The following is a 72,089-nucleotide window of genomic DNA, read 5'->3' as shown; positions in this document are numbered from 1 at the left end:
AAACTTTAGAGTAGTGAACTCTACCAGAATAGAGGGGGAATTATGTGAACTGTAGCTGCAGCTTTCTCAGTTTATGTCACATTCCAGCTGGTTAGTTACTTCATTTGCATTTTATCTTTAGAAAACCAAAGGCCAGAAGTTCAACATTTTGTGTGAGGGGATGCAAGAAGTAAGCAGCTAGATTTCAGTAAAATCCAACCCCAGGCCTCCTTCTTTTTCCATGTGGCAAAACTCCCATTCCAGCCCCTCTAATCTCTCTGATCTTGGTTCTTTTCCTTGCTTGCTGAAATGGTCCTTATCATACCAGACACTTGACAGCTCTCTGGAAAGAGGTATCTAGGAGAGAGATGACTCCTAGAAGTCACCACAAAACTCCAGATTACCATGCAGCAGCAAAATGTTGCAATTAATAAAGCTCATTTAATTATTAACTGTGGGGAGGAATCCGTTATTCCTTCTTTAAAATCTTCATAAATGACTCATTTTCAAAGTTTCATCTCTGCAAACATTATAAATTTGTATCTTTAAGCTAAATTCTCGCTTCTGTCTCAGACTATATGCAGGCTATGGTATAAATATATTGTACAAAGCATAATGTACTCTTTATTTCCTGTCCAGATAGACTATTTAGAATAAAAATTCAGGAAAAAAATAAAATCAAATAATTAATTTCCATGTTTCTGAGATCTGGTTCATGACACCCAACTTCATTCCTCTAGGCTTGGAGATCTCTTTGTTTTAACAGAGGCTATGGCACTGACAATGAATGCCAGAAGTGGAACTGCATGATGTGTTTCTGTTCAAGTGTGAATGGCCTTGATAAAGAGTCCTATCAGCAACAGCCTCATGATTTTTGCACTGCATTATTTGGTCTTCAAACCAATCCTCCAAAGGAGGTGCATTGTTCTCTGCCTTGTGTCTTCTCTTACTGCTTAGCTGCTTAAAGCAGGTTCCTGCCTGGAAGGAACATCCTTTTCCCACTGCCACTGGAATCAGAGACCTCCCACAGATGCCACAAAGCTCTGAGAGTTTTCTTCTGTCATCATTAGTGATTAACTACAGAAACCATTTTGTGGCAACTTCTATGCTTTTTCTTCCATTCTTAACATTTTCATTGTATCTTCTGTGATGGTGCCTTGAAAACTTAAAAACTTCCTGATAATTTTACTACTCAAGTGTCTCAGTCCAAATAGATGTACATGAAAATCCACAAATTTAAACCTCAGAAAAATACACAGAAAGACCTTCAGATCTGGTTCGATGGTGAGAATCCTGATACTCCTACAAGATTGAAATGATAAATTTCTCAATACTATATCGTGGTGGTTTGTAGCTATTAAATATCTTCTCTGGAATTAACCTTTGAGATTCATACTCCCTCTCGATCCCTGATTTAAAATATCATTGAATTTCACAGTAATTTTTGAGACACACGAAAATGTTCGGCAGCAATTATGAGGGGCCAGAGTTGAACAAACCTACGGAATTTTAATGAGTTTGCAGTGGTAATTATTTTTAATTGCCTTCCATCTCATTAGCGTACCAGGTGGCAGCTATGTAACCTCACCATGGATGCTGATTGTCTACATGGCCACGCATTTCTCTGCAGACAGTAATGAACAGACATGTCCACAGCCTCTGCAGTGGTCTACTCACAGCAATTTTCCTGTTCCTGTGAACAAGGAGTCTGGCTCTGACCTCACTCACACCAAAATGAACTGCAAGGATATCACAGCTTCATACAGCTTCCAGCACACCTTTTTTTTAAAACAACTAAAAATAATGTACACATGTGCAAATATATTAAGTTCTGTTTCTGCTGTGAACTGTTTAAAGGCTTTTACTTAACACTTTAGAAACAAAGAAAATCATCCATGTTCCCTGTTCACACAGCAATATAGTAAAAAAAGGAATGTTCCTCTACACTTTCATCCCTTCTATAAGAAGTTTTTATTAAAGTTATTAATTATTAATGATCATTTTTTAAAAGAGTGAACAGAAGAGAGAATTTCAAATGTCAGAAAAAAAGCAATAACAACAGAGTCCTGTGTGTCTGTTGACTGCTAGAGGAAATAATATGTTTTTATTTATTGAGGAAAAAAACCCAAACCCAAAAGAAACCAAAACAAAGCAATCTAGCTTTGGTTTAAAAAAGAAATCTAACATTGCAAATTTAATTCCTTAGTTGTTAAAAAAGGTTCACCTCTGTAGGATTAGTACTTTTTAATAAGTGCAGATCAGAAACTTCCTTATAAAAGCATACACTACAGAAAAAACATCTAATCTATAAAGAAACCTCTTCTTTTTACTTCTGCAATAAAATGATTGTTCCACCCTGTTAAGGCTGATTAAGAGTTCTGGCTTCCAGATGCCTGAAATCAAAATGATTCCTGTTTCAATTATACATCATCAGTGACAAAGTTCTAGATGCTCTCTAACAGCTCTGCAATATCCAACAACCTGTGATGAAATACCTGTAAAGTTTAGAACTTTCCCCTGCTGTTTTTTAATAGAAAGAAACTCTAGGAGATAAAACCTGTAATGAGGTACCATTAAGTTCTTCTCTCTGTCCAGATAGATGTTGACTTCTTTATGCTTTCTCTTTTTTAAGAAATAAATTCTACAGAATAATTGATCAATTTATTTAATGCGTCTTTTTTTTTTTATCTGCATGTTTTATCTTCTTCCTAGGGAATTTTTTTCAGACACTTCAACTGCAGAGTTAGAAAATGTATGCATTTTACCTATTTCATATTAATAATATACATCTATCTGGTGCTGGTTTTCTGCTCATAATTGAGCCTTAAAGACAGTATTTCTTTCAATTAAAATACTTTCTTCCCTCAGCACAAGGCAGAGGGAAGCATTTTAATTTTCAATTAAAATACTTTCTTCCCTCATCTCAGAAGATATCTCTCACCCTAGATAACATTTATAAAATATAGATTTTATCACAACCTGAAACATTTTGTCAGGCTCTAAACTGGCTATCTTAAACTATATTCTTTAGCCAAAAGTTCTTCCTGCCTTGGAATTCCTGCACCTATGACATGGCAAAATAACCAGTGTTCTTAATAAACCTCCAATCTGTGCTTCTGAAAATTGAGGTGTTGCAAGCTGGATCTGTTGTTGCTGCTTGAAAACATTGGCTTAGAAATTTTTTTTCTTTTTTTACATTGAAATTGTACCATTTTTACTTAAAAAACCTTTTAATTTCTGTATATGCTGGAGTTTTTTTCACAACAGTCCTATTAGAAAACTAACCATAAAAAACTTTCTTGCTACTAAATAATGGTATGTGTGAGAGAACAATTACATATGTTCCTATTTATCCAGAAGGCTAAATTAAGTACTGCAGATTAGATTAGTGTTCACATCAATAATTTTTCCATTCATTTCTTTGCAGCTGGGATAATTAAGAGAAAAGAAGAGCAATAGATGTCTGAACTGTTGGAGTCAAAGACAGATGATGCAAGAAAGAGTCAGGAACAGATATGAACTTAAAAATGAAAATGAATTCAATATCATGTCCTCTACCCCTCATGTAACATGAGTGCATGACATTTAGTTGGTGTCTTCATGGTTTAGGAGAACAGCCTGGTCTATTTTTATGACCAACATGATAATATAAACATCATTTATCAAAATCATTCATTTGCAATAACAGATTGCAAATAACTCCAAACTCAATGAAATGTTGTGCCGCTCTTCAAGTCAAACAAACAAAACAAAACAAAAGTATATTTAGAAATAATTTGACTTTAATTAATACCAATATTTATATGTTAAACCTGACTCTGGAATAGTGTATGAAAGAAGCATGGAAAATGCAGTGAAGCTTTCATGTGGAAGGCTGTAGGTGAGTTTGCATTAACGATGGAAGATTTCTCAGTTCAAGCAGCACTCTCTCCTTTGCAAACGTGTATTTTTTTTTCTGTTATTACCTTACAATTGTGTCAGGACTTTGTGTATCAGCACAGCTTGAACTCATCAGCAGCTAAGCTTGTTATGGATAATCTTATTTATTCTACCACCTCTCTGCAAGATAATCACATTATGGTTCTCTCAAGGGCTTATCACCTTGAATCCACCCAGGACCTGCAACATGCACACAGAGGGAGTAAGAGATGTGCAGATGAAAAGCCCAGCTAAATGTCTTTTTTCTCTATGCTTAGAATGATTACATCCAGACTGAAAATTATAATGGCTACTATTAAATCTTTCTGAATAACATAATTAATTGGCATAGAAATTAAATAGAAATGTTATGAATTACACTTTTGATAAGGAATGAACATTTATATTTTCTATTAAAAGTATAGGGAGTCTACTACTCCTTAATACTCTTATCTGCAATGAGTTACCAATAATCCCAAAGACTACAGATATGATTTCTGCAAGAAGACCAAGATAATATTTGCCTTTCAATAAGGCACAGTGTAAAAGGGATACTTTCCTCCAACCTTCTACTAAGCACAAGAAAAAATGCAATTAATTTTTTTCAGTGACTGAAAACTGGACATTGAAAGGAATTTAATGAAGTCCTATTAGGCATTTTGCTCAATGTCCAGACATTTGAAGAGACAGAATTACCTATTATTTCATCACTTGGAGTTCTAATCCAGATTGGATTAAATGCTGTTAAGTATTGGGTTTAAATTTATCTTCCACTGGCAAAGAGATGTATTTATATGTTTCTTTTTATAGAATCAAATATTATGCACAAAAAGATAATTGTTCTGAATGTAAGAGGTCTTTTTTTTAGTTTTTTTTTTTTTTGCAAAAGCATGCCAAATAAAGGTATCAGAGCCTGTGCTTTTGTATGATTGGAAAACACAAACCAAGTCCAAATTAATTTTCATCCAGGGAATTCATGCTATCCATTAGGACTTCCCTTTGAAGGTGGACTTTGACCCTTTGAGTTGTTTGATCCTATTTGATCCAATATGATGACTAAATTGGTAAAATTAAGGCAACAACTCTGTCTTCATTGTATTCTCAGACTAATTTCCCTCTCCCTGGTGTCTATTAAGGCTGTCTTAAACACATCAGTCTCGCTGTACACAGTTCAATTTATCCATATTTTCATATGTTGCCAGTCAGCAGAAGTTCTGTGAAATATGGAACCAAGATCTGTCTTCAGAAGCACTCATGTATTGGTAGAAATTGGTGTCCCTTTGGGCAGAACATGACCTTAAATGCCAGAAGGTTTTTATTTGGTTGTATTCTTGCGTGACTCACGTGGGTATTAATTTGTATTTATAAACGTCAGATACTTCATTCCCATCTATATAACTGCTCCTTACATAAGCACAAATGTTAGCACACCCTGTGCAGTGTGATTAAGTGTGAAGTGCTATTTTGAATTTCAAGTGGATCCTTCTGAATGAAGTACAACACGCTGTGCAAAGTAAGAAGATTCAATTGTTTGATTTGGTCCTCCTTCTCCTTCCTTTTCTCCACAGAGAAAAATATTCTGTGTTAGAAAAAGAAGACAGTGGCATGTCTTAAACCAGAAACAAAATCAAGCTACAGAATTTTTCAGAAGATATTTTATGATTTAGAAATAATTATTTCAAATTTTTGTTTAGACAGTATTCTTTTGTGACAAAACTCTGCTGGGATATACAGCAGTAAAAACATACAGTAAACAAATGAGATTCCCTTTTTCCTTCAGACACTTTTGCATATCAGCTGTACAGCCTGTCTCATCCACCCTTGTAAGGTTACATATCCAGGTTCCAACAGGATCAATCATCAATTCTGTGTCACCACAATACCCACTACATAAATAAAACAAATTAAATTCTCAGACTGCTGTTCAGGTGAGCCTTCCTCAGGAGCTGCCTGGTACTGGTGAAGTGTCCGTGACTCTCTTAGACTCTCTTCAGTAAGGAATCCTGTCTTTCCATCTTTATACAGCATTTAACACCCTATCAATGCTTGCTATGTAATTAATAGCAACATCAGCTAATTAAATAGCTTGATTGAATTTGGTATGCTAAATAGATGGATAGAATGCTTTAATTGGTCACACTGGATGGACGATGGGCCAGCGAGGTTTCTACTTCACATGTTTCCACTTTGTCAAGACTGACAGCACTTTTTCTTGTCTTTGGAGCTGAAAGTACTTAGGGAAGAAATGCATTTAAGACTGATATAATAAATTCATTACTAAAAAAACATTAGTAGAAAGTAGAAAGTATTCCTGTACTAGCATTCAGATAAAAAATATAATTTTTTAATGTATTTACTCTTCACTGCACCACTTTCTCACCAATGAAAATTTTGCTGGGTAAGCAATCATATTGTTTCTATGTGCCTGTATGCAAGTTACTCAGAGCATTACAAATACTGAATGGTTTGAATAAAAAAGGCAAATCAAATCCTACCACAAAATTCCAAGAGACCAAGCTTTAAAATATCCCTTAAAATTCCACCCAGTAGAAGGCTGAAATTTTCGCCTAGTGTCAATGTTTCCATGCACATGTCTACGTGTGTCAAAGCACACCAGAATGAAATATAAGAGCGAAACATCCCACAAGAGGAGTGTGGCCTTGAAATCCAGGGACAGACGCAGAAGAAACCAGAATAATTCTGGCTGTGGTCCTTGCTCCTCTCAGAAAACATTCCAGAGTCTTCTCTCTTGTTCCACTGCTCGCTGCTATCATGGAGGTAAACAAGAACAACTTAATGTAGATAACAAATTCAGACCAACTGTAATTCACATCCAAAATGAATGGCCAAAACTAACAAACAATGGGTTAACCATGGCAAATTCCAGTGACATTTTATAGGGAATAGATTCAGTGCTGCCAGTCAGGAACATTACTCAGTTTGCTTCACCCAAAAGATTGAAGGATCACCCCACAGCAGAAAAACAGTCACTGACCCAAGCATAGGAGAGTGTGAGGGTGGGAGGCACTCAGTCATGGGAAGTGTCCTTGGGGAGAATCCCAATCCCAAGCGAGGGCTTCCAATCACAGAGCCACTGCTTTGAGAAAACCACTTCAGGGGTCTCTGTCAGGGGAATTGTGGTGTACGTGCCACAGCCAAGGTGAGGCAATAAGGGTGTGAAAGGCTGGTGGGCACCACGGCTCTACAAGCTCCACAGGTGCCTGAAGGAAATAGTGAATAAATAAAATATTTACAGCGAATAATAAAATACTATTTATATTGCTTTATGAATATTGCACTAAATGAAATGCCAACATCCACCAGAATTATGGAATAGTCTCAAAACTAAATCCGCTACAGTCAAAAATTAGGAAAGTCTTTAGTATGCACTAAAGTGTTTACCATCACAAATTTTATCTTTTTTTGTATTTGATTAATTAGTGGTTTATATTATCTGAGCTTTTCATTCTCTATGTTTTAGCTCTCCATGAATCTGCTTATCAGGTCTACTGGATGACTGGGCTGACAAAGACTACAGTGTGTGAATCAGTGTATCTGTGTGAATTCCTAGCCTAGTTTTTAAAGGCACATTACAAGACAAAATTTTAAATATTGTCTGTTTTGTAGTTTTTCTGTTAGTATTTTATACTATAGACACCCATATAAAATGCATTCAAAAAATTAACCTTTCATGAAGCTTTTTTTTAAAAAGATAACTTCATTTTGCAATATAATTAAAGTTCTGTAGTAATTCAGTTTTACAGAAGATAAACTGTATATAAACTGCTGCTTCTGTGCTTCTATGAACTAGGACATAATCCATGTTGCTTATTAAAGGCTGTTTATTGAAGGCTGAGTGTTTATTTTGCCAATCTGCAGTTATTTCTTTAAATTGTTAGAGAGAGAAAACTTGGAGATTAAAGAGGATCTGCAAACAAACAAACCAATAACAAATTGCAACCTAGGCTAAGCCTAGAAGGTTTTCAAGCTTTCACTAACTTTTTTTTCAACAAACCTCACTGAGACACAACCACCTACCCAAATAATTCAAAATCCATTACTAGAGTACAAAAATATACCAACCAAAATTTTCTTGCTGTTTATGACTGTGGTTCATGAATTGAATGAAAATAATGAAAGCTAAACCTGAAGTGGTTACTTGCACAGCCTCCTAGGCTAGATCCTTAACTAATATAATCCAGCATAAAACTGCTCACCAAAACAGGAGCAAGGCCGCTAGAGATCAGCCTCTGAGCTCAAAAGATTAGGGATTTTTCGATATCTGTGACTTTTTGGCACTGCTTACAAGTGAGGAAAATTCTGTAACTTGCAGTTTATTGTTACTTCTGCCAGGATGGGAATTTTCTAGAAGTCTTTTGTACAGACCCCAACAGCAAAACCCCATGCATCATTCAGCTTGCCTCATTCATAGAGGTAGTGCATTTACTATATTAAGATAACCTTTTAAGGAATGACCTAATTAAAAAAATTGAATGAAGGAAAAACAAATCACTGGCACTTTAATCTAATTGTAAGAGAAAAGGCTGTGTTAACTGCTGATCCTCGGAGAAATCCAAAACCAGCAAGAGGAAAATATTACCACTCAATAAAAGTCTTGGCAACTTCCCACTGAGACCTGAAACACAATATGTACCCATCAAACACTCACCAACTTATTGGATCATTAGGTAAAAGCCAGAGTCAGCTGAATAGAGTGCTGGTCTCTTTAAAGCTGAAATATTTCCTAGTACAATAAATAAAGCAGGCACAAATAGCCACACATAATAGGAATCATTAGGAATAACAAATATTAGAAAGGAATGTGCTAAACTGTGTCACTTTGAAAAGTTTCACAGTGAAGTTAACTTTTCTTTGTCGTAATGTTCAAGAAATAATAGCAGTCCAAACAATGTTACTTTCCTTCTTCTGTAAACACAGAAACCAGAATGTCAAGGACATGAAATTCAAATGTTTCTCAGTGGAACTGGAAGAAGGCAGATGGAAAAGAAAATGGCATCTGAAAGTTATTGCAAATAACTCCCATTGCATAAATATGCAAATAAAGGCAATATTTTTTTAACTTTATGTTCTTTGAATAATATTTTCTTTTAAGCTCCCCTTAAGCTACTACCATCTACCCAGAAATCCTTTTGGTTTTGCTCCATCCATACCATCTAGAGCCACTTCTTCTTACTTCCATTCCCCTTCATAGCAATTTAGTACATCTCACAATTCTGTTTCCGCCTCCTTTAGCGATGCCTTTCTTGCCACTTCACCATTAAATCTCCTTCTCTGACTAATCCCTCAGGTCTGTTTCAAGACATGAAACAGACTTCTTCTCTCATGCCTTGTCTCTTAAGTCTGCTTTCCCTTCCTTTCCACCTCTACCCTTCCTTTTCTCCTTGCTATTTATGACTGAGAGGTGAAGATAACCTCTGCATCACCCAATGAAAATAATCCCTGAAGATCCTCTCCAAGAAGATAGGCATATTCCTACAAACCAAATATCTGTCTCAATGGAGAGAAAAGTGCCCTTTTCCATTAGATTCCATTGTATTTCCATTACACTTTTTCTTCTTTAACCTCTTTAATGTTCCTATTGGATATTAAAAAAAAAAAGTGGGAAAATTATAACTAGATTAATCAGCTATTAGTGACTGAGAGTGAGTGAGGAGGTGTGAATTCCCCTGACTTCCACAATGCATGGTCTAGGTCAGCTGCTATCAACAGCTGTAGATCTGATGACAGCCAGGGACCTAGGAGGATTTATGCCATTTGGAGGACTACTCCAGTATTTGGAATGCAAGAAAAACTGTGAACCCACCTGAGTCCTGTGTAGGGGAAAATTCAAATAACTTATTTTCAAGCATTTTTTTTCATAGGAAAACAGACTTTTTAGCAGCAGTCAATTACATTTTGTGTATTATTTTCTTCTTACAACAACAGAATGTGGTAATGTTCCATAGCTCTCATTTAACTGTTGTTTTTAATATGTACTCAAGTAGTTTCTTTCAGGAAAAAAGACAGAATAAGAATAGTATTTGCATATATTTAATTTCTTTTGGTAAGAAAATGTATTTGCTGTTCAATCCTCTTGCACTTGAAAGACATAAGGCACAAGTGGCAGACAAGCTATAACATTAGAGCATTTGTAATTAATTAGATTTGAAGGACTTGACACAAAAAGAATAAAGAAATGTGCAATAATGTCATTAACTATTAACTGGACTCTCTTTGTGTGCAACTATGAGTATAGTTCTTTTCTGCCTCATGCTTTGTCTTTTGTGTGAAGTCTTATTCAACAAAACCACTGCCACATTCAAATGATGACAGTCTTCTTGTACTCAGTATTGAAGAAAATGTGTTCATCTTCTCATCCAGAATGAAAGTGTTGATGGGACAGGAGGGAAAATAATAGATGACTTGGATGAAAGTCTTTTTTGTGGGATAATTTTCCTGATCTGAGTTACAATGGTTGCGTTCATGCGCTCCGGAGGAGGGTTTCAGAGATATGGAAAAGATATTTGAGCAAGGTTTCTTCTTGTATCTTTGAACAGTGTGACATGCACAACTCAAACTCAGAGATGGCAGTGAAATGGGAAATAATCTTCCTTTTTTCACTTATTTGTTGTTTATTTCAAGAAATCAGAGAGTACCCTCTTGAAATTACTTAGGAAATACTGGCTTCATGTCTTTATCCAGAATATACTACAAAGAAAAGATTTTAAAAAGTTAAGTACGCTTGGAGACAAGAGTTTAAGACAACACAGATTTCAAAAATCTGCTTTCCCTCAAATAAAAAAGGAAATACAAACAAACAACCCAAACAACCAAACAACAACCCCAGAAACTCCAACAACCATGCCACTCAAAATCAATGGTCTCCTACATTTCAAAGACTAAGCAGGGGTGGAAACATCCGAGCTTTAAGGTATCTTTTCCTGAAAGGCAGTTTTAAGGTAGTTTTCTGTTATATTTCTGCTTGTTTTCACCAGCTTGTAGGGCAGTACTGCCTTTATAGGACACTCAGTTACACTCTGTGGGCATTCTCTGGCTGTTTTAGCCCAAATTCTAGTGGCTTTTGTTTAATGTATGGTTTCAGTGTCCTAGCACCTCCCTTTGTAGGTGTTTAGGGGTGGCAAGGATGCTTAGCACCCAGCAGAGCTACATGTGGAAAATTTCTCTGGAATGCTCTGGTTGTAGGTCTCCAGCAAGGAGTTCAACAGGCATGAACATTGCAGCCCCCTAGCCTTGGGGGAAAGAAAAAAAATCACCCAGGCAGAATCAATGGCAATGTGATATGGATGGGCAGGAATAAGATCAGAATATTTATGAAAGCTCACAGCCAAGTGGATTTTGTTTATTCCTGACACAATACAACATCATTCCCATTTTTACTGTGCAAAGTTACGGTTTTGATAAAATTTTCTACCCCCCACCCAACAATCCAAAGAAAATCTATCTTACTTATTGAACATTGGCATGTCAAAATCCTTATAAATTTATGGGTTATAAAACATGGATGTAAATTTGTAGTTCAGAAACATCTCACATTCCCAGGACGCTTTCTAGTTCCCCATCTGCAATATAAAGTCAGACTGATCTCTCTAAATCAAAATTGGATTTTTCTGACACTTCATCTCTTTATCATGTTTTCTCCTCACAATATCTGTGCTACAAAACTCCCTTTCTTTATCCATTTATAACATCATAGGACACACATCAATTTTACAGGTAACAAGACTAATGTATACGTAAAAAATCTTATAAATCACATTGTAGAGAGGAAAACTCTGTTAAACACCACAGTCATTTAAAGAAAACCAATTTATTCTGCAATTTTTTTTCAGTTGATGTGTAACATTTTGAAATCAGGCTCTATTGGACATATTTATTGTGACGTAGTATATGATGTGCAATGCACATAAAGCTGTGATAGGGTGCATTTTTCCCCGTGAAGGAAATCAGCCTGGCTATTCTCAAGTGCTGTAATACCTCTAACTTCTCTTTTCTTCTCTCTCATAATAAATTTTGTTACATGTTCGGCAACTCCTTTGTCCCCTTTGACAACAGACAGAAGGGTGAGTATCTTGTAATTCTGACAATTACTTTCCTCCTCCAGTTACCCTCTGTGAATTTGCATCCCAACAACCTTCCTAACGGGGCATAACGCCATGAATGAATGGATCATTCCAAACACTGATCTCTTCCTGCTTTCTGCTGTACAAACTTGCAAAAGGAATTTTCAGTGTTAGTTATCTCTAGTTATCTCCAGTGAATTTTAATGATCCAAAGGCAATAGTTTCAAACAATTCTTTTGAAACCTACTCATTCAGAAAAGTTCTTACTCCTCAGACGCATTTGGTTTTGTCTTTATCATAAACAAATACTTTAAATGGATTATGGAAAAAAAAAAGGATGGGGATAAAATTAAACAAAAATGGAAAGTTATAGACAGAGTTATAACAGTAGAGAAATTGTAGTGGGAAATGTGGCTGCTATTCCCTGGATGGAAAGTGGCCAGCATGCCCAGCTTCCCCCACACCTCACATGCTGAGGGGGGGATGAAGCAGAGGGGAGGAGCAGGGTGGAGACACCAGGTCCAGGCTCTGTTGAAATCCGTGCAGAGGAGCAAACTCCATGGTACCTTTTAGCTGATAAGCCACAGAGCAGCTGTGAACCAAGGGAGATAAAAGAAGACCAGCAACTGTGGCAAAATCCCTTTCCTGGGACGTAACACTGATGCACATCTCCGTCCCAAGGTTACCTGGCTTCATCACACAACCACACCTCACTGAGCATTATGTGTGACTGGAGTCACTCAAGCGGTATGTGATCATAAAGAAACAGTATAAAAGTAAGTTAGGAATGGATGGAAGTCAGACTAGACTCCATCGTAACTTCTGGGATCAAGCTGAATTTTTTTTCTCCCTCATAGAGTTGCCTGCTGGGTAAGAACCATCCTCTAGGAGCGCTGAATGATTACCTGGAGTGGGCTTTGGTCAGGGATTAGAGCCATTCCAAGCTGTGTATTGCTTTGAATGCATTTTTGCAATCAGATACTGTCACCAGCAATTCTCAAACCTCAAACTGCTACAGTGTTATTAATAATGAGCATTCCATGAGCCATCAGTGTGAGTCCTTCGAGGGAGTTTGGCAGTTGTTGGCAGAGGGAACAAACTCAAATAAAAACACGGAGACCTGGGGAGGGGGGATCTCTTATGTTCTATGTGTGTCTCTGAACAAGTCAGTCAAACTGCTCTTCTATTCAGGGGGCTGCTCACTGAAGAGCCCCCAAAAGGGGATGATGACGGACTGGCTGGGCACAAGGAGCTTGGCTTACCTGGGGTGATGACAGACTGATCAAACACAAAAGCTTTGGAGAAATCTCCCTTTTCACATGACATGGATCAAAATGTGCACTGTCTCTCCTTTTCCTGCAATGCTTAACTAAGTCCACAGAGATAACTGTGAGGTAGAGTTAGCATAATGAACAATCCATCCTTATTTTCTGAATATTTCAATTAGCTAAACTGTTTCATGTACCCTACTAGTAGCTCCATCTGGATAATGATTCAACAGAATTAAATATATTTTTAGAGAAGTCCCTGGATTAATAAAAATGGGGAGTAAAAACAACCCTTGACTTTAAGCAGCCCATCCCAGATGAGAAAAGACAGTTCTGTCCCTTTACATTTCAACAAAACCTGATGAACTTGCATCTTGAAACACTTCATTATTCTTTTCAGAAGAAGCAATATCTTTGATTCCTTATTCAGTTTGACACTCAGCCTTTCATCCCTTATTCCCCAAGGCTTGCCTCAGAAACATTAAGAGAATACTTTCCCATTGTAGTAATGACCAGCATAGCATTAGACAAAATTCTCAGCCACAATTAAAGGAATATCAGGCTGGGGCTTGGAGTCTAGAAAATATACCTTTTTCATTCCATTGCTTCTGTGACCTAAGGTACCTCCTGTTTCTACTCCTGCTTCTTTAACAACATTACTTTGCATGAATCATGGAATTTATAGGGTTGAGAGGAACCTTTGGAGATCATCTGGTCTAAGCCCTCTGCCAAGTCAGAGTCACTCAGAGCAGGTGACAGAGGAATGTGTCCAGGTGGGTTCAAATGTCTGCAGAGAGGGAGAATCCACGACCTCCCTTGGCAGCCTCTTCCAGAGCTCTGCCACCCTTTATGTAAAAAAGTTCTATCTCTTGTGGTGGTGGAACTTCTTGTGTTTTATTTCATGCCATTGCCCCTCATCCTGTTTTTGGGCATGAATGAAAACAGTCCGGCACCATCCTCTTGACAACCACCTTGGAGACATTCACATGCATTGATGAGATCCACTCTCAATCTTCTCTTCTATAAACTAAAAAAAAAGAAGTATATAATGAAAGCATATATGCTTTTTTAATCCCTGTTATTGCACCTTGGAAACCCTAGGCTGATGTCAATCAGTAAAATGCACAATAAATTCTGTTATTAAGTCATTTCAGAAGGTGAGGATCCAGCTTTCTGAGGTGAGGCTGCTGCTTGTCTGGAGATTTAACAAAAGGTTGCAATAACATGCACGAAGTATGTAAGAACACTAGTTTTTAAATGATGAAAATCCATAAAGGCTATTGAAAATGGAAATTTTATTCACACTCAAAGTCAATTTATGCTCTGAGTTAATAATGAAATCCAAAATCTGAAGAGTCTTCTGATGTTATAAGTACCCTTTAGATATTTTTGTATAGCTGTTACATCCTGTGGAGAGGAAATCAATTTATTTTAATATAGGTGCTCAGCAAAATAACACAGTTAAATAACAGAGCTGCAGTGGCATGGGGCCTTCTGAGCTATTCTCTACTCCTCTCATACCAGTCTAACTCTATTGACACGCAAGTCATTAAAGCAAAATTCACACCCCTGCTCTTGGCCTACCATAGCTTAAGTCCCACTTAAACTCCCAAAACTGGGCTTTAGAAGGATTTATGAGGTGTGCAGCCTCCTGAGCCTTCTGTGCTGGCAGGTGAATAGCACCACTACTTTGCTTCCCTCTGCAAAACTTTCAGCAAAGTTTCAGTAACTTCAGTTGTCGTCTTCCTTGAAACAGGTTCAGCAAGGCTTGGCAGGACTCTTGTGCTTCTGTCTGTGCTTGGTCATATTTCTAGAGTCTGCCATGCTAAACACCACTTTAAGCTTTATAAATATAAAGCTTCATAAAAATTAAGACCTAAAAGAGCTACAGGTCATTTTTATACTTAGTGAAATAGAATATGAATAAAACGTCATTTGTGGGTACTTCTTTTACTACCATGCTCTTCAGCTTCCAAAGAAAAAATTATTCTAAATATTTTTAATATGGCTAATTAGATTGTACACCATCATGCTTCTGTATTGTTTAGTCAGAATTTGTGAAACATAGTATCTTATTCAGTCTTTGCCAGTGGATGATCATTTCATCCTTCCTTTCCATCTGCAAAGGCTGCAATCTTTCAAACTCATTTTATTGTGCTTTTCAAATTTTACATTTATCTAAGTTATTTTTTGTTTAAATACATCATCATCCTTGGATTCTGTCTTCCTTATTTCATACAAGACATGAGCAGTCTGATGGGTACTTATATCCTGATTTGCAAGGGTAGGAAAAACAAATATTTTGAAATCTGCCTTGCCTAATTTAATTTGTCTCATCTTGAATGTGATCTGACCCTATGCAACTAAATACCAATATTTAATATCTTTTTAGTCTTAGATATTGCTATTTAGTTGCATAGGGTGTTTTTGGATTGCAAAATCCAAACCCTAGTTGCATGGTGGTTTTGGATTCTGCAATTTTGAACTGACATATTTTGATCTGGCAAGCTGTGAACATTTTATCCACAAGATTTTTCAATCAACTTTTCCCTTTAGCAAATAACTAAATAATAATAAAAAAAGTCCAAATAGTTATTTCATAGGAAAAGTTTAAAAAAAATAATAAAATTAACCATTAGAATGTCAGGTCAGATTATGACCCTTTATGGTAAGGAGATGTTCTGCACCTTAGGTAGTTCCTTGAGATTAGTAGATCAATATGTCAATGCAGTTATGATCAATAAAATGAATTATTGGCCCTATCTAAGTGTGTCTACCTTCAGGGTATTTTTTGTGGACCTCTCTGCAGAAAATAAACCTCCACTGATAACTAAGTTTCCTCTCTTTTCAGTATTCAGTCTTTCAAGAGCATGTGTGATGCCACTAATCACTGGTTTCCAAACAAACTTAATATCAAACCACTCTACTATTTACTTTCACCTCTTTCAAATGAAATGGCAACCAGAAAGAGGATATTTCAGAGCTCCTTCTCTGAAAATATGATATTTATTGAGAGAGATTAAAAAAGTTAATTTAATTCCTTCTTTTTTAATCACTGCTACTGGGACTCTGGCCCATATCAAGAGGGATTCTGACAGCTTAGTATTAGTGGCAGAAGGAAGGAGAAAAATCTATCAGCAGTGAATGATTGTATTTAAGGTTGACAATGATGAAATAGGGAGAGGCTGTGCTACAATTTCTGCTCCTTCATTTGTCTTTGTTGATAAAATGAGCACTGTCAGAGGCTAAAGCTCACAACAAATTTAACGTGACTCTGTTTATTCCTGCACTAAACAAGGTGTTCACATGATCAGATGATAAATGCAAAGTTCTGGGATAACCCTTCCTTCTGTTTAACAGAGACATGCAATTTTCTCACTTTATTTTTTTTTTCCCATTAAAGGAATGAAGATAGAAAATAGCTAAAATTTTTTCAGCAAGACATTTCATACAATAGTATGAACTCTCCAAAAGTAATACAAAGGTATAATATAACCTGTCTTTGAACACCTTTTTTTTCCAGAATAGTCTTCTGCCCTTGTTAAAAAACATATATTCACCATTATTTCCCACTGTTTGACAGATTTCTCTCCTTGTCATTCAAAGGTGCCTCTTCAAACTAAAGGTTGAAAGAAGTTTGCTGAGAAAAATGAAAAAGATAAATTGAGATGGAGCTGAAATTAGGCATGCCTGTTGAAACCACTTACAAGATTGAACTCAGGACAGCTTCCTCATCATACAATCAGATACAACAGATTTTGTTCCGTGCAAAACTGATTTGCCAAATATAATTCTATACAAAAATACATCATGGCTAAAAGATAGACACCGAAAGGGTTGAAACACCAAACTGTGTTCTATAAAACACATATACAAGAGCACATAGGGGATGCTATCCAGCTTCATTTTAAAAATAAGGATGTAAATCTAAAATTACAGTCCTTTTCAGATCTCCATGATATTCTGCAAGACTTCCTTGCTTTATGCTGATGAAACCACAGCACAAAGCTGACATGACTGACTATTCAATAACCCCAAACTCATATTTCATGCACTCAATGTTGTTTTTTCCCAGCATTTTTCAATGCCAGAACATGATAAGAATATCACAGGTACTCTGCAGAACTTTGCAACTGCCCCTCAGGTGATTTCTGGATATTATTTTAGTCAGTAACTGATTTTCATCTAGTAGTAGTAGTAGTAGAAGGAGGAGTAGTAGTAGTAGAAGGAGGAGTAGTAGTGGTAGTAGAAGGAGGAGTAGTAGTACTACTAGTAGTTCACTCATTGAAACTTCCCTGAACTCAAAGCCTCCTTTCTGCCTTTTGACAGGGGTGTGATGACATAGAATTTAAAGAATTTGAAGTTTAAAAGTTCCTTGATAAAAATTATATAATGTAGGTGATCACTTTTTATGATCAAAATTCCACTATATAAATTATTTACTTTCACAGCTTCTTTCTGGGTGGGATTTCTGTAGGAAATTCTAACTGAGTGTGTAACAGGGGTAGAAGTGAGAAAAGAAGAATGAGAAAAAGTGCACTATTTTCTTTTTTTTCACATTACATTGATTTTAGGAGCCAAGGGATGAGTAGTTAGGGAATAAAATTTGTATTTTCAGAAACTTTACTGTTTCTCACACACAATAAACTTTATCTTAATATTTAAAAGCAAACATAATAAAATCTGTGTGGTGCATCACCTACCCTTTGTGGAAGTCTAATTTTATTTTCAATTATGAATAATGCCCATTCTGTTTGCCACTGAAAACATGACATATTTTTAGTTTTTATATCCGATTATCTATTTCTTAGAAATATTTTCAAGTGTCTTGTTAAGGGATTAAACTTTGTCTTAAGTAGGAACAGAGTCCCTTTTGAACACCAGTTTTCGAGATGTGTTTCTGAGCTGTGTTTTCTGTCCCCACAGCCACACTCATATAATACCTCAGGTTAAATTAATCTCTCATTACCTTTTCTTTTTAGCTGGTTTGTGGGCCAATCCCTTTTCCCATCTTCATTACTTGCTGTGACATCCACCCAATTCGTTTGAGAGGGATTAAATTAGATAACAAATCTGACTAATCTGTATCTCTTTAAAAAATATCCAGTACAAATAGTTCATAAAGGAATCTTCAAAACTCTCTGTTAAACAGTAAGAAAGAGTAATATTAAATCAAAATAAATCAGATAAGTAGTGTTTACATGATGAGGTGAAAACCAAACAACTAACCAAATAAAGAAACACCACTAAACAAACAAACCACCATCAAATTGTAATTTGCTACTCTTATTACTTCTAATACCCTCTCACAATAATATTATTCCTTACGCAAGAAATACAATTCTTGTACTGCTTAGGTTACTGGGAGATGAAAGTATGAACAGAATAAATCTGTATACCCAACCACTGTGGTTCAATTCTATCTACCAGTTTGGGCTGTGTGAGCCACCTTCCACAAGCCAGCCCAGCTGAGCAGGCCTTTCATTGTGGGCAGCTGGTCTCTGCTAAGTCAGCTTTCCTCCAACCCTGAACTGAGATACAATAATGAAGCCTACCCATGTTCTTCAGAAGCCAAAAGCTTCTGAAGTTTCACCTTTCAATCACCATTTACTTTGTAGTGAAAAACGCAATTAGTTGTGTGTAAGTGTGCTTATGATTATATATAGCAATATTCCTTTGATTTGTACAGGCACACCTGCAGAAGGAGATGAATCAAAGGACAGATACATAAACTGTGTATATATATATATAGATATAGATACACGTGTATATATGTATGACTGTGTATATATATGTACATATATATGTATATATATGTATATGTAGATATACGTGTATATACATATACATATATATGTGTGTGTGTATATGTATATATAGATATGTACATATAGATATATATGTATATATATACATGTATATATATGTATACATGTGTATATATATGTACATATATATACATATATGTACATATATACATATATACATATAGATGTACATGTATATACATATACATATATATATGTATATATGTGTATATACATATACATATACATGTATATGCACATATATACATATCTATACTATACTTTATATTTATATATATATATTTTGAATTTATAAGAGAAAGCAATAAGTGATCTTCCAGTTAAAGGCTCACTTCCCAGGGTGAAGATAAGGAAGCACAGGACAGCTTCAATGGAAATTAAAGAAGGAATTCCACACACTTTCCTAACTAGGTGGGCGTTACAAACAGCACCCAAGAAAGGCTCCAGAGGGTGGTCCCGAGATTCCTACCCGTTCCCGCGTGGACCTGCCCCCGGATTCCCGCCCGGATCCATCTCGGGTTTCCCACTGGGATCCATCCCGGTATTCCCGCCCGGATCCACCCCGGGATCCATCCCGGGTTTCCCTCCCGCTCCCGCGGCGCCGGCGGCGCGAGCGCCCAGCGCCACCCGGCGGCCCTGGCGGCCCCGCCGGCCCCCCGCCCCTCAGGCCCTCCCGGCCGCGAATTGTTGTCCCTCGGGATAATTATTTTATCCAAAATACCGCTCTGATGAATATTTCTGCTTTTAGAGATGCCGCAGTTTTTCTGCTTTTTATGTGTGATAAATGTCTGTGCCAGGAAAGCCGACGAATGGAGCGATTTGCTTCCTGGAGTTTTATCCCTGTAGCGCTGAGGGAAGGTTCGCTGCCTGCCTCTTCTGCTCTCTTAGGAAATTTAAAGAAGTCAAAAGGGCCTCAAGTTCACATACGATGATTTTGTGCGCCTAAAAGCTCTGGGAGCTGTTTTGTGCTCCTAAAAGCAGGAGCAAGGAGCAGGTCCGTCCCTGAATGATGGGCAGGAATTGCCCCCTCAGCTCCTGAAGAAGTGGAAATCCCACGTTCCGTTTGCTATACATCACCTTATCTCCATGTTAATACTGCTCAGACCATAGACAAACATCCAGCATCATTAGAGCTCACCTGTCAACGTTAAACTCTGCAAATTGTTGCATTTCATTTCAAGCATAATCAAAGGGATATTTTTTTTTTTTCTCAGGGTGGATTGTCTGAGCTTTTGTAGTGCAGGCAGCTTTTAGCTATGAAGGTAGCACGGTGTTTGAATTTAAAAAGCAAACACAAGATACAATCTGTGTTAAGCAGCATCCTCTAAAGCAAATACAAACCAACCAGAACAAACAGCTTCGGGCAAATTAGCAAAGTAAACAACAGAAAGCAAAGAGAGCGAGAGAAGACCAGAGAGAGGCTGTATTGCTCTTTCTTTGGAGGTCTTAAAGGGTTTCAGCAACTCCCAGCTCCATCTGTCTGCAGGAAATCAGGTTTTTGCCACTGGCACGAGTAGTAAAATTCTGCCATGGGACTGGGAAAGATGATGCTCCTGGTGCTTTGTAACTCTCTAATTAGTTTCTCTCCTGCCAAAGAACACAACATCAACATATTTTAGTACAATAACTAGTCCCAGACAATTTCTCAATCACTCCTCAGGATGTGACTGAAATTTAATCCGCTGACACCAGCTCCCGAATTGTTGATTTCACTAGAGCTCCACGAGTGCAGAAATCATCACTCATTGACCAGTTTGCACAGCCAGGGTGTTCTTCTGTCTACTTTGCTGGTAGAGGCTTAACATTCTGTGAAGTAATTTAACTCCTTCCACAGATGTTAGTCTTGGTCTTCTGTTCTTACATGCTTACCTAGCAAAGGTAAGCCTATTTACCTTAGATTTTGTCCTGAGGCTCTGAACACCTTCCACAGATGTTAGTCTTGGTCTTCAGTTCTTACATGCTTACCTAGCAAATTATCTACTACTTGGATTTTGTCCTGAGGCTCTGAACTATCAATCAGTACTTTATTATTGACTTTTTTTTTGTCCAAATAAAAATTTAAGCCAAATTTTCAAAAAGCAGGCTGCCTTGCAAACATATACTATTAAAGGACAGTTGTGAGTCAAACTGGATAATGTGTGAATTTTTGTTTGTCTCTGAAAACACTACTTCAGTTGAGAAGAATTGAGGTAGTAAGATACACTATCTCAATTATCAAGAAATTTTAATGTAGAACCATTAGGTTTTTTAAAAACAAAAACTCTTTAAAAGGTACTAAAGAAAATGCTATTGACTGTTAGAATATTTTAACAGAAGAATTGCAGCAATAAGATGTAATTTTCTATGTGTGTTAATCTGTGTGACACTACAGGTGAGGATGCAATGTTCTTTAGTACCAAGGGACATTCAGCATCATTTAGAAACACAAGCAATCCTGTAACAAAAGGCTCCATTATTTTCCACTTTATGTATTTTCCTTTCAAATCTAATGATTTTCAGAAGCTGTTAGGGTTACAGGGTCAACAGACAGTGTAAGAGTCCATTAGGTGTAGGAGAAAGCAGAGCTATGAAAAGCACTCATGAGGAAGAACATAAAAAACAATTGCCCAGCAAATGTTGGAAGTATTGTTATGTGTGGTTGTTGTTTCCTAAAGCAGGGCACTCAGACAAGGAGAAGCGTCCTCAGGCTCTGCCACAGGCAGTCAGGACAATGTTTATCCCTTTTAGGGCTGTGGGGGAAAGCTCAGTGTCTGAACACCAAAGTCATCTATTTGCAATCCAAATTCAGAGGGGTTGTGACAGCAGATCTAGGCTACACCCACTATTTCATATTGCTGTTTTCTCTGGGCTCTGCAAGCTGGCTAGCTTGTGATGGTGGTGCTTGGTGCTCTTCCTCACACCTGCAAGTTGTTCTAGCTCTTTCCTATAGCTAGGCACTATCCTTTAGTATAATTAGAGTTACAAATTATTTCCCTGGTGGTGGTGGGTTGATTTTGGCCAGCTGCCCACTCAGTCACTTTCTCACCCCAGTCCTCAACAGGACAAGGCAAGGGGAAATATGACTGACAAACTCAAGGTGAAGGCAAAGATCACTGTGACAAACAAAGCAGACTTGTCTTGAGGAAAAATAATTTACTTTGTTGATGGTTAAAATAGATTTGGATGGTGAGAAACAAAGAGAAAATTAAAACTCCTCCACCAATTTCTCCCAGCCTCACCTTCACTCCTTCATTCACTGATTCCTCAGCCTGTCTTGCTATGAATGATGTTGGGAGGATGGGGAATGGGGGCTGTGGTCAGCCCATGGCAGCTCCTCTCTGCCATTCCTTCCCCTTCACACCCTGCTCCAGCATGGGTGTATGGGGATAGCTGCTCAGCCGTGGTCTCTGGAGGGGCTGCCAGATAACCCCTGCTCTGGGACCTGATCACCTCCTCCTCTCCTCCCCCTCCTTCTCTTGGGGCCCACAGGGATGTTTCTCACACTTTCCCCCTTGTTACCACACAGCATTTTGCCTTTCTGTCCCCACAGCTTCCCAGTGTCACCCATCTGGCTGCTGGACTCAGCATTTCTCAATAGAAATTGCTCCAAAATATTTCACGCTCAAAATCAAAGAAGGCTTCACTTTAATAATCTTTTCAGCAAGATGAAGTCTCTCAGTAGGATCACTTTTTGTGGGACCAACTTTAGACATTTACAAACTCATACATGAGCAGTTTTCAACACATTTCCAGCTCTGGAGCCCCCTACAAGCTGAGCTGAGGAGCTGGATTACTGGTGGGGAGAATTACTGGGAAGGAGAAATGTGCAGCCTTTTGGAGGTCACAGGGGTTCTTGAGCTGCTTTTACTGCAAAAGCCGCTGATGTCTGAATCTTACAAATAATTTCAAAAACAGTTTCCTAAAAATTATTCCTGGCCTAATGGTAAAGGACATAAGGCAATGGGGAGCCATTTGATGGCTCACTGCTGCTGCCAAATCCTCCCTTCCTCTTTTGTTTTCCTTGCTCTGACTACTGCTCATCCATATCCCTTGTCAGAGTTTTTCCCAAGCTGATTTGTGTCATGTAAAATTGCAAAAAATGGTTTGAAAATTAGACTGTTTTAATTCACTAATACAGACTTAAGAGATCAGTGTATAGTGAGGGTGAAGGAAACATCAGATGCAGAGAAAAAAAATGGGACAGGGCTGATACCAAAATTTTCAAGAAAGATGTAAAATGGAATAGAGAGCAACATATAAAATGAAGTGAGAGAGCCTCCCCTTCCAGGGAGGAGGTACCATTAGGCTGCCCATGCTGTCCAGAGACCATGCTCCATTATCTTCCTCACTCTTCTACTCTACCTTGGGTTGGCAGCTAGATTTTAAAAATTGTCAGCTTACAAACATATCCCTTAATCCTTTGATACACTATAGAAAATGATCTCCCTATAAAAAACCATTAAGATCTGTCTTCACCCACCAAGTCAGGTTTCAGTAGCTGAAAGACACAAGTTTTGCTTGGGAGTCCAGTTTCTCTTTTTCCTGCTTCAGGAGGTGCTGTTTTGTATTGACTTGGTGAAAAACGAGGCAGCATGCATTCAAAATGATGACTTGTCAGATAAATCTGAAATCACACTAACACACCTCTCAGACCAACCTCTTCATATTTTTACTTACACATTTGTGAACTTTGGTCATCCTGGAAATGTTGGAGAGTCAAACCCAAGACACATTGCAGCTCCTGCTGGTGGACCTGCCGTTGTTAGCACTTCTGCACATATCCTGAACTGCTGCCTGTCAAAAGACAAGAGGCATATAAAGACAGCAGATAAAAAAGGTTTTCAGCTTACCATTCTGTGTAAACAACAACAACAAAAAGAAAAAAACAAAAACAAAAATTCCAAACAAAGCAAAGAAAAAAAAATTCCAAATCTTTCTGTCCTTTTTTTGGCCATTTGTAACTTAAGTGATATCTTTCTTTTTGTGAACTGATTGCTGCTTTTCCATACAATCCTCCCATGCCAAAATGACAACCAAGGATGGATGAATCCAAAGCAGTCATTTTTTTTACATGATTTAGCTTCAACAAGGCCAGATTTCTGAACATTAGGAATAAAAAAATGGGAAGAAAAAAACAGACTTTGTCATTTTTAATAAATTATCAAAACGGACATCTGAGGCAGTCCATTCATTCTAAAAATTCATTACCAAGTACTAGATTACTAGATTAATTCTCACTTAGAACTGAGAAGACCAATGCACACCAAATTCTCACCTGAATTTAAAGCTATTTTTTTTTGGTTTTTTTTTTAATGCTCACACTTTATTTATTTCACTCCTGCTAGTTTTGCAGTGTTCTGTAGCTTAAAGCTCCTGGTGGCTCTGGAGCCTGAACAGTAATACCATTGAGCAAATGTTTGGGTTTTTTTGTCTTTCTGGGCTTCTGGATTTAGGATCCTTGTGAACAGATTCCTTTAAAATGCTGTATGTCCCAGGAGATTTACATAGATTGCATAAGCTTCAGGTAAACTTTTGAACCAAATTTTGTGTCTTTAGAGGATTACCTGCATACTATTATTAATTATTTCAGTGACATTATTATTAATTCATTTCATAACACTGTTAAATTCTTTTGTGCTTTTATAATGAAAAGTGCCACAAACTGTTTTGGTTTTGGGGAATGTTGTGATTAACATGGAAGTATATAACGAAGAAAAAAGTAGGAAGCATTGCTATTTAAAACTGACTTAACAATCAAACAATGGCATTTCAGATCACAGAATTAGACTTTTCCCAAGCTTAAAAAATTTGAAATCTCAATTATTGACATTACGCAGATGTTCTCAAAAATTAGATAACAGATTTTTGTTTAATTCCACTTTACTACCTTTCTACAAGTAATTTATATTCCAGGTAACTTCTGTCACGTGAAAGGTAGTAAGACCGTGTTTCACCATTGCTGTGATAAAATTGTTTGAAGAAGAGGTGTCTTCAATGCTTGTGGTGAGGATGACCACTGCATTTTAATTGTTTTGTATGGCAACAAACAGGATCCCAGGCTGTGGAATGAAGGTATATGTAAGAAACTGTGGAAATCACATATTAACCCCAGTGTTATTCTTGAAATTTGAAAAGGCCCAGATATTTTATCTGACATTGTCTCCAGTCGTTCTCTTTTCTGATCTACAAAGGAACAAGTGCTTTCTGACAAACATGCACTTACATTTCACACAGCATCTGCACCATTTTGGTATATCCAGAGCAGGGAGACAAACAGGCAAAAGAATCAGTGACAATCTTGTTTTTAGGGAATCTTGGCCAAAGGGTATAGGGTGATATCAATCATAGCTTTCAATATCTGAAGTACAAAATGAGAAACTATGTAATATGCTAAACTGCCTGGATATTGTGTCTCACAGTTGAAAATCACTGTCTTAACAACTCACTCCCATATGGGTAGTTAATTAGGTCAACAGTGTACTGTATTTTCAAATTAAATACTTTGTAACTGGATAAAAAGGTGGCTTTGTCCGTGGGTTGTGTTAGTTCCTGTTGCTATTCCTGATTTAGATCTGAGAGCTCTCAGAAGGCAAGATAGCCAGGTCAGGTCAGCACCCAAAATACCAGGGCTGAATTTGAATGGTGTTTAACTGTTTTACCCCACACAGCTTACAGCAGTGAAAGACAAGCAGCAAATGTAGTCTTCCCACAGCAACAAATATTTTCAACAACTCTTGTTCTAATTTTGATGACAAACCCTCTTGGAAAGCCCTATTTTTTTCAAAAGTAAGTGTACCGAAGTAGGGTGATTTTTTTTTTCTGCTCTGAGCCAACAGCCAGAATATGCAAAAAAAAAAGTTCTGGATGTATTAGACATTTTTAGTCTGTTATACCTACACAAAGCTTTAAAGGAAGGTGCTATTGTACTGTAAAAGAACTAGAGGGTAGCATTGTATAGAGTAGTGGAAGCTATCCTAACTAGAATGCTTCACATCCACTTACAGAGCTGCTGAACTTCAAAGAAATCAATTACAACTCCAGGATTTCCATGGAAACCCTGTGAAAACAAACACAAGATACAAAAGAAAATTAGGCTAGGAGGCATCAAAAGAAGAGCTCTAATTATAGAAGCAACACATCATTGCAGGGAAATATTAAACTATAAGAGTCAGCACGCACCTAGCATGTGTCATAAATAAATACCACATTCCAAGGGGAAAATTCAGCAGTCAAATCTGCAGATGTGTGTCTCTGACAAGTGATTTAAGTAAAGCTCCTTGAGGTCTCTGAAACATTAAATGTATTCTTTGCAGGAATCTTTTTAGGCTCCCATCCCAAGCATACTTACCTCCAGACATAATATTCAGCTGGTATGCCCCAGGGAGAGTGGAATTTGAGTAGAAAGGGTTAATTTTAGCATAATTCTTCTTATTTTACCCAATCTGATCTCTTCCTACCTTCACCTCTCCTGCTGTTCTTGCAGGAAAAAAAGGAAGTGCAATAAACCAGGCTGCATTTTGGAGCAGCAATCCTATTGTGCTTTAGTTGTGTTTTTTTTTTTTAAGTTATATCTTGATATGTTACAGGAAAACTATAGGGATAGCAGAAGATGGAGGAACATCATTTTAATGCAGAGAGAACTAAGGGATTGCATTATTTTACCAGAGAATTTGGATCCTGAGGACTGTCTCATTATATTGCTGAGAGAAATCAGTTGTTTAGAAAAAATCAGTTTTAAGTTGAACGAGTATTAGTTATAATACTGTGTGATACAGAATATAATAGCTATGTTTGCTGAAACCTCAGGCTACAAGCTGAGAACTTAGACCTAGATATGTTTTTAGATAGAATAATTTTCTCAGTAGTTTTTCTAGTAGCTGTGCTTTGTCTTTAGTATGAGAGGAATATTGATAACCCTCTGTTGTTTTTGTTGTTGCTAGGTAACATTCGTCCTAAGTCTAGGGCTCCTTTAGTTTCCCGTGCTCTGCCAGCGGGCAAGTGCACCACAACCACAAAGCAGAATATAAGGAGGATACAGTTGTCAGCAGAAGCTTCAACTTGACGAGATAATTAATCAATTACAATTAATGGCCAGCCTGCATGGACCCAGAGAAAGAGCCCAGTAAGGTGTTAGGAGACCTGAGGCCGAAAATTACCACTGTGCCAAGAGGCACATGCAAGACACGTGATGACCATGTGAGGGGCAGGTGCAGAAGTTGAAAGGATATAATTTCCCAGGGATTTCTTTGTCCTGGGTCTCCCTCCAGTGTAGCCACATTTCTCTTCAGAGAGAAAAGCAAGGCACGACTTCCCAAGAATATTTCTGAGATTCACATTCTCTGAACCTCAGAGAAAGGAAAAACAATTCTTATCTCATTTGCTGTGCCTGTGTTTGTGCAAAAGCAGAATGCAATATGGAGATTGTTTACCCAAAGTGATGGGGTTTTGCTTCCTTGGCCTGTCAGGGCCAAGTGTGTGTGTCAGAACTGTCAGGTGACACTCACGAAATTCTGTGAGAGTGCAGTTGAGTGCTTGGCAGATTCAGTTTAGATGTAATATAACATAGTGTAATATAATATAGAATAATATAGTATAATAAAGTAATTAATTAGCCTTCTGACAAGATGGAGTCCTCCTCATCATCCTCTCCTTCGTCAGGAGCAAAAATACTACTATACTCCAGAGGCACCCAGCTTGAGCTGATCTGCTGGCTGGAACCACTTTGAACCAGTTGTAGCTGGTTGGAATCAGTTTGAACCAGTCAGAACTGGTCTGAACTGGTTGGGTCTGATTTAATTCTGTGCTGAGCCAAGGACAGGTAGCAGAGGCGCAAGCACTCTCAGCAAAGGTGAGTGCACAAGGAGCAGAATGAGTATCTGATGTGTGCAGCACACCTGGAGAGATGGGAAGAAGTCAGAGAGACCAGAGAGACAAATTAGAGGGCTGCTGTGGCCCTGAGGGTTGGCCACAGTGAAAGATTAATTTTGGCAGACCCTAAGACTCTGTGTGAGAAGGACTGCCCAGCAGAAGTAAAGACATGATGGGAAAAGTGGGAGGCAACTCAACATAGTCATGGAATATGAATGGTTGGGGGAAAACCAATTCTGCCAAATAGTATTTAACAGTTTTTCCACAAAAAAGGGAATCATAAACTGCTGTCTAACATGCCAGAAGTTCCTAAGTATTAGACTGATCTCAGAGTTAGGAGGATGGCTGTGGACCTATTTCCATTTTCAGTAGCTGCTCACAAACTCTGCAGATATGCCATCTATGGCTGGGTACAAACATTTACTGGTGATAGTAGAGCAGCTGTCAGACTGACTGAAGCCTTTCTGACAAGGAGGGCTGACACAGGAGCAGCAGTAAAAGCCTTGCTAAAGGAATTTATACCTAGATATGTGGTTCCAGAGTCAAGTGAATCAAACAGAGGTGCTCGTTTTAGAGTGAATATAATTGATTAAGTGTATCAGTTTTTGGGGTCAGAAAGCCACCTATCAGGAACTTACATCCCAGCTAAGGCCAGCGTGTTGGATGGAGTTGAATACTTGACCCTGTATAAGTAGTGAATAATCAATCAGTTCATAGTTACTGATTTGAGAATCCTTTGTGATGTTACATTAATAATGATAATAATTTCCACCCCATGACAATCTTGTTATCCTTCATTCTGGAATAATTATTTGTAATAATGTATGTAAGGGGAGAGGTCAAATGCCTTGAAAAGTTTCTGTTTTCCCTTTTAGTATGTTAGCAGGTGTTCTCAGTTAAAATAAAGGCAGAACTGTAAAGGAGCATATTCTGTGCAGGTGCCTGGGATAGCTGCAGGTCAGACTCTGGGTGGGGACCTGAGAAAAGAGGCTGTGAAATTCCAATCCTTTGCATGGGAAAGGGTCCAGGGGCAAGGGTACAGGGGCAGGGGGACACTGAGAGGCACAGCTGAATCTGACTACCCCCAAACTTTTGCACGCTTAGACTCTGAGGTTATAAAAGCCCAGAGGTTCCTTGGTTCAGGGTCCCTTTTTAGTGTCACTTGGCCCAGGTGGTGTGGGTGTGACTGCCAGAGTGGCTCCTGCATGGTCGGATAGGGAGGTTTCCATAATATAAAAAAAAGATAAAAAATCTTTGAGTGTATTATCCCCTACCTGTTATTCACCCAGTTTCACTTAATCAACCAGCCTCTGTAGGTGTCCAAGGCAACCCTTCAAAATTTGATTAATTTTGATCTTATTTAGAGGTTGTCATACAGTTGAAATGTGTTACTTCCAAATAACTACAGTTCCAGAAATGAACAGAACAGAACATATTAATTCAGTTGCTCCCTAATGGAAGAATAAAATACCCTAAAATATGTGATATGTTTGAAACATGAAAGGCTGCACATGCTGGAAATAAATTAAATTATTTTAAATATTCCTACTGCTCTGGTTCTCCAGTTATTTTCTGATTCTCTTCATTTAGTCTTGTTAGGCATGAATAAGAATTCTTACAATACCATATAATTTAAGTTCACTAAAGAAAGAGGTGTTTTTCCCCTTCATTGCTAAACTCTATCCAAAATAATACTTTCAAACTTTTCCTCAAATGGAACAGCAACCACATTTCAATGATACATAGAGTTTTTCTTTAGTTTTTTTCTCGCTTCTATCATCTCCAAAACCTTTCATGCCACACTCATTAGCTGGAGTCACAGAACTAAGTAATTTAGGAAATGCAGAGGGTCAGGATGTAGCTATTGGACTCAAAGAAGTCAGTCTACTGGGTGCAAATTTCCTTAAGCAACAAGGTCAGCAGATCTGATTATTTTCCTGGGTTTTGGGGTTTGGTTTTCTTGTCGTTTTGCTGGTTTTTTTTTTTTTTTTTTTTTTTTTTTTTTTTTTTTTTTTTTTTTTTTTGCTTGATGATTTATTTTCTCTTTGGGAGTTTTATCTGAGTTCCAGACTTTGTCTTTTCCTCTGGGTTTATATACAGGCTGTACCCCTGATGGAGTTAGTTCCAGAAATCTCAGTCCAATACTCAACATGTAAAGATCATATGGCTGTGCAAGTGCAGCTCTGTTCCCTAGGCTTTTGCTCTTGTGCAGTGGCTCTAATCTATCTGGGAAACTATGAGCAAATTGCACATGTATCACACAGCTGACTTGCACATGAGCTACAACCCTGATGTGTTTGGAATGGATCAGACAATGCATTAGCACATTGAATTCAGTAGAAAAATATGGAAAATATCAATTACATTCATTCTTTTCCCTCGGTAGATTAAACTCATATATTCAGTTTCCAAGAAAACCCCTTTACCCTGCAGTCGTGTGTTGGAAAGGAGGGCAGAGAGCAACCCTTTCATCTAGTCTGCTATATATTTTTAATTTGTTTTGCTAATGGATTATGTGCAGGATGTAGAGCTGCAGAGAGATGAAGCTTGCCTGAAAAGAGTATTTTCCCTCCAAAGACAGTGGAATGATAGCATTAATCTGAGGGGATGAAGGCTTTTATACCCAATGAAAGGGCTTTGCTTTTCAATAGGAGGCTGAAACTTGTACCCTGCACAGTCCCTAGCCAGAACTGCTTTGTGCTGCATTATTTACTCCATCACTTACTCCAGTGAGCAGGATATTCACTTGAGAAGTAAGTTAAAATGACAAGTTGCAGGGGATTCTAGTTTATGTTTCCTGGGAACACTTGTGCAACAGAACAAACCAGTGTCAGCTGGAAAAATTTATGTTGGCTGGCTGAGAATAGCTGGGATATCAGTGGCTAAGGGAGCAGCCTCAGGCAGGGGTAGGAGAAGAGGCCTGTTTAAAACCTCTCAGGCAGAAAGTGGATGCTTCCACTTCCAGGGCAGGTCTGGAGAGGCCATTGTCCTTTTTGTCTCTCTTGTGCTTTAGAGTACAGAGGGAGGGAAGGAAAAGAAAGATATCAGGAATTTCCCTCCTCAGAAAAGGTCTAAAGTTACTTTTTTCTATGTTAAAAAAACCCCCAAAACCCAACACTTTAGGTTTTTGTTTAGGGGGAGAAGGAGAAGAGGTAAAATCTATTTATGTTAAACCATACTGGAATGTTTTTCCAGCATCTGAGTTCAGCTGCCACCCAATTAGACTTAGGACTAAAGAAACTGTGTGAAAACTGAACATTAAATCATTCCATCAGCAACATGGAATATTGCAGCTTCAACTTCTTTTATGGCTCAGCCACAAATGTTTCAAAACAGGTACTGATACTTGATGAGAATAGAACATACACCTGACTAAATAATGCAAAAGGGTGTAAATCTGACAAACTGTAAGCTATAGCTTTTAGCACGACAAACAGAACTATAAAGTAGTGGGAGATCAAATCCAATAAACTGAAAAAGCTGTTCTTACTGCTGCTTAATGTGACATGCATAAGGTCCCTGAGGAAGCTAGGCATGGTTGCAAAAGTCTTACACTAGGGACTTTAAGTAGGAAATCATCTTCTGTGAACTTAGCTTGTCTAGCTGCAAGAAAAGGGGTTTAAAATGCTTTCTATCATTCATGAAAGAGCCAACATAGCTGGTAAAGTGAAAGCAGACCCCTGGTAACTCAGCCCAGTCCCACTGCCTCAAACCTGGAGTCTGACTCTCAGCTGAACCTCCTGGCCTTGCTTATGGCACCTCAAAGTTGCAGAAGTAATTTTACACTCAGTTTGTATCAGCATCAATAGATAAAGAAACTTTCCCCATGGCATATCCCAGATGCATCAGCTCACGGTGTGAGGTAACAAAAAAACCCCTCAAATAAATGAGATATGTTTACATGGTGGTCAGTAGGAATTAATTTCAGAGCTGGATTTCACGCCTCTTCAGGCAAGGGGAAACAAATTGTGAAGCCACTTGTTGGACAAACCAAGCCTCTTTTGAGGCTTGACCATCTGCAGCAAGAGTGGAGATCTGGAACAAAGTATATTTTAGAATGTGGATAAAAGCCAGTAGAGAATCAATTTGACAGTCTGGCCCATAAAATATGTACTTTAAATCAATTTTCAGGAAGCAGCATGTGTGTTTTTGACAGTGGCAATTTGCCCATATGTATTAACATTTTGGTGCCACCAAGGCAATTTGAAAAGTTTGGACTACTTGCTAATACTTCAGCAAATTTCTCTCCCTCTCACTGGACCTTCATTTTTGAAAGATAAGATTTAAGTTGTTCTCCTTTTCTTCAGCTTGAGAAAATGCATGACATTTGGCTTCAAGATATGGAAGCATAACAGAAAAAATGTGGCTGATATAATGATGTGATTTCAAGTAATTTCAGGTATTTCTTAACAAAGAAAATACCTTTTTGGGAGGGAGCTAAAAAGGAGTCCAAAAAAGGAACACATCCTTCTCACCTTAGTACTGAGAATTTTTACCCTTTTCAATTTTTGGGTGGCTCAGAGGAGAAATATGCCCAACTAGACCTGCCACAGTAAATTTTCTAAAACTGTTAAGTTAAAACCTGGCTTGCTACACTCATATGTATTCTGTAACATTGTGCCTGTAGGGACAGTGGCATAGAGTTTTATCTGCAATATTATTTTTCTGGCATTTGTGACAAACCATAAACTACAGGACTGAATTTTTAAATGGAGATATTTCCCGTTATTAATCTAGTGAAAGTAGGATTCTGCTATTGTAAACTACCAGCAAGCTTGCTCTCAAACCATATTTCCAGTAGCTCTCATTTTGCTGCAGATGTAAATTCAGAGAGATATATGTTTCTCTCATCCCAGTGCTACTGCTGAATTAAAACATCAGCAATATCTATGAATTAAATGGGCCTCATCAACACTTTTTACAGCAGCTGAGATAGCATTTAATATTTTTTGTTTACAAACAGCCATAAATATAGTCATGTCTATTGATCTTTATTATCATTAAGATTTATCAAGCAGCTCTTATGCTCCTGGCCTTACACAAAAGGAAGAACAAGAAAAAAAACTATGAATCCCCTACATGCAGTTTCTAAAATGTCACCAACATATTTAAGAAGTTGGAGCCCTGCTTTTGAGCAAGGTATGTATCCACTATGCATCTGTTCATTGGCAGGAGTATGTCCGAGGACAAATTCAGCAGTGAGTACCACACTGCACATTTTCCTAGTGCCAAAAATCCTGAAGGATGATTTTTACCTCTCTCCCTGGAAGATGCCTTCGTCCATCACACAAATGTGTGGCCTTCCAGTACCTGAAGAGAGCCTAAAAGAAAAATGGAGGGAGATTATTTACAAGGGCCTGGAGTGACAGGGCAAGGGGGAATGGATTCAAACTGACTAAGAGCAGATTTAGTTTGGATATTAAAAAAAAAATATTACCATTGTCAGGAAAATTAATCCGCAAACATCAGAGGTCCAAAATGGGGACAGAGTCGTCCTTTGACTTTATTCAAATAAAAGGAGAGGCCATGGGGCATTCCCCTGGGATGTCTCAAGTTTTTGGAGGATGCAGCCTCCCTTTTTATCCTAATTGCCTGGCTGCATTTCCCTTCTCTCTTTCCCCATTGGCTGAGGTACTTGAGAGGTACAGACTTCCTGATACACCTGATACCAAAGATTTCCCTCTAATGTATAACCCTCCCTTTTCATTTTTAATTCGTATGGAATTTAGGGGGGTTTCTTCCCCATTGTTTCTTTCATCTTACAATGTCTAATTTCATTTATCATTTTATTTGTAAAAGCAGATATCTTTTTCTATTCATCAATCAGTGGAATCCTTCCCATTGTTTCTTTTATCTCCCAGTGCTAGTTTTATCTACCAGCTGACCCACAGCTTGTTTGTAAAGACAAATCTGCTACTCCTCTCACGATGAGGGTGACGAGGCACTGGAAAGGAGAAGAAGCTGTGGCTGCCCCGTCCCTGGCAGTGTTCAAGGCTGGGTTGGATGGGGCTCTGAGCAACATGGTCTAGAGGAAGGTGTCCCTGACCATAGCTGGGATGTTGGGGCTAGATGACCTTTAATATCCTTTCCAACACAAACCATTCCATGATTTTAGGATTCTACGTATGCATCTTTTCAGAGCAGACACCAGACTGCTGTGAAGTGGCCTACCCTTAGGCAGGAGCAAGCAAGTAAGGTTCCTCCTCTATTCTTTTGTGGTTAGAAGAAAATAACAGAATCTGAAGGGCTCTGTTCTAAGCCAGGATGGGCTTAGACCTCAGGTCTCTTCTAAAGAAGATGAGAAGAAGCTGCAGTGAGTTCATCCCAAGAGGAGGGTGCTCACTGAATGGCACAGCACACAGTGCTGAGTTGTTACCTCAGAGCAGCATCCAGCTGATGAGACAACACATGAGCTGCACTGAAGTGAAGGCTGTGGAACACCTGTCTGTGCATGGATGCGTTCTTCAGGATAGATCATAGAAAAAAAAGGACATTCAGGATCACTGTAGTGCTTCTGAGATACCAAATAGATTATCTAATGAATTATTAAAGGAAGAGTCAAGAAATCAGCCCCAATCAGAATTTAAACATGTAGCCCATCATTATATTTTATTTCCCTCTTTCTCCCCTTCCTCACCATCATGTGGAATTTACTCATATCCACCTAGAAGTCTAGGAGCACTCAATTGAAGATCTATCTGCATGAAAAAAGATTAAAGCCTTGACCCATCACCTGCCATCTGGATGAAGTAACACCTCAAAAAGAGCTGTGCTTTTCAAAAAGGCAAAGCTTTGGCTAAAGGTTGTTTTCCCAGATGTAGGACAATCCTACTAATTTTAATGGAGCATGACAAGTAACCAAAGGCAGAGTCTGATCATTAATTTGCAATTAGAAACACTTTATTTCTACGTTTAAGCAGTTTATTCAGTGTTTCCTGTCCAAAACATTATACCAAACCAAATTAAATTGGTTCAAGATTGATTTAGTTAAAGTGGTGCGAAACTCCCATGTAGACACTCTTAAATTGCTTTAAACCTGAAACATCAGCCTGGGTTAAATTGATTCCTCACAAGATTTCCAAAATCAATATATCATCCATTTTTAACCTGTTTAGTGGTATCCACTAAGTAAATTAGTTTAAAAAACTAATAATTTAACAACACATGCTGAGACTAGTGTTTATCATGAGGATCACTATTGTTTTCTTGTTTCCTTTGAAGCTAGTAACTCAGATCTTGTACCCAACCTGGCACAGTGATTGTGCTGGCACTGAGGCACTCCTGGGTACAATCACAGGGATTTTAACACTGGAATAGTGCAAGTCTGCATGAAAGTGTAACCTTACGTTCAATTAACAGCCCTAAGTAGTGGATTGCCAGCATTTGGGATTTTCTGTGTGTAAATGCTAAACTTGTGGTTTTCATTAAAAAAAGGCCCATTTAGATCAAACACTGTTTTCAAATGGAAACAGTAAAAGCATTGCCTGGGGAAAAGGAGGTTGGGGAGGGAGGGAGGAAGACATTGTTGCTCTCTACCTGAAAGGAGATTGTAGCCAGGTAGAATTGGTTTCTTCTCCCAGGTAATCAGCAATAGGATGAGAGGAAACAGCCTCAAGCTACACAAGGGGAGATTTAGCTTGGGCAAATTCTTGTCAAAATTATTTTTAAATTGTCCCTAAGGTACAAATCCATGTATGGTGAAATGACAAAGAAAAAAAAAAGTATACAAGAATGAAAATGAAGACTTGAGCTTTTAATGGATTAAAACATTCTACGAAATCAGGAAAAGTACAAATTTCACCAATAACATGCCTCATATGTGGAGGTAATGAAACTTGAACTAAGTAGCTGATACACAGCTTCAAACAGAGCAGCATCTTCCCAGCGAGGTACAGGAAAACATGCTGCTTCTTTCAGTTGATTCTCAAGGTCTGATCCCTTGGCAAGTGCAAAGCCACACCACACCAGACAGCTCCTGTGGAAAGGAACCATGTGAGTTTGACAGCTCCACTAGAGAAAGAGAAAATATCTTTCTGGGTACCATGTTATAACCCATATATGTCACAAGCTTGGGAAGGGGAAAAACAATTAAATTCTTATGATGAAATCTAAATTTGATTTTACTGTGGGATAGGTTGTGATATACTTGATCCAGTCTTTAAAATACTACTGTAAGCAATGATTATATCTTACTTCATATTTTTGCAATCAAGAAGCCTTTTGAAGATATGCCCCTGTAATTTTCAATATTGAATTAAGAAGCTCTTGTCTTTGATAGCCACCTAATAAATGAAGGATAGTGAATCCTTTTCCAAGTTTTATTCCAGTAAAACCTACCAGTCACTAAGGAATTCATACCATCAGAGGTTTATTTTGTGTTAAGATTTGAAAATGACCAGAAACTTTAAGGAAAATGGCAGGATATTAAAATAGGAGGAGGAAAACAGGATTTCCCAGTTAGGCAAATCCATATTCCTTGTAAACATTATGGAGACTTTAAGGTGTCTCCTATCCTAGCAGGGTATGATTGATAAAAATGATCAAGGGTCCAGACAGAAGAGCACAGAGTGAAAAAACACAGGGGCGGGGGACAGGCAGAGGGCAGGAATCCTTTTAGATTGACCTTTAGCTGATAAATTGGTGATGTCCTCATTAGCAGCAGCCCCGCTGCTTGCCCTCAATAAAAGATAATGTCCTGTTGTTAACACTGTTCCCGTTTGTGTGATTTAATGCTACTATTACAGTGCAGATTCCATTTAAATGGATTAAGGTTTAAATGAAGACAAAATATTTTTTGGGTCTGCAGTGTTTGTCTCTGAACCAAGCAGTTCACTTTCATTGCCTGTGACTGGAAATTGGCAGGTTATAGGGGAATTGACCAGATCACATTAGAACCACGGTTTTTACAAGGTATTACCTATAAAAAACCCAATTTGGTTAATATGCTCTCAGTAATATTTCACAGGCAGTTGGTCTGCTTATGATAAACTTTTTAATGCACAGTTACACTCAGCAGCACTGTCCCTCAGGAAAAAAAAAGAAAAAACAACAACAACAACAACAACAAAAAAACCCTTTTCTAGAATTCCAGTATTATCTTAGGATGCAAAGTTTGTGAGGTTCAGAATGTAGCAAGTTAATGAATCACATTAACTACTACAGGCAAGAGATACATGATGCTGAAAATACAGAAAGAGATGCCATTACTGATCTGTGACTTGACTGGGCAGGTCTTTTTTTGCTTTCTGAAGAATTGCTTTAAACAAAGAAGCTTAAGCCTTTCAGTTTGCTCCCCAGAGGTGCTTACATTTCAATACTGTACCCTGGGAGTCAATTTGTATTTTCAAGACAAATTACCAAAGTTTGACAGAACAAAAATGTTTAGCAATCTGTCTCATCAAATGTAATTATAGATTTATTTTAAATACACACAGAGATAGATTAATAAGGGCCTTATTAACAATAGCTCAGCATAACAAAATCCTTCATGCTGGTTGAAATCTCCTAATAAATGATGTAGGAAGCATCATGACACAACAGAAAGCAATGTTGTCACAGGAAAAAGCAGATGATTTTAAAAATCTGATCTATTACTTCTGTGTTCTTTGCCCTTTTCACTTTTATTTATGATCTACCACACAATCCTGCACTCAGCTTTGATCAAATGCACACCAGCTGAAACCATCCCAAAACCAGCCTTCCATAAAAATGTATTTCCAATTCATTAAAATAAATATGAAAACATTTTTGCTTCCAGATATGTGGAAGCAAATGGATGTTTTCCTGATCTGGTGAGATGCAGCGGCATGGTCTGTGAGGATACCAATCATCAGAGTGATGCTTTGGAACTGCTGAGAGCTGGGACCACCTGTGGGAAGTGCACTGGGGGCAGGCAGGAGGCAGATTTCCCCTTTTCACAGCCTGGAGGTGGGAGAAGGGAGAAGAGGTTGAAGCAGCACAACTCCAGCATCTCCCCTCCCTCTTTTGAGCAGGGCTGCACACAGGCAGCAGCACCAGCTACCCAGAATTTGCAGAGCTGAGAGAGAACACATCAACCACCTCCAGAATTCAGTTGTGCACGAGCTCTTCAAATCCCAAATCTCTCAAATGGGGAACTCCCATTTCTCTCAGCTTTCTTCATCTTCTAGAGGAAAGAGCAAGTGATCTCCACTGTCTCTTCAGGCATATTTTCTGCAGCTTTTTGAGCTCTCAGTTCCCCAGATAATCAGCTCTCACATGTGCCGTTTCTCTTTCACTATGCTAAACAGGGCTTTAATTAAAAGGTTTGCTGTTTCATCCTGGATTTTTTTCAGGGAAAAAAAAATCACATAATTGCAAGAAGCAGCTGTCACTCTACAGAAAGATATGCAAGCAACAGAAGGGCTGGCTTGAATAACAATATCCAAAAGACTTGAATAATGTGAAATTATTCAAAGTGACTTGCAATTGGAACTTGTTTCCTTTGAGAGATTTGGTTGGAGGGGTGGGGATGAGGAAGGATTACCTTTAACATAAATTATTTTAAATAATGCCTGTGCTTTCTTCACTTGGTTTGTATCTGACAGTAGGAAAAAAACCACAAACCATTCCTGTTATCCTGGCAAGAGAACAACGTGGATTTGTTGTCCCAAGTATGGGCTGTTTTGCCTGCTGTGCAAGATGCCAATCCACACACAGAGTTGAGATATTTATTTCAAGTCTGTATTGAGCTGGGTGCTAGGTGGCAAACCCACACATCTAGCACAGCCTCAGTGTGCCAGCTGCTTGCTTTTGTACACTTCCAACAGGGAAGGATCAACATTTCCCACACATGCAACAAGCTAAAGCTCTAAGCAATGGCTACAGCTTCCTTTGTTTCCGTTTCATTATAATGATTAGGAAAATCCTCAAGTATTTTGCTGTGCATCCTCTGTGGGGAAGGAGTTTGTGTGAGATGGGGGGGGTTCTACAGGTGGGGATTTCACTGTATTAATGACTAAATGTTAGCACAAAGTTCAAGTAAAACTTTTCTTTGGCTCTCTCAGCAGCTTTTTATGGTGTTATCTCCTTTCTTGATTGGATTTATGATGCTTCCTATTATTGCTTTTCAAGTCTTGGCTCCTAGTTCCTACTTGCAGAGATAAAACATGTTATGTATTGCAATGGATTTGCCAGAAGCTTTTCACAAGATTTTACAGGATTCCTACTCTCATAACCAGAATTTCTGGAACTTTGTTAAACTCCATTTTGCCACTTTCTCTGGAGTTTCATACCCACATTAAATGGCCAAGCACTGCTGTGAGATGTAGGATGAATTTGTCATTGTCTGTCCCTTGGTGCTGAAAACCTGAAACTCAGAATCTGCACAATTTTAATTGTCAAAATCATCGTTGAATAGTCCTGGCTTAGTTTTGCAATTGTTTTTATGAACTTTAAGTATATTTAGATGGGGACAGAATTTTGTGTTTATGTATGAGATTTCTTTTTAAAAAATATTATTTCATTATGATCACAGCTCTTACAATGACATATGTGCTGTCATGTATATTCACACATAAAGATAAAGATATTTCTGCTTGTGACATCCCACCCTTAAGGTAGAGGGGAGCATCCATGATTCATAAATGCTTATTGTTGAAAGAAATGGAAGAAGTAGGAGGGTCCACCAAAAAATCACGAAGTTCTATTAGTAAATTGCATATTGGGTATGAAAATTTTATAGTAGTCCCTCACCTACTCTATAAGCACATGGCAGTGGATTTTGTATAAGAGTGAAGAGAGAAAGGAAGAGATTAATGAGAGAGAGAGATTTATTTTTTAATTTCCCCTCCAAACATTAAAGATCACTGTTTGATAAGCTGCCCTTTGAAGACATAATTCAGTAGATTAAAGAGGCACTTACAATTGTTCATTTATATACACATGATTTCTTTCTCGCTCTATTTAACAGTAGGAGGTTACTTAATAATTTTATGAACTTAGTAGGAGTGAGAAAAAATCTCTTTATATTAACAATGCAATTACTTCTGCTGTCCCGTTCCTGTAGTTACCATTGGTTTTTTTTTTATTACAAAAAAATAGCTTTAAAAATGCAAATTTTTTGCAGTTACAACTTCACAGAAGTAACACAACTGTATGGACAGAAGAACTGAAATTCAATATAAATGTCAAATGCTATCAAAAGTTAGAAGTTTTAAAAGGCTTTTTAAAACAAGTTTTCAGTGTAACCTAAACTTAAGGGAATATTTTAGGAATGGATTTTTTTTTTTAATTTAGTGGTAATTTTGGAAGGTTGCATTCAAAATCAACTAATATCAGTCAAATCAATAATAATTTCTGTTTTGCTAGCCTTTTCAGGAATTATTGCTGTCTCCAGCATGTTCAGGAGTTAAACATTGCCTAAACTTTTTATGATGATCAGAGGTATGTTCTGGCTCTACAGAAAGCACTGGCAGTTCTCCACTTCCTCTAACTGTGTTTTGCTTTATTTCCCCAATTGTTCTGGTGTTGGCAGTTTTTCAGCGAAAGTATTCTCCTCTTTCAAGAAGAGTTGGATGTAATCTGGACTAATCTTAATATTTGGTTAGCAGTGTTATCTACACACACTGAAAATCTAAAAGGCATTAATAGGACTAGAGCACAATGCAGAATTATGAGCTGGGAGCACAGCAGCAAGGCTACTGAAAGTCTTCAAATGCTGTGACGTACTTTTTGTCAATCAGAGTCTAAAAAATAATGTCAGGTAATTTGAAGACTGAGAGCATAGTGGCTGTTTCTACTGCTAAGTGATATAGAAAAGTAGCAAGGGAAGACAAAGTCATTCCTACTAACATCTGACACCTTGCCCCCAAATTATTATGGCAGATCCTTGGCACTGCCTGCACGCAGAAAAAGACAGAATCACACTGCAAAACCATCTCAACAGAGCAAAATGCTAACAAAAAACCAAGCAAATTCCCCCAAATAATCAGAGACCCAAACCAAACCCCACACCAAAAAGCAACTCCTATCCAAAAATTATATAGTTCTTCCAAATATATATTTCTCCCTCAACCACTTTGCCAATAAATGGCTGTATAGTTACCAGCTTAACTTCAACAAACCAGATTTTTACAATGGGTAAAGAGTAAATAATATTTTTTTTCAGGCAATTGATCTCACTTTAGACCACAGGCTCGATTTTTCTTTCTTCTTCTTCTCCTCCAACTATTTGCTGCTGATACGCAAGATGAATTATGCAACTTAGGGGTTTTTCCCCTTTTTTTTTTTAATTTCTTTTAAAGAAATTTGGGATATGACAGTTAGTGTTGGATTCTTTTGACCTTCCTCTGAAAATCAATATCTTGAATTTTTCTGGATTTCTCCAGTGGCAATAGTCTAGTAATTGAAGCACTTGAGGTTTTATTGTGATGAATCTTTAAAAAATCAGTTTTACATATATGGAAGTATTTCAGTTGGGATATTATTAGTATAGACAATATGTGGAAAAGCAGCAGTGTAATACAGCTGGAAAACAGAAGCTTAGTCTTTGGACTAAGAAAAGAAATAAAGTGGAAAAGTGGAAAGGATCTTCTAAGAGGTAGACAAGTAAGTAAGAGGAACAAGAAAGAGCAAGCATTTTTGGAGGTGTAAAGGTGCTTGATTCTTTGTTTTAAGTTAGCCTTGAAGGTTTAATTTTGAAGTGTTTTAAAGGTGGCAATGCTGAAAGCAAAAGCAGCAATCCATATGGAGCTTTTTCCTAACATGCAGCTTTTCCCTAGCACTTGCAGTGCAAGTCTAACCTATGATTCACACAGGCTTGTGAACGCTTATGGGAAACCCCTTGCCTCGTGTGTGAGCAGCTCCTGAGGGAGAATTAGTCATTGCACACAGCTCTAATGATAGCTTGCCGGTGTTAAATTAATGGCATCCTTGGGGAAAAAGGTAATAACATTTTTTCTTATTAACCTAACTGGCTGCAGGACTCTGCTCTAGTTCTGTTCAAATTCATCAGCAGAACCATTTTTTTGTATATTGCCTTGAGTTGGAAATTTTGATTCTCAGAGCTGAGAGGGCAAAAGGCAGTTTCTGGTGTTCTGCTGGCTTCTGTAATTACCTGTGATCACAAACTACATTTATTCTCCTAAGATGCAGCTTAAATGTAAAGCCCAATTTTATTCCATAAATCCTCAAATAAATTTTTCCATATTCAAATCATTCACTTAACCTTTTTAAGACAATCACTCATCTCCATTATGAAAGACACCATAGAAACTAAAGCTGAGTTAGGAAACTGAAAAATAAAGGAGAAACTACAGGTTAGAACAATACAGTTTTCCAGATAAAGAGCTCAGAGACTTATTCATTTAATATGCACTGCTTTATCAGCCATGGAGAACAATACTTTGCCTCAAAAGATTGAGTCCTGTGAGAAGAAATTGAATTGAACAGAAAAGAAAATCAAAGCGTGGACATTTTCTTTCAGAAAACTTTGTTCATTATGCAGTGCTATGATACATGCACACTCTTAGAAAGGAGAAGGAAAAATGTTCCTGGGAAATTCTGTGCAATATGATGTCAAAATTCAGTGGAATGGAAAGAAGTTTGTGCTACCAAAAAAGCAGCTAGGTTTTCAGAATAAAGGACACATTTAGTCTTCCTTCTTCTAAAGCATCTCTATAGTACAGTTCTTTAACACTATCAACTAAATTTTGACTTCTTACTAATAAACTTGCCTCAAGTGTTGAAGTTTATTATATGTAGCATTCTGAAATTGTTGCATCATATGAACCATGAATTTCACCAACAAACAGTAATGCTACCTGCCAGACAAGGGAAGGGAAGGTGAGTTTTTACAAGAATTAAATCCTGCTTATTTTTCTCCTGAGGATGGATCCTCTGGGCCAAATCCTGACTCTTTTTATTTGTGTTTCAGAATGTAAGATTTTTTGTATGTGGAGGTAAAATCAGAAGCCTCAGCAGTCAGCCCACTTGTTTCAGTAATTGCTGTAGTTGAACTAAGATGAGCAATGCTTGGTTCCCACTTAAAAGCTGAGGGAAAATTTACTTTGGTGAATTGCAGCACCACTACTCAGGCTGCAATGTGATGATAAGAGTGTCATGAGGGTAGAACTGTCAGCTCTCTAGAGCAGCATCAACTGTGAGAACAGAAATTAGACTAGAATGTTATTGCAAACTAACTCTGGAGAGGTATATTTAGAAAATTAATTCTCTTATTAAGCTAATTCTCTGCTAAAGCACCTTGCATTTTTCTTTATAAGTCAATACAATTCACTTCACATCCTATTACCCATGAGAACTTTAGGAAACTCCATTTAAAATTCATGGGAGACTATTATCTAATGATTCATTTCATTAATAACTTATCTCCCTGGTTTCTAGGCCACAAATGCTCCAGACTCTGCAGGCTTATGCCACTGGTTCACAAGAACATTTTAATTGCCTCGTTTTTGGCAAACGTGGAAGGCTGGATCAGTCTATGAAATGCATGACAGTAGTGCCAAAGAAAGCTTTAAGCACATAAAAAGGGAATCCACATGTAATGATGATTGCTCCTGCTGCTATCCACAGGAAAGGAACCTCTGTTTTAATCATCTCACTTTCAAAATATATAGTAAGAAAGCTAGCAACAAAAAATTTGTAGCTACTACTATGAGAAACTATTGATAGCTATTTTAAGGATGATAGAAAAAAAATTAAAGACAAACTGAAGAAAACCTTAACCAAAAATTCTCAGATTTCTCTTAGGTACGTACTTCTAAAAGCAGAGCTCTTAAATGTGTCAAGAACTGGGTATTAATTACAACTGTTCTGACTAAAATCTCATGGAAGGGGTTGATACATCATGGCCTCTGCACTCAGTACTTTCAGTAAGAAAGCTCCAAGTGCTCAACGATGCCTTCTCCTGCAGGTGGATAATCCCATAAAACACACTGTGCTCTTCAGACCCCCTCCTCAGGGAGTTCTGCATGTAGCAGGATTGGCTCCCTGCTGCAGAGCTGGTTGGGGTCTGCAAATACCTCCTACCTGGTTGAGGTCAAGGTAAGGATGTTGCTTTATTAGTGGGTGTTTAAATAATCACGTCAGACTTAGCTGCATGTTTCACATCTGAATTAACAGTAAAATTTGGTTTAATGGAATTTATCCTGTCCTTTCTATACCAAAGGTAGTTCTCCTGCTTTCTCTGCTAGGAAGCACAACATTCAAAGGTTTTTTTAAAAGATAAAGGTACAGAAAGCAAAGTTCAGTTGTACTGATACAATCTTATATTTGAGCTTCCAAATTTGATAGCTGGATGTGGAATTGCTTTCTCCTTGAACACACACACTTTAGGGAACCCCAATCTCTTTTGATATCATCCAGGGACTGCTGCAGCCCGTTTAACATATCATCACCCCCAGTCTGCCAAGCTGCAAGAAGAACAGAAGACAGATCTGGGGGCACCCAATGGATGCTCAGATACAGATGAGGAACACAGAGCTGGTACACAAACCCTCCTTTCCATGCTTGTACTCATTTTAAAGAGGAGACAACATCCATTTGATACTTCATCCATTGAAGCTTTATATCTTAGAAACTGATTGAACAAGGAGTGCTGTAATTTTTTTCAAGATTTTCATTGGCATTGAACTGAGCCTCCAGCACTTTTGTGTTTTGGGTTTGGTCAGGAGTTAGATGTGCTCTGCAGACTCCTCCTCCTGTCTCATTGCACATGAGTTTCTCCAGAAGATCATCCAACTCAATATGAACATTGTTGTTCCAGGAAAAGCAGTTGTTACATTTCTGTTCTGAAAACAGCCTGAATAAAAAGACTTACATGGTAAATGCCTCTGAATAACCTGGAATCAGCATGAGGGGCATTCAGTCCCATCTTACATATTTAATTGAAACATCTCATAGTGCTTTGGACCCCTACAGTAATTCAAAAATGAGCTAAACCCAAGGAATTACTGTATTTCTAAACAAATCATTTTGAAGTAGACAGTCTCGTAACCAGACAGAAGTCATTAAGTTGGAAATCCATGCTGAGCTGTAAAGTGCATTATATATTCCTTGATGTATTACCAGAAAAATACTTATTAAAGCGAAGCATGGTAAGAATATTCAATTAATTCTACGTCCATACAAATTAATTTTCTTCTGATATTGAATGTTTAGAGGCTTTTCCATTTCTGTAAAGGGTTTAATATTAAAAATAAACCACCAACCCCACCCCCCCCCCAAAAAACCCAAACCAAACCCCACAAAAACTAAAACCACAAAAGGTAATTGTATATTTTTAAAAGCAATACAGGCTTTGTTAGGTTCCCCCAGATCTCACAAAGAAAAGAGAAAATATTGGTTTCTAGTAATACTTCACAGAAACTGGTAGACTATTTAACAGTAGCATCTTATTATTTATTGGTTTTCCATTTAATTTATGAATTTAGTGAAAAACCAAGTGATTTAGGTAAAATAAAGTAAAAAGAGAAAAAAAGAAAATTTATTCTGGCTTCCATAGTTCACATCTCAAATATATTTTTCATAAATTAATCATAAGAGTCCCAGTGCAATGTTACCTCACCTGAAACTGTTGAAATATGAATAAAAACCTTTCTACTGTCATTTGGTGGAAAGAAGAAAATTTCTTTAATTTTTCACCCTGTTGTTAAGATGCATGCACCTATTTATTGAAACAGTAAAAGATACAAATATCAGGTGTGTATTTCTTTTAAAATTAATAGCAGTAACAAAATTACACTTGAGGTTAATACTTTTCCTAAACCAAGGAAGTATTGATCATTAAAGCCTTTCCTCTAGGAAGAATCCAGTGGCCTTTGCAATCCTCAATGACCATTTGGGATTTTAAATAGTTTTAAATGATGCCTTAGAAACCACATGCTTTGAAAAGCATAATTTGTTTTAGGTTTTATTCCAATTTTTGAAAACTTGTTTCCAAATCTTAATCAAAGACCTAAGCCGTTATTTCATTGAATTGATCTTTTATTTTTTTATGCTGTTGAAGATTTTATCAGATCTGGCTACTGAATCCAAAGCTCAGTTATGTGGGGTTTACAAATTCGGTTGCACCATTAGATGATGGAACCTTCAATCAGACTAAAGTGCTGAAAGTGTATAACCTGGAAGATAAATATTTATATTTTCATATATATATATAAATAAAATGAACTAAAGAAGTGAAGTGTCAGAAACCCAAACCCAAGTGTTTAAACATTGTTTAAAGATATTACATTAAAAAAAAAAAACAACCAACCTGCTTAACTTTGCCATCAAAGCTGGTGAGATAACTACATAAGTAAATCCAAATGGTCATTTAGAAACTTGGCATTTCAGGGATTAGTTTTGATATAGAAGATGGAGGAAAAAAGGAATAAATATGTGCATTTTGGAAAGTTGACATGGATTTGTAAAGATGAATGTTCTACAAGCAATCCCTAGCTCAATCCTCGGTCACCTGGATAGGTATTGTTATAAACAACGATCACAAACAGTAAATTATCTGAAGCTCTAACAATAGGAATTGGTGAAAATATTTATAAAAATATTATATGTTACGTTATATTTATATATTTGTTATGTATTATATAAAAAGACTACATTTTTATGGGGCAGAAGGTAAAGTCTGAATTTACTTTTGAATATATGATTACAAATAAGTTGCAAATAGACATGTAAACTGTAACATAATTCATGAAACAATTTCAAATAGCATCGAAGCTCTTCAGAATAATTTTTTACCTGGGGAAATTGTTCCCTGTTAAACAAAGTAAAATTTCTCCATCAGTTCCATCATTACCTAGTCTTATGTTATGTCAAATTCTACCTAGTGTTATGGTAGCATTTGTGCTGAGATGCTCCCTGGATGCTATCTGAGGGAGGAAAACTTAGGGTCTACCTTTCAAGTTTTAGCAGCCAACAGAATTATAAAAATTGCAAGTTTGCCTGTATCTCACCCTGGTTCATTCGCTGTATCACATTTCTTCAGTGCTCACCTCTGGAGCTGATAAGGATTAAGCAGTAAAGGTGAAAAATCCTTGGACTCAGATAAAAAACCGTTTAGTGACACACTGAGCACACCTCATCTATTAAGTCTGTATAAATCAAACAATATTTTTCCATCCATGCTCACTTCTAACTAATTAAAGAAAATCTCACCTTGTTCAAGTGCAGTGAAGAGGAACTTAGAATTGTTTGCTTGTTTGAAGTCCCAAGCTACCACAGGTATGTAACAAATCCCACTTTTGAACTGTGTTGGATTGCAAAAACTAATCACAAGATTCTGCCTCCTTTTATTGTCAGTGTTAACAAAGGGCACAGGGAAAAACAAGCTAAAGAAAGACAGTTAAAAAGCCAGAGAAAATATACAGGCCTTGTGCACAACTCTTCTTTACCATTTGCAATAAACCTGCAAATATTTGTGTTACTCAGGAGTTTAATGCTTAGGATGAGACAGATAAGAAAGAAAAAAACTTTAACACAATAGAATTTAATAATGTAATTTTGTGTGTGTGTGTTTATATGTTGTAAAGAGCTTGGAGAAAATCTAAGGGAGGCTACAAAATGGCTGCTTTCTACTGAGAAATAGGTGCTCCTGTTCCCCATCAAATGTGACAAAAGATATTCATGTTATTTGTAAAGGATGTAGAGAGGAGCTTTATGGGGTTAAGGGAGACAGAGCAATTGAAAGCAACTGAGATAATTAGATTTCACCTCTCTACAGAGGTTGTATAGAAAGGAAACAATAATTCCCTACAAATAGGTAGTACAAACATGTCCCACAGTTGCAAAATCCACACTTATTGTTTGTTTGGATTGAAGCATCTTCAAATCACCAGGTGGTTTAAAAGATGTTGTAAAAGCTGCCTATGATAAAACATTTTTCTTCATTTTCCAAAGCTACAGAATAAGTTACCAGCAAAATTTGTGACAACAGAACAAATAAATATTCCAAGTAAACATTCTTCTCTTCTCTTCTCTTCTCTTCTCTTCTCTTCTCTTCTCTTCTCTTCTCTTCTCTTCTCTTCTCTTCTCTTCTCTTCTCTTCTCTTCTCTTCTCTTCTCTTCCCTTCTCTTCTCTTCTCTTCTCTTCTCTTCTCTTCTCTTCTCTTCTCTTCTCTTCTCTCTTCTCTCTTCTCTTTCTCCTCTCCTCTCCTCTCCTCTCCTCTTCTCCTCTTCATATCAATTCAGGCATATCTATAAAAAAAATAGTCCAGAAATCCCTTCTGTCAGCTCTGTGCTAGGACTGGTGTTCAGTGTTTGGGGTTATAAATACCTGTGCTCAGATTCCATCATGGAGGAGCTAGCTGCATTAAAAAAAGGCTCTTTATCAATAAATAAGAGGAAAACAAATAAATCTTTATTCTTTCCATAGGAAGTGAATAGTAATTTCAGTGAACACCAGAGTTATGGAAAATATAATAAAAATGAAAGAAAACAAAATAATATCATATATATTCTAATTCCAGCCAGGCCCTGAAGAGAATAGGTAATTATTTTCAGATTGTGTAACTGATGTGGAAAATTTAAAATGCAATTGTTTATTTATTAGTTATTTATAATATCAAGGAACTGCAACTTCATCTGGTTTAGGAAGAAAATCTACCTCCATTATCAGGTTTTTCTTTTAGTAAATTTTTTCTGACATCATGCATATTTATATTCATCATATTTGTATTGATGCCTTTATTTGTAAAGGAGAGTAATGGATTTTTTTTCATGCATTCTTGTCTAATATATTGAATTCAACATGTTTAAATTGTTGTGCTTCTAAAGAATATCTTATTATACACATTAATTTCAGGAGTGTCTTCGTGCAAAACCCACTTAATTTTATCATAAATTAAAATAATAACAAAACTTATTCAAAGCTAAAAAGGTTAAAGCTGTTCTTGAAAGAGCAATGATTATTAGTTTCAAACATATGATTTCCATCACAAGATTAAAACTATGCAAAAGACCTGAAAATATACTTCAGCTGCCAATAAATAGCAAATCAATCAAAAACAATATAAGTAATGAAGCTGTAAAAAAAGTCCAAACCAAGGGAATGTGGATGCCACTTTGTCTAACTAATTTTTTAAAAAATAATTTATTAAATGGAAGAACTATTTTATGTATTTTTTTGCTATAACTGGGGAGGTTTGACTATTAGAACCTTTTGTTCAATAGCAGCCTTGAGATGAGACAGTGCTTTAATGTTCTCTTAATATATTTGCCTAAGAGAAACACCATAACGGGATCTGAAACAATCACTATAAAATATGAATAGATGTTCTTAGGGAAGAACAAACCCAACTGTCCAAGAGTATATTTCAAGGGCTAAAAGACTTGTCCACACTAAAATTTGCTAAGGAGTGTGAAGGTGTATTATGAAGTGTGAGGGAGAATTGATTTTCCTTTTTGTAGCTGTATAACACAGAAGGCCAGTCGTTTAATTTGTTACCATAAAGTCAATAAGCCCTGGTTTTGGACCAAGAATAATGCTGGATAATACACAAACAGCTGCAGAGGAATGAGACAGCAGGGGAGAATATTTCTGGTGGAAAAAACCTCTATTTTAAATATAATCAGTGTCTTTTGTCTTTTAATTTATAGGTTGGGGTTTCTTTTTGTTTTTTATAAAGGTTTATGGTGGTAGTAGCACTGGTACCTTCAGAAGGTTCCATCAAGCCTTTGCTATACTTTATTCTTATTTCATGCCAAAAGAAGCAGAATATTGATAGGCACTTGCTAGACATTGTGCTAAGCAATCTTGTTTAGGCATTTGATTAAGATTTCCTGTTCCTACTGAAGTTGTGAGATTTTTAGACGAGTAGAAAATTGTTGAAGAATGTGCAGGCAATCGCTGAAGTAAAGAGGAAGCAGGAAGAGGTTAATCCCCCATCTTAGGGCAAAATTAGTTAAATTAGAAAAGTAAAATTGTGTGTTTTAAAATGTGTAGTAAAATATAAGTTTGGAATTTAAGTGCCCCTAGTGAAATTAAGAAGTTCTGATCAGAGAGAGTGCTACCAGACATCAGCCAGGGCTCAAGGGGCTCAAAATACCTTTCAAAGAAAAACAAAGTAAGCTTTATATTTTCATTCAGGTGTTCCTAATCAATGCTTTGACAGGTCATTTTGCAATAGCATGAAGATAGAAGAAGATTAGAACTGAATGGTAACTTCTTTGAAAAACTCCAAACCCTGCTATAAGCATTTGAAAAGGTGCTAAATTGATAAGGAATAACCTCAGCAGTCTCCAAGGATCCAGAGACTACAAAAGAGCTGAGGTTTTTTTTCCTTAAGGAAAGAAAAATCCCCAGACTTGCCCTAATGACACAAATTATCTAATTAGCAGATATCTTTTAAAACCAGAGGGTAAAAACAAGAGTGCTTTGTATTGTTTACACAATAGCTGTGGAAAGACCAATGAAAAATCCAATATTTAGTCTTCTGATAAAGAAAATTAATGATTAGCAGCATTTACTATTGATGACACCCACTGCTTGCCAGGGCAACCAAAGTCACAATTATTTGACCCTTTAGTTTTATAATACTGTCTTCTCTTGCCTCTTTTTCCCCATCAACCTTTTTCTTCCAAGTCAAAGAGCAGAAAATATTGTGTATAGTGTGTTAGCACAAATGAAATTAGCTAAAAAATCCCAATTATGAGAGCTTTTCCATTGATCCTCAGACATCAGAGATTAACTACAAGGTTCAGAGGTCATTTCAATCTCTTCCAAATGTGTCATGGCTTTAATCCTCTCCCTCAGTGTCCTGAGGAGGAGAGTGAGGGATGTATAATGATATAGCAAGGGATTAGCTTGTTGCTCAGTTTTTGCTTCAAATTGTATGACTGGATTCACAGTGTCACAGATTGGGTCAGCAATAATTAGCAGTATTTTCAGAGTGCTCACTAACTAAAAAGAAAAAAAATGGTTCTTGGAGCATTGCCCTGATGGAGACACAAAGGGCATGTGCTCTGGTTCTGCTTTTGGTGACAGGACATATGTACTGCAGACAGCAGAGACATTTTTTGTTTTAGGGAAAACAAGATAATAATTTATCAGGCAGGAAGATATTAACTGCAATACAACGAGAAAATTATATTTTCCACCTTTATATTTAATTGGAATAATGTAAAACCTGGACTAGACTGTAAGAGCCATTGAATCTCTTGTCATATTAAAAATAAAAACCAAAAAGAAATCAAAACTGGATTTTGAGAGAAAAAAAGTAAAATTAAACTTACACAAATGAAAAACAGCAAAACAACCAAGTATTTTTAAATACTGAATACACCAGAAATCACTTTTAAAGAGAAACTGCCTGCAGGCAAGCAAAATATAAAAACAATAACGTGATGTTCCAATAAGAAATTTCACAGATTTTCATATCAATAAAATAGTCACTCTGTGGCTGTTTCCTTCTTACAGTTGTTTTGCATGAACACTCAGGCAAATTAGTTTATACACAAGAATTCCAAGAAAACTTTATTACATTCATCAAGCAATTTTCAGTCTGTTTTAAACATCTTATTGTGAGTATTTTTATCAGAGAGCTATCTGCTTATAAGGAAAGAAAAAAGACAGTTCCTTGCACTGAATCCATCCAGCAGCACATCTCAGAGTCTGATTTTCAGACAAAGAGCTTGAAGTGCTGTTGGTGTGATTAGACATTGTCACTCCAATTACTCACATAGAGAGTTCAGCATAAAAACATTGAAAAGCAAGAATTCTGCTGCACTTTCTCAGTTTTATCACCATCTCAACTTTGCCTCACCACACCAAAGTAATTCCTGCTACTTTTCTTCCCACTGCACACCTCAGTCTTCCTCTGGGAGCACTCTGGGCAGGATAATTCACCCCTGTGCAGCACAGGGCTTTTCCTACTTCTGGACTTTGCTTTAGCACAGCAGAACCCTGAAATCTTCCATAAACCAGTGTAGAGAAGAAAAATGGCAAAAACTAGATATATGAAAAGCATAAAAACAAATAAACAAACAGAAACCTACGGTCTGCTTGGGAACTATTCAGTATAATATTATAAATTTATCTTATCTTTCAAAGGTGCACTGGGGAAATAAAATATTTCTTCCTGGTTCTGTGTGTTTTGTCCAGCTACCTTGAATCACTTTATTTTGTGAATCCTGTCAGTGTAACTTGAATTTGCAGCAAATCATTTTTTGAGCACTCTGGATTTTCTCATTACTGAGTGCAGGTTTGGAGATTTTCTCTTACCTGGGGTAGTGCATTGTTGGCAAATTGGACCAGGGAATATATTCTGTGCTCCTTCCAGACCTCCTCATCTTCTTGCCCCCAGCAGATCTCAGGTGGCACTGAGTCCCACTGAAAAAAAAACCAAAAAACCACAATCTAAGGGTGTGGAAACTTTCAGGGCATTCGAACAAAAGAAAAAGGAAAGATCATGCTTTGGGGACTTTCTAAACCTTCAAGCAAACAAACACCACAACTTTGGTTTTTCAAAAATTTCTCAATTGCGCTTTGCTTCCAATTCTACCAACATAACCTCCTACCCCCTGAGATTATCCTAAATTTTGAATTAATCATTGATTACTGTTGGCCTAAGAAAATAAAGGCTAAATTTTATTTGCATTACCAAAAATTGTCAAAAAATATTTGCCAAAAACCAAAAGGCATTTAAGCTGCTGTTGATCTTGTTGTCACAGATTAATGAACAATGACAGTCTCAAAAGCAAAAAAGGTAACATTAGAAAAAAAATCAGATTATTCCATGGACTTTCTTTCATGCTCAGTTGCTAATGGATATTGTGGGTGTCGAAGGACACTCAAACCTTATGTAAAAATGTTTCATTAACTCTAAACTATCTAAACTATCTTTATGGTATGTTTTCTCCAGGTTGTTTTTTGAGGGTTTTTTTTGGCTTTTTTTGTCTTGCCTTTTTTTTTTTTTTTTTGTAACTCGGTTAAATTTTTTGAAATAGTTTCAAGGCAAGAAATGGATATTAAAGAATAGCTGTGACAAAGTTATCAGCTGTTGGAAGGGATCACAACAGATTAAAGTAAAAGAACTGTTAAAGCACACATTTAGAGGGTCTAAAGATAATTTAGATCTTTGCATGAAGGAGTAATTTATATACCAACTATGAATAAATTATTCTAGTTCAAAGGACAGAACATCCTAGACTTGAATCTCTGTGGGATTTACTGAAGAACTTTAAAATGGCAATGGTAGAAAACCTGAAAATAAAGTTTCCTCAAGATCACATTGCTGTTCATCTTCCTTTTTCCATTAATGGTCAGCTACACGTGTTTTCTTCAATGGTAATGCCATCAGCAATGCATGAAAATATGTTTTGGAAGAGAATCTCAGGGGGAGACCATCAATTTTAGACTGCAGTTCCGTGTATTTACAGAATCAAATGAAATGAAAATTAAAAATTAACCTTTTTTTTTGACATACAGAATTTTCTGAATTCTACCCCAGATCATGGTAATTATATTTTGGTGTACCCTGTCTCACAAAATCTATATTTCAGGGTTTTGATCTTCCAGTATTTTCTACAGAAAGATAAAATGGCTATGACTTACTTTTCATATTTCTTTCTGTACAAGCAAAGTTACCCATGCAAAATTCAACAAAATAAATAATATTATTTCAAGAGAATGCAATGGATATTCTGCTTCATTACGCTTGTAACAAATCATTATCATATAAAAATGAAGAAAATTAAATTGCATTAAAAAATCGGAAAGATGAAGACACTGTGATTTTAATCAGTTTTATAACTTTTCGTGTCACTTGTAGACAATTCAAACTGTCAAGTGTACCCCAATAAAGAAAATCTAAAATGGCAAATTACCTTTTAAGATGAAAATTATTACTAAGAAACCATAATCACATAATATTATATCACATAATATCTGTTATATTAAAAATTAATTGAGAAATGATTCATTTGTTGCAAGAGTAACACATGTTCAAAATCCAAAATTAGATATAGCTTCAATTCATAACAGTTGAAATTAACTATTTAGGTTACGTGATAGAATAAATAATGCTGGTGAATTCTTAACTTATGAAATTATATGTTCAATTCTACACTGAAAGAGCTATGAGGAATCAAAATCTTCAACATTAATCCAGTTAAAAGTAATTAACTGATCATAGATTTTAGCTTAAATTTCCCTGTTATGTATACACAGTTTGAGCCTGTGTGTGAGTATACAGAAAACAGATATTCTTGCTGCTTTTACAGATTTTGAGTTCTCCTTGCTGAAGGGAATTAAGCATAGGAGTCAGTTGATTTTGATTATCCTTTAATGTATTTGCACAGCTCAAAACATCATTTGCTCTCCCAATGTTGCCCATGCTACACATATCCATGAGAAGTAGAAACTGAAATAATGTTCCAAGTCAGATCTCCATTTAATGACTTCTTTTTTAGATGTCACTTATCAGTAGAGATTTATTTACCATGTAGAGAAACATCTCTGTTCACTAATTCCCATCACAACTGGAGGATTAAGTTTTGTTTGCTAATTTGTATGGATACATGACAGAAAACTGTAGAGGTAATGTAGATGTTAATCTGATCATATCTTCAGCTTCTACAACTTAGACATGAATTCCCACAGGAAAAAAAACCCCAAAAAACCAGCAAAACAAAAAAACCTAACAAACAAAAAAAACCAAAACAAACCCCAAGCCCAAATAAACAAGCAAAAAGAACTGAGACATCACTGACACTGAACTGCACACAATGGAATTGTGTTTTATGAGCAATTGTCTCAATAAGTAATTAGAGTTTTCAATCAATAAATATCTATGGAAATGTTGAATTCTTGAAATTGTCTAAGTTCTCCACGAATTATGTGTTCTTCCTATTCCACAAACAAAAGAAAGAAAATTAATAGGAAGCATTTATAACTATATAAACTAGTTTACAGATTAAAAACTTAAAACTTATAAGATTTCTTACAGATTAAAAACTTATATCCTTATAAAGGATACTTAAAATAAGTAAGACATGAAGAGGTCAGCAGCTCTGTAATTGATTCAGTACTTACATCAGTTTAGTGAAATAGAAGTGTTTTAAAAACATTTGCCTAAAGTTAAATATTAAAACAGCCATGGGGGAAACCAGATCATTTGGAATTTATATAAAGCTCACAGACATATTTTTTCTGACTAGCTGCAGTCTATTAAGGCTAATTTCCTTTACATAATACAAGAGGACTGAAACCCAAGAGAAACAGTTGCTGACACCTTTTAGTTGCTGCTATTTTCTCTCATGCTATTTTCTTTCTTTTCTTTTTTTTATCCTATTTTCTTTCAGACTTTCTTATCCCCCCCTTATTGTGTCAGCAGAAGTGTCTTAGTGCATGCAAATTAAAACTAGCCCAGAAACAAATAAATAGAAATAAATAAAAATTTAGAATTGCTCTTTGCAGTAATGATTAGTACTAGCTAAAGGTTTCTGAAAGTTATCCGGTGTCCTTTACAGCTTCTTTATTATTTTTACTTGCTTGGAGTATTTTATTTCTTCTTATTGTTCTGTTAAATGTCTAAATCCTGATTTAAGGAGATAAGCTTAAATGAGACAGACAGACCTATAGTTTCTGAAGTTCTCCTTCTTCAGCATGACTTTAACCAGCTTCCACTCAGGTGGGACCTCTCTGGATGCTCAGGACTGCTCAAAAATCATCGATTCCTCAAAGATCATCTTCATCATCTTTCTGTCCCTCTATATAGTACAACTGCTTATCTTCTTGGAGACAGCCATAGACAAGAACAGATGGATTTGAGGAGCAAATTTATGCCCTGGTCTGGCCACAGAGGACCAGAAAGAGGCAATGGTTTGAAACCAGAGTCCTCTGTGCACACCCTGTTCTCCTCTTCTTCCAGAGAAATGAGGAATTAATGAGCTGTGAGAAGCTGAGATTGAGTAAAAACTCAAGAGCTGTGAGTTCACAGCTCAAAATCAGCCCCCAAAAAAACTCTTACTTTGAATGACTTGATTTTGTAGCCCTTGTGGAACTCTTTTGGAGCAGAAAGGCAGAAAAAGGTGCTTTCCATTGTCATCCCTGCAGAAAGCAGGTCACAGGGGACAGGGATTGGCTGCTCATGGAAAGAGAATGAAGAGAATTCGATGATACATTTAACTGATGTTCTCAATTAAGGCTCCCACAGGGACTCTGGGAGGGTCTCCAACTAGAACCTGCAAAGGTGAAAAAGGAATATTGCTAAGGGTCACAGGGGATTGTCAGGAATAATTCTGAAAAGCCCTTAAGGAGGACTTGAATCTTTAAGGAGTGCCTGGAAACCGCAGAAAACTGCTGAAAGGAATGATGGAGAAGGGAGGCAGTTGTTTGGAGCTACAAATTTACCTGGACCTTCATCTAAAACCTTGTTTAAGAAGTGGGTTACATTCTGTCCCCTTTCACATCCTCATTTGCTGTGAGAAATGCATTAAGAGCCACAAAACAGAGCCATCACTGCTCTTCCCTTCAAATTTGGTTTCTAAACTAAAGCAGTGACTAGGAAGTGGATTAATTATATCACTTTAACAACTTGTCTCCAAGAAAATATAGACTTACTATCACAAATACCTTTCTCTTGTCTTTCTTTGTTTTTCTCCTAAAAACCCATGAGAAACAAATAAAAAAAATAAACAACAAACCCAATTTTATCATTTTCTGCCTTTCACTTAATAAACATGCCTGACATAGTTCTTATCGATTTTTTTCTCATTCAATAATTGCACCAGTGTTTGTTGGTTTGGTTTGGTTTTTTTCACTTTCCTATAAATATTAAAACAAGCACACTCCTGTTACTGCAAGACAGCATCACTGTGAGGGGTTTCTGGAAGCACAACCTGCACTGAATTAACCTTGCAGGGGAATTTCAGCAGAAGCAGGCTGCTCTCTAGAATTAATAAAAGCTCAGCCCCTATTTGTGTTATACAACAGTCTTATTCATCAGCAGCTTTTTGAATTATTATTCACTATTTTGAAGACTGAATCTAAGTTCATCTGACCCAAACTGAACATTTCCTCAGAAGTGAGAAGTTCCATTTCAACACTGAATTTCAGGCTCTCTTAATACATTTTCTCCAATACTAATGGTTTTGATACTTTCAAAAGAGATACAGCAGTTTCTTCTGCTAAAGCTGCTCCAGCAGAAATGCCTTTGACATGCCATCTTAAAGAACATATTGTAAACAGAAGAATTGCTAAACAAAGCCACAGCACTTCTGTTTGAGACCATAAAATCTGCACTAAGCTGTACATTTCATACCAAGGGTTTTCGCTATAGGAGTAGCAGCTCCTCAACTAATTCAATTTGTGAGTATAATATTGAATATTAACACGAAGCTAAACCATTGTTCTGGTGCCTACTAGAGCTTTATAGCTCAAAACAGTTTTAAAATATTCAAGTGTAACCAAATCAAACTGTCATTTCAGAATGTATAGCTGAATAATATCCATAATGAAATGAACTGTATTAAATAAAAAGCACCCTTATTTCTCTATTGGCAACATAGAAATTAACTTGAGGGAAGCAAGCTATAGTATTTATATGCAGCTGTAGTAGTGATTTTACTTCACATTTGCATATTAAAACCTGCATTCTAGCAAAGAAAATGACTTTGATAAATTGCCTTACACATAATAATTGAATATCCTTATGCATCTTAAAAGACTTCAGACACTTTTAAAATTAATCTGAAATTTCACACAAGGATAATTTTATACCCTTTAGTTGTTTTAAGCATTTCTATTTTCTCAGAGAGATTTGTTAATGAATCTTGTCATATACTTTTAAATTAAAAAGTTTATGAAATGAAAATTTGTTTCAATTTTTTTTCATTCTGTTGTTCATTTTAATTATTGACTGATAAGCCTTCAAAACTTGTTTAATTTCATACATTTTCAAGAATGATGACTCCTGAAATGTTCTAATATAGCAGTATTTTGCAATCCTAGGTTTTTGGTACTTTTTCTTTCCTTGCACACTGGAAGCTCATGTTCTATACTATTTTTCTGACTAGCCATATACAGAGCTATGTCATGAGAGTATTTCTGGTATTAATACAGAAAATTTCTTCCATATTATTTGTTATTTCTGAGAACATGAATAAAAAAACACTATCCTCATGCTAGGTAAGAACAAAAGATACCTTCACCATCCCTCTCATGGTTTTATAGACCAAGATGTCAAATATCTGCCTTCATGGGATTTATATGGACTTTTTATTCACATTTTATGTAATTTTCTTTTTTCCAGGCAACACCATCCTAGTCAAAGTAGTCAGCCCTCCTGGAGAAGCTGCTCCCTATCTTTGACATTCCCTTTTGCCCTTTCTATTTTAGCAGTTCTGATTGAAGAAATCTGAGCTATGCAGCAAGGTCAAAATGCAGAACAGCATTGATTTGTATAGTGTACTAATCATGTAATAATCATGTCCTAATTCATTACTTATTCCTTTACATCCTAAAAACTTACCATTTATTGTGCTTCCTTGGCCCTTAGTGAGGGTGGACATTTATCCCCTGGTTTACCTGAGTGTTACTAAAGCCACTACAGAGCCCCTCCATCATCCTTTCCTTGTCCCAATCCCATTTAGAGTGGCCACAGCAGAACAGATACCAGCCAGGTCTAGACACAAAAATTAGATGCTCTGCTGATATTGCTGAATAATCACTTGTCTTTATGGGCAGGATTTTATACTAAAATGCACAGTTCCCTTGTATAAGGATCAACCTTTGAAAAACTGGCTCTGCTGTGCCCAAATGAGACACACTTCCTGTGCCTCCATGAAGCTCAGCCAAAATTTCCTCAGCAGAAACCATTTGCTCTTTCATGTATCCTCTCTACATGATGGAAATGCACAATGTTGGGAAAACTTGGCAACACTTGAAAACAGGACTTGTCCCTTTTTATATTCTTTCCAATGGGGTGACAGTGTCTTAAAACTGAGCCAATATCCCAAATCTGATATTAATCACCATTGTAAAAAATGAAGTATTTATTCAGTGAGCAATTTAAGTCTGGTCAGTGTCATAGTTAGGGAGACTTGACTGTCGTACGTATTAGTAATGAGGAAGAGAAAATAATAGTAATAGTAATAGTAATAGTAATAGTAATAGTAATAGTAATAGTAATAGTAATAGTAATAGTAATAATAATAATAATAACAAATCCCCTGAATGCTCTGGAGTGGTGATGGAGGTTTTGCAAACACTGACACTGCTTCTGATGAAAAGTCTGTATCACTGTAAATATCTTCCTTTTATTAATTTTTTGAATCCTTGGTTCTCTGTCTCAGCTGATATTTTTTTCCTGGCCTAAGGATATCAAGAATTGTTGTTTGCTTGGGTTTTTTCTTTTTTTAATCATTACTATATACCCTGTGTCTTAAATACACTGAGCATAAATGGATTCTATTGAGAGTCTAAACACAAGACAAATCTAAATGGGAACATAAATGAATACAAGGGAAGGACATTTAGAGAAGCCATCCAAAATAACAAATAATGTTTTGAACTAAATGCCTTCATGCAACAGAATTATTTTGCTCCAAATGCAAACTAATCTCCAGAGGGCTTTTTCCTGTTGTTGTTGCTGTTTTGTTGTTTTTTTGAAAATTAACTTTTCAACTTGATATTTATTTAAGCTTTGATTCTTTTTGTGTTTTGACTATGTAGTAAAAACTGCTGCCAGTAGTAATAGTTCCTCCTTCCTTAGAGATCCTCAAGAAATATATAACATCTTCTCTCTTTACTGAATGTTAAAAGGTTGCTGTCAATATGGTAGTAGATTGGCATTTCAGATATCTATTTAAAAAAGTTACAAAAATACAAAATTTTACGTTGTCAAACCCATGATTTTCTGGTTCCTTTGTCCATAACAAGCTGAAACTCTTAGCCATTTTAGGATGGTATCATTTTCCTCTGAAGGTCAGGTATGTATTTATCTTCTAAAGGATGACTTTTAAGCCTTGATTGTTGTAAAGGATTTTTTTATTAAATTCTTTCATAGGCTTTGTCTAGCTGAATCTGACAAATGTGTCTAATGCAAAAACTAGTACATTCTCACACAAACAAATGTTTAGTCCTTCTTGAAACAAAAATCATGAAATAAATTTCTTTTCCAATAATAAATAATAATTCTAGGGTATATTTTTTCTTTAATATGGGCATCTGTAGAAGGCTTTGTGCTTGAAGAATAATTTTTAAAGATAATAAAAGTGAATTTAATGGTGTCAATTTGTCAACTTTGCTGATTTAGTTCTTCTATTTCTCCCATAAACTTGTTTTCATTCTTCTTGTAAATTCTCCCAAGCCCAAGAATGAGCTATTATGTATTTCTCATTAGACTTACCAACTTTCCCCACAGACAACTGAGAAAGTCCTCTCCCTTTTAGAAAATCCTCCTACTATCTAACAAAATCAGTCAATCCAACAGCCATTCTCTTCTCCTCTACCATCACAACATATATTACTGTCTATGGTCTAAAAGTACATATCTGGTCCTATTTCTGGTAAACAAATCAGAGGAATGGTGAGAAGAATGAAAAAAGGCATATTGACCTCTGGTTTAAATTGGAAGAATTTATTTTTGTTAATTTATCTTAGCTAAGATTTCTCTTAAATATTCTATGAAGCAATTTAGTGAAGTCCATGACTAATTTAAGCAATATTAATTTATTTTGAATAGAACTTGGTGCAGATTTCAAAATAGCAGAGAAGTTGGAAGGAGATTGTCTCTATGGTCCCTCCCAACTCAAACCATTCCAAGATCCTGTGGTCTTGTTCCTACTACTGAACTTTCCCACACCTGGGACATGTGGACCTAGGACCCAGCTGTTACAGGACATATGCTGAGTATCTGCCCACGAGGGAATCCATCCTCCTCTTCTGATAATGCAGGGGATTTTCCTACACAAAGAATTTAATCCCTAATTTGTTGTAAGTGCTCTAGAAATTACGGGCTCTCACACATGAGCTAATGAAGGCATGTGTCCTGAGAATAAAAAGAAAGCTGAGTGTTATAAAAGAAAGAGAAAATTCACCATCTGCCATCCTTACCTCAGTCAAGCCCTGCTCCCCTGAAGCATCGCCGATAAAGGTTTCTCATATTGGCTGTGTCACCACAGGGCAAAGTTTCCATGGCTTTGCAATTCTGTAGAAAGACTTTTCTTAATCACAATGAAAACATGTTTGGGCAACACTCACCAGACAAGTCCATGATGCTGGAAGGGAAGGAGAGAGGTGGTTTGCTTTCAGTGCTTTTGCTGTTTCCTGTGCAGGTGGGGACAGAGATATCAACAAACCCTGGTGCTTCTGGGACAGACATCAAATCCAAGGGGAGCAGAGCACAGCACTGGAACAAAGCATTGGTTCCTCTCCACAGGTGAGAAAATACCTCAGAATAGGGAAGAAGAGATTAATTAGTGGATCAGCACTATTCCCAAAAAAGGGATATTTTTCCTGATATAATGACAGTTCTCCCTCAGCATCCTGGGTGCCATTTTTCATGGCGACTTTCCTAAGCAGCACAAATCTACAAACTCAAGGTTTCCAGCAAACATTTTGGCAAACTCCCCTTCGAGAGATATAATACACCTTATCTATTAATTTCTTGCTTTGAATATGCATAATTCTTGCTTTCCTCCATCAGGATGACTCCTTCATAGTCAATGCTATTTATGGAATGTGTGTGTTTATGCAAATAAGAAGAAAGTGCTTTTTCACAGAAGAAAGTAGACTTAATGAAATGCAAATCAAACCCACAAAGGTAAGGCACAGTTCAAGTCTCACTGCAGCAATACTGATGGCAGAGTGACCCCAGGCTTTATTGATGTTATTTTCTCTGGGGGCAACACCTTGTTGTTGTAGCATGAGGATGGGCTACAGTAGTGCAAAGAATTCAACATTCAGTGTTTGCATTTAGAGAGCAACATTAAAATGAGGGGGGAAAATCAAGTAGTTTATCAGCAGGATGAAGATTTGATGTGTTTTTCCTGCTCTGCTTTTGAGCAAGAAGGATGATGGTATGGCACCAGAGCTGGGGGGTGGGGAGTGGGGAGGGAGAAGCTTATACTTACAGATGATATGTGACAACCAGATAATCACAGAATGATTCAGGTTGGGAAAGACCTTTGGGGTCATCGAGTCCAAGTGCAAACCCAGCACTGCCAAGCCCACCACTAAACCCTGTCCCTAAGCAGCACATCTACACATCTTTCAAATGCCTCCAGGGATGGGGACTCCACCACTTCCTTGGGCACCCTTTCAGTGAAGAATTTTTTCCTAATATCCAATCTAAACCTCCTGTGGTATAACTTGAGGCCATGTTCTCTCGTGCTAAAATAACTCTGGGGTTTTTGGGAGGGGGGAGACTTCCTTTAAGTCCATTATGTAGTCTGACCCATTTATGGCACAGGAATTTTCTTTAGACTGTACTTTATGGAAACAGGGAAATGAACAACACAGCCTAAGTAGTAAAAAAAAAAAAAAAAAGTTAAAAAAAGGCAGAACATCACATTGGTAGATCTTTATATTATTACCAAAATATATTACATGCAGCAGGTAGGCCACAAGTTTACCTTCCTAAGTAGGAAGGTAAAGTATCTTTCCAAAAGTACCTTTCCAAAGTTAAACATCTTATTGGAAAGACTTTTCTCCAGTTGTTGCTGATCAGTCATTTAAGTGCGCATCCTCAAGAATCTCTGATATTTTCACTTTTAGTTTTAAAATCAGTAAGAAAAATAGAGGGTTTTCTTTTTTCAAATGAACCCAGTGATTCCCTGGATCTTTTCTAGGCTGTGGCATGACTGAACTCCAGTTCCCAAGATAACCCACAGAGTAATTATTTTCAAGAAAATGATGATTTTCTGGAAATCACGGTTTCCTTCAAAAGCCAATCTGACAAACTCAGCTTTTGATGAGCTCTAAGCACCATTTTTTCTTAGCCTAGTCTTTGTTCCTCCCTGCTGTCTGTTCTGTGAAATCATGCCTGAAAGCTGTAAGTGTAATACACTTACCAGTCATACAATTTTAAACAGAGTTGTGCTATCTAACAGCTTTGTGAGCTGGGACTCATGACTCTTGAGATACACAGTGCAAGAAACCTAAACTGTACCCTTATCTTCCTATGACTGTTATTTTCTATTAAGGTGCTTATTAGAAAAGAAAACTAATTTTGATGTTATTTCTGATACCTATTTCTGATTACTTCTGATAATAGTAACCCTTTTACACAATAATATTCTATATTTTATTCTCTGGCATATGAACAAATATTTATCTTCTTAAAAATTATAGTTTTTTTCTCTTTTTTGAACAAGAACTGTAAGTCACCAAACCAGTCCTGCCAATCATAGTGCATTTCGCCTGTCACAGAGAGTGAATTTAATTGTGCTAATTAAAGCTGAAAATCAAACACAGATCTGACCATAAAGGCAAACAAGCCCATTCTTGTTAAAACAGACAAAACGTGAAGGTCACAACTTATATATTAATATATTCTTCCATGTGACCTTCAGTTGTAAACAAAGAATATTAAATGCTGTTATTCATCTTCTGCTAATGAACATATATTACTCTGGGGTCTAATGAATAGATAAAACATCTCTGTTCATCAAATATTTATAAAAGTAATATTTTCTGTGCTTACCAATTAAAGGAGTATTTTATTACAAATTTAGAGCACACCAGCTTCAAAATCCTTGGAGACTAGGTGCTTGAGAGTGCCAGGAAATGAAGACTGGTCATCAAGTCATTATCTTCACATGGCTATTTCCAATAAACAAATATGAAAATGTAATAATAAACATATTATTAAGCCAAGTGAAAATGGGTTAACTTATTCCTCTCTCAATCCCTGGTCTGGCAGTAGCTGATGATTTCATTATTCTCTGAACATGTCTAAATACTAACCTGCATCAGAGCTATTTGCAAAGAATTTGCCCCTGCTCTCATCCCATTAGAGACATTCAGATCGCCATCATCCGGATAAACACAATACAATCATTTTAAAGTATTTAAAATACATATGCATACATCTATAGGTAACATTTTATATCATGAAAACATAAATATAATATTTACATGGCAAAATTAAAAATATTCACCTGCTTACATGGCTTCCATCCCCCCATCCCACTCACCCCTTGTACCCAACAGAAGCTGAAAGTCTCAGGGGCACGAGGTCTCCACAGCAAGCTGAAATACCTGTGGTAGGTGCTGTCTGTTCAAACAGGCATGTTAATACAAAATAAATAATAATAATAAATGCAATGAATAATTTGTGGGGATTTTACTGTTTGTAAATGTGTCACCTTCAGTTTATGGATATAAAGTTATAAAGTATAAGTTCAGGAACTTTTGCATAGATTTCCACAGCCTAATATTTTCTCTTCTGTTTCTACTAGTTTAGATGATAATAACTATCACACAAATCACGATTTACTGAGTCTTTAAAACTTTTAAATTACTGATATATAGGGTGTAGAATATTTCCTATGAGGAATAAATACTTTTCTTGGGGGATGAAAGGCTAAAAATTCCCAAGCAACAAGCTTTTATGAGCAGATTACCTTCAGCAAATGTGTGAGCAATAGATTTTGAAAAACAACAGTTTGGACATTTTTCTTGTTTCTGTCTGGCATCAGATGGTGGAAGCTGCCTTTCCGTTACGAGCACATATCTGGAACACCCCAAAGAGTCAGCCCTGAGAATCTGTTAAAATTGACATATTGCTTTGGCTTTGTTGCATTAAGCTGGTAAGAGCAAACAAGGATTTATTGGGCAATTTACCAGGGGAAGAAAAGGCCATTTTCCTCCAGTGCAGGCCACTGGTGCCCTCTGCTGTCACTCTGCCGATTATCACGGCTTCACTTTGTTTCTCTCTGGTCCCACTCAAATTTGCTTCCAAACTGGTGCTAGTGTTTCTCAATTGCACTTGGAAGTTATGGTGCACATGTAAAAAATAAGGGGGTTTCTTTTTTCCCTTTCAGTTTTTGCTGCTTTCATTAAAAAAAAAAAAATTGTTCCAGACAAAGACTTTGATAATTTATCTGCCCTCTGTGTTTATGGAGCATTGCATCCGCACACAGCAAATAGCTGAACCTACAGTCTGGAGTTTTTCTCTATGTCCTGAGGTTTCTCTGTAGCCTTAAGAAATTAGTTGGCATCCTGCTTAAAACTTTCTCAGCTTGCATTCCCAATAAGACAATGAAAGCATTTTTTAATGACCTTTACATGCCCTGCAGCTGTCTCAAAAGCCGCTGCTGTCCTGTACTGCAATCCGTATATTTACACATCTATGGTTGAAATTAAAAACCGTCAAATCTCACTGCAGCCCTGATGCTGGATAACTCTTTGGGAGGAAAGATGTGCATGGCAATGGGCAGCTTTATCTGGTTGTCTTCAACTTAAGAAGAAATTAAAGGGAACTCCCACATCCACATCAAAATGCAGAGGTGGCTACAGGCCACAGCGGCCACCTCTGCAACAGCTTTTCTCTGATAACAAAGCTGATTTGTACCTGGTGCTCAGACATGATGATGATGGATGTGCCAAGGAATATATATTCAGGTCCCATTATCAGCAAGTTGTGAAGACTTAAGAAATAGGCACAAAAGTTTTGCTGCTGTTGTGAGAGCAGCATGGCACACCTGGTGACGTGCACTGCAGCTGCTTGTCCGTCGCTCTGAGGTTCTTAAAGATCTGAAAGCACAGCTAATTCCACTCTTGAAGAGAATTGTGCAGGAGGGTGAGAATCAGCAGGATGATCTGAGGCCAGGAGTGCAGCTTTAAGTTTTAGCCCAGTTGCATCTTAAAAGGAGATTTTTGAAAAATGGGAGAGATTAACAGAGGAGATGGCTCCCCTAAGAAATGCAAAACTGTATTATTGAAATGAGAGATTGTATTACTTCCTTTTTACTGGGTGGAGTTCTCCCATCCTTTGTTTCACTAGAAATAAGGACCATTGACCAGGGACAGCGTTTCAGAGGCACTGAGGGTTCTGGCTTTCAGAATATATTCACAGTCTACAGGCAAAATAATTAAAAATTAGTAACTTCTTGAGTCATGAATATGTGCAACTCTTTTTGTGACAGTTATTTTTATTTGTCTCAAAGAAGAACAAACTGGACCTTTTGCATAACTAGAGGTAAATGAAAGGAAGAGCAAATACAGAAATAGACTTTTTAAAGTTTTGAACATTTTTTATACATTTCTTTTGAAAGTAGCACTTAAAGTCTTTTCTGAGTTCATATTTATCCTGAGATATGTTTGCACAAGAACCTTTATTCTCAACCAAATTCAGTGTTCTTGTCATCCTTCTACTTCATTCCATTAATATTTGATTATATTTATGATTAAAAAGAAAAGTCTATTCAAGACAGAGTTTCTACTTTTAACTACCTTACCTCAGAATCCCCATTTCTTCTGCAGAGTGCAAACACCTGTAATTTGTGTCTCCATACAAAGAGGCAGGGATCTCGAATCCAAAATGCGTGACATAAAGGACAAACTGAATAAAACCATCCTCCTGTCTCAACAAAACTAATTTAAATTTCCTAATAAAACAAAGCAGCTGTGAATCTACTGCCTGGAGGCACAGGCACTGTGGCACACTTAACAAATGGCCAAGCAGATGCCCCTGGTATGGATCCTCAAGAGACAGGAGGTGTTGTTTTTGTGCAACACATTGGTACCTTTGGTGCCTCAGAAAATTACCGCTGAGATGTCCCAGCATAATAGCCAAAGCTGCTTAGGTATTCACACAAAGAGCAGCAAAGTTTTATGTATTCTAGTCTGGAGCACAGCTGCCTACTTTTCTTAGTGTTCACCCTTTTTGTGAGGTCTTAAATCACCCCAGAATTGCTGCTTACTTCAGGATTTGCCATTCTTAGGGCTTCAATCTAATTTCCTGCCAGTATCAGAGCAGGCAGCCATTTGAAAATGGCTGTAACACTTGTTGGGCTGGCTGAAAATGTTTTCTCAGGTGTGATATTTCCTGCTCCAGAAGCTTAAAGCATCTTAATGATGGAGGAGTGTTGGGGGAGTTCTCACTGGCAGCTTCCCTGGTGCCATTTTGAGAAGGCCTCTGTGATCTATTCTCTAAGAAAAGTTGGTTCTTACTCACAGCATGAGAGTGACCATCTTTTACTGCCAGGTCAATAAGGGTAAGGTCCATTATCACATCTAACAGAAAGGTTCAGGGAAACCTAGCTCAATACAATGAACTTCCTCTGTAAACTGGGTAGGAGCATTTTGTGTCCTGTTCAGTGAATTTATGAACAGTGTGACCAAATAAACCTGCAGGACACATTTATGACTCTCTCACTGGTGTACTATTTCCCCTCTCATATATATATATGTGTGTGTGTGTGTATATATATATGTATATATGTATATATATATGCCCTATCCAGTACTCTAGTCCATATTCCATGTTCTAGCAGAAATGTCAGACTTTTTGTTCTGTTAGTAAATCACTGTCCACTTTTGTCTGCATTATTTTTCCACTCTTTTTCACAAAATGATCCTTATCTTAAATACACCTTCCAGGCCTATATATGCAGTTCACATTTGTTATTCAGAACCCTGCTTAACCACTATTGGACCTGTGGACTGAACCATGGTTCTTTTAGAGACTGAAATATATTCCTTTGCACTGTTGTTGTTCTTAGGAGCTACAGTTATTGGATGTGGGGCTTTGTGGTTTGGGCAAATTATTGAATCCTTTATTACTGCATCATAAAATCTGTAACTACACTTTCCTAAATGCTCTCACACTTCTGTCACTGCCCAATACACGGTAAAATACATGAGGAAATCTGTGATGACAGCAAAGGAGGTATGGGAAGGACCAGAACTAGAAATCTCATTACATGTCCCATAGTTCAAGGGCACAGCACACAGTTTTTCATTTCTTTCAGAACACAAAAATAAAGATACTGTGTTTCTTCTGAATAGAAATTAAATATTTTAGAGTTCTGGGAGGCTTAGGGGAAGGGGATTGTTTTCGTAGGTGTCTTCAGGGGGAAGGGGACAACATAATATAAGAGAATTTCAGCCTGTTGGATCTTCAATACGCAAGAAAGTCAATTTTGGGTCATTATAAGCAGAGAACCATTATGGACTTTTCTTTTGCAAGTAGGAGTGCATTCTTGTCCCCTAGCTCATTAAAACGATGAAAAATTAAACTAGCCAAAGGGAAAAAAAAAGAATACAAACAAAAAAAAAGAAAAAGCAAATTTCCAGCTGTACCAGCTCACATAGGGATTAGGTAATACCAGAATCAGTCTGAGGATGAGACCAGAGGGTAACATGTTCCCTTTTTGTCAGTAAGCAGTTAAATCAGCTCATCTCAGCTGTGAAATCTCACCTGGGAAAAAGTCCCACAACATCAAACAGAAGTCCTTACAAAATAAAAATAAAATTTAAAAAAATACAAAGAAGCAATGGAGCAATAGATAAGAACGGAACAATATTTTAAACTTTTCATTTCAACCTTCCATGATCAGCAGCTTCTGATCATCTGCATGTTAATAAATCTCCCTTAAGAGATTGAGTCCTTTTGTAGCTCTTGCTATTCTCATAAAAAAAACACAACAACAAACACCCCAAAAACAAACAAACAAACTAACAAACAAGCAAACAAACAAAAAACCAAAAAAAGTGCAATTCTGTTCAGCAATTTATTCAGTTTTATTTCAATCATATTTCAAGAATCATTTTTAGTGCCAAAGATTTTTAGGAAATGGACACTGGAATTTTGTGGATGCTTACTCAAACAAGTTTGAGTAACAAGTATGGATGATTTATCCAGCCAGGTACAGCCACTCTGTGGAAGTTCCAAATGTGCATAATTGCAATCAGTATCCTTCAGCATCCTCCAAATAAAATTATATTTTTTGAATTTAAAACATCTAGCATCTCTAAAAAGTAAGGTCCTGTGGAAATGTCATAAAGATTTTTTTGGATCTTGCTAGATCATGGCTGAAAGTTTCTGGAACTGCAGATTTAGATTTGCAAGAGCTGAGCAGATGAGATCAACACACTGACGCAAAGGCACGGAGCACTTTTCAAGAAGATGATTTAATTTGAATGATGTTTGGTACAACCATATCCACGTTTTAATATGCTAAACTTTATTTGTGTAGCAGAATGTCTCATCTTGAAAAGTCCTTTTCTTGAATCCTCTCAGTTTCTGTCTGCTTCACATATTATGACAAACTTGAATTCTCCTTCTGCAAGAAAATAAAATGGAAGTGGAGCTGCAGTATTTCATCTAGTTAGTTGGTTCCCAAAAGTTTAAATCAACTTCAAAACCTTCTTAAAAGCAATTGTGTGGAATTTTCACCTATTACTCTTCTGGCATGAATTTAATATAAAGAATTTCCCTTTTTGCAGCGATGGGAAACTAAGCAATAACTAGTGATAACTTGAGCTAGCACAAAACAGAAAAGTTTATCTGGTAATATGAAGACTTCAGGGGAATAAAAAAGCTGTCAGGATTTTCCTACAATTTACTCAATGGGCTTAGAGAAAAAAAAAAAAAAAAGAAATGCAATGATCAAAATGTCAGTGAGATGTGAATTTTGAAGCAGAAGGAATATAAACCATGCCAGATATCAAGTTCAGACACCTGACCTTATTTACAGATCAAGTTTTGTAAACCCAGCATGAAATCTGTGGATACAAATCAGTTTGGAGGAATTTGCTTTGACTCTCTACAGCTGGATTGATGATGCAAGTGGCAAGCACACACTGTATTGCATGACAAACAAAATTTGTCTTTTTTGGAGCACAGAGCCGTGCTCAAATATTATGAAATATCGAAGGCCATACCTACTGAGATTTAAAGAGTGTGATACTTGCTAATACACTAATTTATACAAGCCTCAAACTGAACTTCAGAGGAACCTCTGTCTCAGAGGTAGCACAGCAGACTCTGTGTTTCCTTGTCAAATGCTTTTAGTTAACAATGGTGATTTAAAAATATCTAACTCCTGGTATGATCTGAAAAATAACCTTCTTTTCAGAAGGAATATAAAAGTAATTGTACTGTGTGTGTTATACCTAAGATGGTTTCTTTTGGAAGAAATTAGCTTTTCTTTAATTTTTCAGAGCTTAGCTAAGCAAACCTTCCAGCTAAAATTCCTCCTCTTGCTTAAGATTTCATTTCTTATGGAAAATTAAATTCTAGTATAAGACTTAATGAGTACAAACCTAAGTATACTTTTTAGTATGCATGTTTTTAAGGTTTGTCACAACTGCTGCTGACATTGGGTGAAAGAAAATTGCCTGCATGTATCATAGCCTACCCCAGTTCATCTGATAATCACCTGCAAGCAAGTGACTGAACATTTAATCCTAATAAACTGCTAGTGGTGAAATCTTTAGAGAACACTGCTCACAGGTAGTGAGCAGGTAGTGAGGTTATTTCCAGCTATCCTGCTGTGCAATGCACTGCTATTAAATCTTTCACATGAAAATCAGGAAAACACAAAGAATGAAGATTATTTTTCTTTAATATTTCTAAAGCTTTGAGCTAGATAAGACTTTTTCTTCTTTCTATTTATCACTTGCTGCAGCTATAAAAATGTTCATATTTTACAAAACAAATTAAAGCACTTAGCTGCTTGCTTTCACATAATCCTGAGTGACCATCAACCACGGCCCTTGCTTACTCTCCTGAACAATATGAATGATTTTATTTTTTGCTCTCAAAAAACTGTTTCTTCACATTTGTGCAGATAAAGAATCCCAAAACATAGACATGTACCTTTTCTTTATTTTATTATCCATATCTCCCTCCTACTGAGTGAAATACACTTCCCATGAAAGAAGGTAACATTAAACCAGCACACCCTCAGAAGGAAAAATTTTGGGGGTTGTTTTGATGTTCTGGATAAAGAGTTTTAAATGGTACACTTTTATCCCTATCACTCCAAACATCACTGAGAAAAGCTGCCAGGATTTAAGTATTTTATGATACGTCTACTTTAAACAAGGAAGTGAAAAAACATTGAAATTTATCACTCTTTTCAAGCCTTCAGGTTTAATTATTTTATGTCTCAGGTTTTGAGTGTTCTGAAGTCGGCATCAGTTTAATCACTTGTCAAAACTTCTCCTGAAAGTTTTAAAAATGTGTAAGATACAGTAGAGTTTGGCACTTTAGAAACTGTGCAACTTAGGCAATTTGACAATTTTTAGCTCGAGCTTTCTGCTGAAGACTCAGATGTAACAGACACTTCAGAAGAAGATGTTTTACTAAAAAAAAAAGACTGATTTCCCACAAATAATAAATTTTGCTGAACTATTACACTTTGATTGTCTTCTTAGTCGCCCCACCATAAGTCAAAAGCAACCCTCACAGAAGTCCTGTCTTTCAACAGAGAGAGGAGAATCAGCTCCCAACAGTAACACAAAATCAATTGCTAACGTAAATAATAAATTAATAAAAAATGAAAATTCACAACACTTTCTGCAGACAAAGGAAGTTTTGCCACAATAAAGTTTGGACTAGGCAAAATTTGAACTTGTAAAAAAGTTGCAATGATGTTTCTTACTTTTCATCTAATTGCGGAGTGATTGGCTGTTTTGTTGGGTTTTTTTGGTTTTTTTTTTCCAAGAAGTTTGCAGAACAAAGTCCATTACAGATATTAGGGAAAAAAATAATAAAAGCATCTTCTCACACAGATTTTCCATCCAGAAACATCCCTGTTTATAGTTAGAAAGTGAAATGAGGGAAGGAAGAGGAGAAAGAGGCACAGGGAAAGGACTGAAGTGATAACAGCCCTAGAACAAAGGACATGAAAGTTTGGAAAATACACATCAGAGTAATCCAGGAGATCCTAAAATCTAGAGTCTATTGCTAAAATAAAGCAGTGTTCATTTGAAATAAGGAAGAAGAAGAAGGCAACCAAACCTTCAGAGCCACTATTCCAAACAGCAAAAATGTTACTGCCAGAGACCAAGGGTGAGATTTGGAAGAATATTGTCAAATTAACTTTAATTATATAAACAGAGTAATGACTTAGTTTCACCAATTGTGGTGATTTTATATTTCGTTTGGTTTGGGGTTTTTTGCATGTTTGTTATTTGGGGGTTTTTTGTTTTCCTTTTGTTTCAGTTTGGTTGATTGGTTTTCTATGGTTTTTAGTGGGTTTTGGTGTTGTTGTTTTGTTGTGGTTTTTGGGGGTTT

The sequence above is a fragment of the Geospiza fortis genome, unplaced genomic scaffold (assembly GCF_000277835.1).
Source record: "Geospiza fortis unplaced genomic scaffold, GeoFor_1.0 scaffold72, whole genome shotgun sequence".
Taxonomy (NCBI): domain Eukaryota; kingdom Metazoa; phylum Chordata; class Aves; order Passeriformes; family Thraupidae; genus Geospiza; species Geospiza fortis.
Note: the sequence above shows the minus strand (reverse complement) of the source record.